Genomic DNA, 72089 nt, shown 5'->3' with positions numbered 1-72089 from the left:
AAAACACAATACATAAAAGACAATACTTGAAACACAATACAAATACAATACAAAATACAATACATACAATGCAATGCAAACAGTGCAATAGAAAATCAATACATAAAATACAATACAAAATGCAATACAAAATGCAAAATACAAAACTGAATACAATACAATATAAACAATACAATAAAAAATACAATATAATACATACAACACAATACAAACAATAGAATACGATACATACAATTTCATAAGTACCATAACCTGCAACAGGATACAAACTACATTACATAACAAAATACATTACAATACTTACAATAAAATACATACAATAAAATACATACAATACAGTACAAAATACATTAAAATACCAAATACATTACAATACAATCAATATGATACAACACATACAATATAATACAATACCTACAATACCTACCATACAAGAAATACAATACATAAAATACAGTACAAAATTCAGTACAATACATATAATACAATACAAAATACAATACCTACAATACAATACCTACATTACAATCGAAAATACAATACATACAATACGATACATATACTATGATATGATACCTACACTACAGTACATAAAATACAATAAATACCATACCATACAATAAATACTATACCATAGAATAAAATACACATAATACACAATACAATCTAAAATACAATCCGCAACACAAAAGAAACTATAGTACAATAAATACAATATGATAAAAAAATACAGTACATACAATAAATACCATAGCATACAATACAATGCAACACAGACAATAGAACACAGACTATACATACAAATAAAACCGTGCAATACCATACCATACCATACTGTACCATACCATACCATACAATACCAAACCCTACCATACCTACCATAGCTACAATACAAAACATGCCATACATTACATACAATACAGTACAAAATATAATACAAAATACAACACATACCATAGAACACATACCATACAACACAATATATTACAACACAATACAATGCAACAAAATACAATACAACACAACACAATACATAAAATACAAAAATACAATACCATACCATACCATACATACCGTACAATACATACCTGTGATGGAGGCACTCCTCCTGTTTGACCTAACTGAACTTTGGTCCAGGCAGGTGCTCACAAGTAGGCCTAACCAAAGTGAATCCTGTTGTGTGAGGCCATCAGTGAGAACTCAGCACCCAAACCAAAAAAAGAGTTTGGCTAGAGACGGGCCTGATAAGTGACCGAAACTGCAGCAACACAGCAGAAAATCTGACTACAAATCAACCACTTCATGCTATAAAGATCTGCAGCCATCAGGGTCCTTGAGCTCTCCCTCCAGAGCAGCTGGCTGCGCAGCGGTGATCTCCCCTTGCATAGGGATGCCTCTCAAGGTTACCCTTCGAGCCTGAGAGATCCCTTACCTGACACCAGACATTGATGGGTTGGTAAGGGACATTTTTTGCATGCATGTAACATTTGAGATACGTATTATAGTAAGCTTATGCGATAATCTTTGTATCCCATACTGACTTTCAGTGTAGTAAATAGCAGAGTATTGACTGCCAATCCACCTGTACTTATTAAATATTTTACATACCTAAATCTACTGATTAGAACTCCATGAATTAACTACTAGCTCAGATCTGAGTGATCTCTGACTCTTCTCCTGTGACAATACCATACCTACCATACATACAATACCATACATGCCAAACAAAACCATATATACAATACCATACAATACCATACATACCATATCTACCATACCCTACCCTAAATACCATACAATAGCATACCATACACACAATACCACACCATACACACAATACAATAAAAAATGCATCATACCATACAAAACACCATATATACCATACCGTACACATACAATAAATGCAACGCAAAGTGCAATGCAACGCAAAATGTAATGCAGCACGTACAACACAATACCATACCCAATGCCATACCATACACACAATACAAAATACCATACCATACATTCCAAACAACATACAATACCATACCTACCATACCTACAAACCATACCATACCTACAAACCATACCATAGAAACCATACCATACATACCATACCAAACCACACAAAATACAACACAATACAAAATACAACACAACACAACACATACAATAGAATAAATACCATACCATACAAACAATACACAATACTCTACAAAATACAGTACATACAATGCAATACAAACACTACAGTACAAAAAATACAGTACAATACAAAATGCAATACATACAATACAGCCTATAGCCCTCCATCCTGAAACTCCAGCTGTGGGACTCATTCCACCAAGTCTCGCTAATACCAATGAATACACAATAGAATACAATACATATTGTGCATACTCTTGTACAAAATAGTGTACAATACTACAGTACAATACAAAACAAACTAAAGTACAATACAAGCCACACCACACATAACATATAATACAAAATACAATACAATACAAAATACATTACAATACATACAATGCAATATCATACATTACAATACATAAAATACAATACAAAATAAAATACATAAAATGTATTTTACAACATAAAATACAAACAATACAAAATACAAAGTACAATACAAAATATGAAATACAGTACAAAATACAAAATATCATACACACAATACCATACACTACATACACTAAACACAATACATACAATACAAAATACAATACAAAAAAACCCACAATTCGATACAGAATTCAGTAGAATACAAAATACAGTACATACAATACATTGTATACAACACAATAAATACAATACCATACTCTACAATACATACCATACAATACAAAATACAACACAACACATACAATACATACAATACATACATTACAATAAATACCATAGCATGACATACAATACATGCAATACAATACAACAGAAACAACACAAGAGAAACAACACAACAGAAACAACACAACGCATACAACACATACAACAGAAAATGCAAGACATACAACATGATACATACAACACATTACATACCATACCATACAACACAACACGTACAGTACATGCAATACAATGCAATAGAAAATACAACACATGCAATACAATACATACCATAGCATACAGTACATATATTACATACAATAAAATACATACTGTACAATACAAAATACAATACAAAATACAATACAAAATACAATACCTACAACACAAAACACACAACACAAGACAATATACAGCACACAATACCATATCATACAATACCATACAATACACAATACACCCCACACAATACACAATACAATATATATAATACTCAGTACATACAATATCTACATACAGTACCATACATACAATACATATCATACCGTACCATACATAGAATACAATACATACAATACACAACATAAAATACAATACACACCATACATACTATACAATACATTAAAGAAAACACATAGAATAAAATACATAGAATACAATGCATAAAATACAATACAATACAAAATACAGTACAATACCATACCATACAATACTATACCATACAATACCATACCATATCATACAACAGACACCATACAATACAAAATACAACACATAAAGTACAATAAAAACCATACCATATCATACAATACTATACAATACTTACAAAAAATAAATACCACACAATACAATACATAAATGACATGCCATAGAATAGAATGCAAAATATACAAGGCAATATAAAATAGAATAAAATACAATACACACAACAGACAAAACGCAATACAATATAAACAACACAATACGATACATTACATACAATACATAACATACCATACTTTACATACCATACATTACCTACCATACTACATTCTACACACAACACTGTTACGACCCAGACTGGGTGACGCAGGGGGTCATAGTGGTTTCGTGATTCCCTTGGGCTAAATTAAGGTGAAACAACACCAGGCGATCAATTAAACGCTTTATTTATGGCACAAGCAACTTAAACTTGGAAAGTGTAATAACAGATGGCGTGAACTCTATTGAGGCATTTATGAGAAGAAAAGGAAGGAGAAGAAAAGAAAAAGAGAGAGAGATTTCACCACCCTTGGATCCCACAATGACGACTGCGGACATGTCAATCCTCCAGCAGTGGGTGCGCACGTGGCTCCTTGCGGTGGTGCCTTTTATAGTCCAGTCCCCGCCTCTTGGCCACGCCAGCCACGCCCCTCGGGGAGTTATGTAACTCCTGATCTGCGCAGGCGCCACCGTGGGGGTGGTCGCGAGAGGGTCTTTTGGGTGGTCGTGAGCCCCTTCCTCAAATGAACTTTGTATGACCTCGGGCTATACATGGTGCGGGCCTATCAGAACACGGAGCTGCGCACCCTCTGGCACGCCCTCCGCGTCCCGTGCCTCTCACCTGTGGCCCACTGTTGCCACGCAGGCCACAACCTGCTTTGTCACAATGTTTGAGACATACATTAACTCTTTCAGTCTCTCACAAATACATATACAATATGAAATACAGTGCAATACAAAATACAATACAATACAATACATTACGTACAACACATACAATACAATAAATACCATGCCATACACTACCATACAATACATACCATATGTACCCTACCATACAATATAAAATACAATGCATGCAATGCATACCATACATACTATATGTACAATACAATACAGAATGCAATAAATACCATACACTATGTACAACACCATACATACCAAACCATACATACCAAACCATACCACATACAATCCAAAACCCAATAAACAATACAAAACAATACACAATACAAAGCAATACAACACAATAAATATCATACCATACAATAAAACACCAAACATACAATACAAAATACCATACCATACATAACCATACCATATAATACAAAACGTAGAACACAAACCATACAATACCTAAAATACCATACAAAATACAATACAAACAATAACTAGACAACACAGTACATACAGTACCATAGCATACCATACAATACATACAATGCAATACAAAATACAATACAAAAAAGAAAATACAATACAAAACAGAATATATGCAACATGGTGCATACAATACCCTACAGTACACACAATACCCTATGATACACAAAATACCCTACGATATACACAATACAAGACAATAAAATACCCACAATACCATACCATACATACCACACATAACATACATAACATATCATACAATACACACAATAAACAATGCAACACAAAAGACAATATACAACAGAAAATACAATAAACAATACAACACAAAATACAATACAAAAAATAAAATAAATACCATATGACACAATACAATACATACAATACATACAGTACAATACATACAGTACAATACATACAGTACAATACAATACATATCATACAATCCATACCATACAACGTATACAATCCATACCATACAATACAATCCATACCAGACAATACAACACAACACAGACAATACAATACTATAACAAAACATACCATTTGATACATACCATACCACGCATGCCAAACAATACCATGCTCCCAATACCTTATCCCCAATACCATGCCCCCAAGACCATACCATACCATACCATACCCCATACCATACCAATTGCCATATCATTCCTAATGCCATACCATACACATAATACAAAATACCATACCATACAAAATACAATACTATACAACACATACCATACCATACAATACATACCATACCATACAATACATACCATCCTATACCATCCTGTACCACACAAAATGCCATACGTACCATAGAAAATACCATACTGTAGAATAAATAATGTACCATACAATAAATACCATACCATACAATAAATACAACACACAATACAAAATACAGTACATAATACAAAAGACAGGACACAATACACACCATACCAAATAATACACACCATACCAAGCAATACAATATGATACGATACAATACAATGCGATACAATACAATACATTCTCCTAATTGCCTATAGAATAACTCATCAGTGCTAACATCCTGGCTGGGTGATCGGTAGTAGACACCCACTACGACATCTCCTTAGTTTCCCATCCCCCTAATCCTCACCCAGAGGCTCTCAGCCACATCATTGCTGACTGTAAGGGCTGTACCATCAAACCTCTTCCTTACATATAGTGCGACACCTCCACCTTGCCTGCCCCGTCTATCCCTCCTGAACGGCCTGTAGCCCTCCATCCCAGCACTCCAGCTGTGGGACTCATTCCACCAAGTCTCACTAATACCAATAATATCATAGCTCTGGGAAGAGACCAAGGCCTCCAGTTCATCTTGTTTGTTTCCCATACTGCCTGCATTGGTGCACAAGCGTTTCAGATACGCTCTGTGCTCCCAGGAGCAGCATAAATTATCCCACTAGCACCGCCACCCTCAGGCAATGCCACGCCAACCCTTGGCTTACCTACGGCAATCCTGTTGGTATGCCCTTCCCCCCATCGATTCTAGCTTAAAGCCCTCTCGATGAGTCCCACCAGCTTACGTCCAGAGATGTGTTTTCTGCAGTGGGACAGGTGGATCCTGTCAGGCTCCAGCATACCTTGTGCCTCAAAGGCTTTTCCATGGTTTAAAGCTCCAAAGTTTTGGTGGAGGCACCAGTCCTGGAGCCAGGTGTTGATGTCTTGGGCTTACCTGTTTCTTCCAAAGCCTCTCCCTGTTACTGGGGGAGGATAGAGGTAAACACTGCCTGTGCTCCTGAATTTTTTAGCCTTCTTCCCAGGGCCCTGAAATCTCTTTGGATTGACCTTGGACCTCTTGTTGCAACCTCATTAGTATCCACATGAAAGGGCAGGAGTGGGTAATAGTCCGAAGGCTGTACTAAGCTCGCCAGTCGTCTGGTGATGTCACTGCTTTGGGCCCCAAGGAGGCAGCAAAATTCCCTGAAAAGAGGCTCCGGTCTGCAGATGGGTGCCTCCCTTCTGCTCCGGTGAGAGTCACCGATGACCATAACTTGCCATTGTTTCTTCTCGGTGCTGGTCTTAATGCAGCTCTTGACATGAGGACTTGGTCAATTTGACCTTGGTGAGAGTGCTTGCATAGGTTCCTCCCCTTCTATCTCATCATGCACTTCCTCTACCATACCCAGGACCTCCTCCCGATTCCATAAAGGTATCCGAGAGGGTGAGGAGGGGTTCCTTTTACAGCTCCCTGCAGTAACCTGCTGCCACCTCTGCCTACCTGTCCTGGTTTCGGCAGGGATAGAGTTAATTTCCTTCCTAGTAGCTGGTACAGTGCTGTGTTTTGGATTTAGGGTGAGAACAATGTTGATAACACACCGATGTTTTAGTTGTTGCTGAGCAGTGCTTACACTAGTCAAGGACTTTTCAGCTTCCCATGCTCTACCGACTGAGAAGGCTGGAGGTGCACAAGAAGCTGGGAGGGGGCGCAGCCAGGACAGCTGACCCAAACTGGCCAAAGGGACATTCCATACCATGGGACGTCATGCTCAGTATATAAAGCTGGGGGAAGAAGAAGGAAGGGGGGGATGTTTGGAGTGATGGCGTTTGTCTTCCCAAGTAACCGTTACGCGTGATGGAGCCCTGCTTTCCTGGAGATGGCTGAACACCTGCCTGCCGATGGGAAGGAGTGAATGAATTCCTTGTTTTGCTTTGCTTGCATGCACGGCTTTTGCTTTACCTATTAAACTGTCTTTATCTCAACCTATGAGTTTCCTCACTTTTACCCTTCCGATTCTCTCCCCCATCCCACCGGGGGGGAGTGAGCGAGTGGCTGTGTGGTGCTCAGTTGCCGACTGAGGTTAAACCACGACACTACCCCTCCCTTGTGCCTTCCTCCTGGCACAAAAACAGATCCTGGACCTGCCATGCTGGTAGTGGCCACGCTGAGCTGGCTTGTGCGTACCAGAGACGGCAGAGCACAGCTCCATTGTTCAGTCTCCCTCTCCAGCGCTCCTCAGTCTGCCAACTTCCTCCTGCAGCTCGGCCACCAGGCAGAGCACTTCGTCTGTCTGGGCACACCCCCCCCACAGGCTTGCTTGCTGTCGCCCTCCACCTCCAGGAACAGCCCTGTGCACACCCCATAGCCTGACACCTGGGCGGTCGGTCGCCTGCTGGGACAGGCGCTCTGGCAGTGTGGCTGCAGGGGCTCTGCCGGGCGCTGGGAGCTCCAGGGAAGCTGAGGACGCGGCTTTCTGCCCGCTGCCACGTGCCTGTGCACTGCCGCGCCTGTTGGCATCAACTGTGTTGTTTTGGCCTGCTTAAATCTCCCGCACGGCCAGGCGCAGGCTCCGTCCATTGTTGGCTCTGCCCATTGCTGGCTCTGTCCGTTGCTGGCTCCGCCCATCGCTGGCTCCGCCTGTTGCTGGCTTGTCCAATGAGTGGTCTGGGCCCTGTGGCTCAGGGACCACCCCCTGTTCTGTCATCATCTCTTTGGCCTGTGGGAGGCCTTGGGCGTCCCATGCCACTGCTTCCCGCCACCGCTGCCAGTGCACCTTGCACTGTCTCCGGCATCCGTTGCAAAGTGTCGAGCCTGCTTTGTGCTGCCCGTGTAAGTCAAAAAACAACCATTCTAAGCCTGAGATACCTGGTAATACTTAGAGAGCCCCTAATGCTTTATTCTTGTACCTCGCTTCTTAATTTACATGACAGTGCTGTGCAGTAGGTTCTGACTCTCGCTATGGGAATGATGCCTGGCAAAATGGGATTCAAATTCTCACTCCAGAACACACAATTCTATTTGATTAGAGAGTAACCGGCAAGTTTGAATTAGAGTTGAGGCAAATTTAATCTTTTTTTCTTCAGAAAAAAGGATTTGTGCCTCATGCTCAAGGACACATGCTAAACAGGTGCAGAGCACCCTTTCTTCTTTATCCTCCTCCATTCCAGAATTGCTCTATTCTTACTGTACCACAGGATGCCTTTTATTAAATGTTACCCTTCAATAACACAAGCTGACTAGAAAGAGGGTACAGAAGAAACAGGTTTATATAGTCCTAGGGGGTAAGATGTTTTCTTGAAGGAAAGCAAGACATTGATTTCTTCACCAAAGAATATTAACACATTTTCCAGTTAAAAGCCTGCGCAGTCAAGTGGAGAAAAATCGCATAGGAGCAGCCCTGAGATCAGGAGCCAGGCCTCAGCCATTTTCAGAGAAGGGCTCTAACCATAAGATTACGATTAACTCCTATTTTCACATCCCCTTGTGGCAGCGTGCTCCCCTTGCCCTGCAGTGGGGGTCGTTGTGGCTGCATCCAGGTTATGCTGGACTTTGGGGATGGATGGCAACATAGTAGCCAAGGGCTGCCTGGAGCAGTGAGTCAAATGACTTGCTGATATGCAAATATGACTATAAGTCAATCATCTTACTCTATAAATAGTGGACAGCCCAGGGCTCGCTGAGCTCCCTTGCACGGCAGTGGGCTGCACGGCAGGATCTCCCCTTGAATAGGGACGCCTCTCAAGGTTACTCCTCGTGGTTGAGAGATTCCTTGCTGCAACAGATACTCAGTAAGTGACTAATAGCATGCTAAACTTTGAAATCTTACCTAAGTGATATAAAGGATTGATTGCGCATATATAATCCTTTAGACATAAGCCGTTGACCAAGTCTGGGACTAGGATTGGATTCAGCTGCACCTAAACTCCTCTCTGATAAGGAGTTTAGAAAGCAAGGGGGTCCTTTCTGAACCTCATGACTCAACGGGAGGGTCTCCCTGACAGTTTTGTTTGACCCTGTCCTCTATGCAGTAAATAATCAAGCGTGCCTTGCCATCGCATCTTGTTCACTGTTGCATTTACCATTGAACTTTATTAATTCACACTTTAACTCACTGTTTTCTATCAATAAAGTATTGTTGCCTCTCTCTTACAAGTGAAGTGCAGTCTCACTCCATCCGCGACACCCCTCTCAATGCAAATTTTAACTTGTAGCCCGAGTTGGGCATAAGGCTCCTATTTCTTGTGCAAGTGTTCTAGCCATTATAGTGTCATGAGAAAGGGGTGAAAGCATCACCATCTTTGCTGGATTTTAAAGAGCAGCAACTTCTTTATAAAAGGAAAAAGAAAAAAAAAAAACCCAAAAACAAAGAAAAGAAAGAACAGAAAGCAGACCTATCCCTGTGACAGACTTTTCTGGAACTTTCTGAGGACACGAGCGGAATAGGTTACTAGACACCAGCAGAACAAATTGCTTGCCTTTCACCCTTTTGATTTGCATACGCGTGCAATTTTTTCCCTCTGTGAACAACACAAAGTGTCCTGCAAAACTTAGGGGAGACAAAGAGAAATTTGAAAGTGAAGTCCTCCCAGCTGGATTTGTTGCCAGGTGGGTTTCAGCTGTATGTAGGCTCAAGTTAGGAAATTAGATTCTCCACTGACGTTAATCAATACAAATGGTAAGAGAGGTTGGCTTCTATCAGCTCAGTACTTAATATTTCATTCAGTTTCTGAGGCAGTCACTAGAGTTTTTATGCATTTTTGACCCAAACTATTCAACTGCAATCCTTTAGTCCAGTCTTGTATCAGACCAGTTGAACTCTAGGGAGGTCACCGCTGACTGCAAGCTGGCCAACGTTATTCCAATTTACAAGAAGGATGTGAGGGAAGACCCAGGAAACTCCAGACCTGTTAGTCTAACCTCAGCACCTGGAAAAATGATGGCAAAAATCCTATTGGGTGCTACTGAAAGGCATTTCAAGGACAATGAAATCATCAGGCAGTCAACACGATACAATACATACCATACCATACAATACATACCATACAACACATGCAATACAATACATGCAACACAATACAAAATACAATACATACATTACGATATAATAAATACCATACAATACAAAACATACCATACCATACCATACCATACCATACCATACCATACCATACCATACCATACCTACAATACAAAACATACCATACTACACAATGCAAAATACAGTACATACCATACCATACTATACAACACATATAATACTACACTACAATGCATACAATACAATATATAAATATATAACAATATAACATACCATACATGCAATACAATAAATACCATACAATACAAACCATACAATGCAATACATACAATACATACTATAAAATAAAAAATACAATACAATAAATACCATACCATAAAATACACAATACAATACATATTGTGTTGGATATGTTTAATATATTAAAAAATACATATATATAAAAAAAATATACTGAGGACATATTGCATTGATTTCCATAGGATTTGTGTTATGCAGCCCTGAAAGCCAGGATATTAATGGTCTGTAGAACAATCAGAAAATACCAAAGCATAATACTGTATCGTATAAAATAGCTGAAAAGATGATAAAATGCAATGAGAGCCACTGTAGCAGAACACAGTGTTCCTTTCTCTGGGCCTTGGTCCCTTTAAGGATTTAGAAATACTAGAGGGAGTGTAGATGAGAAAAAAAGTAAAATAATAAACCCCCAGGGGCTGATCCATGAATTAAAAGTACACATTAAACTATAAGTCCACGCTATACACATCAATAGCCAATATATGTCTTTAGTTCCCAGTCTCAAAAAAAGTCTTGGTGACATATGTTTTTTAAAAGCCTGGTAGTTTAAATGTGAACAAGCAAATGTCAGAAATATTTATGTAAGCAAAACTATATTGGACAAGAGACAGTAACCATTAGACAACATACATGGCCTATAAATACTGTATGGGGTTGGAAGGAATTGTTTATATTTTCTCATTTTCTGTAAGAATAATGAGATTACTTTAAAATTGAAGATTTTTAGCTTCTTTCATCAGATAATGAAAGTGAATCAGATTATGGCAGTGAAAAATACAAAAATTGGAGAAAGGCAAACAGTGCTGATTTGCTGGTACTGAAAGGTAGTAGAAAAGAATAGTTCCAGATGGAAGGGACCTACAGCGATCACCTAGTCCAACTGCCTGACCACTGCAGGGCTGACCAAAAGTTAAAGCCTCTTATTAAGGGCACTGTCCAAATGCTTCATTTTAAGGCACTGACAGGCTTGGGGCATCGACCACCTCTCCAGGAAGCCTGTTCCAGTGTCTGACCACCCTCTCGGTAAAGAAAGGTTTCCTAATATCAAGTCTGAACCTCCCCTGGCACAGCTTTGAACCGTTCCCACACGTCCTGTCGCTGGATCCCAGGGAAAAGAGATCAGCACCTCCCTCTCCATGTCCCCTCCTCAGGAAGCTGCAGAGAGCAATGAGGTCGTCCCTCAGCCTCCTTTTCTCCAAATGAGACAAACTCAGTGTCCTCAGCTGCTTGGCATCCATCTGCTGAGCATCTGCCAAAGATGGGTCCTTTCCAAGCAGAGGAGAAGAAATGCCAGCACCAAGGCTGGATCTGGAAAGCCCGTGCTCGAGGGCAGCGGCATGGTCACCTTTCCCTGGCTGCTTTCCAGCCAGGCAGCCCGCCGCATGTGCTGGTGCCTGGCATTGTCCCTCCCTAGGTGCAGGACTTTGTGCTTCCCCTTGTTGAACTTCTTGGGGCTCCTGCCTTAGCAGTGTACAACCCTAGGTTGATGCAGAGACCAGCACCAAGTTGTGACTCCATGCAGGAGGAGGGATTGTGGGTGCTGCCATAGCGAGTCTGCACCCAGCAGTGCAGGCTGGTAGGAGAGCAGAGTCCCAGGATTTGGGGGCAGAGGGTGCGGTGAGGAGGACAGGCCTGGGGTGATGAGCGGTGGGGCATGGACTGGCCCTGGAGACCCCCCGGCTGGAAACATCTGTCCCGGGACCAGCTGCAGAGATGCAGGCCTGGAGTTGGGTAGCATTTCCCTTCAGTGGGAAGAACGAAATAGTACCTGGCATGCGTAGAAGGACCCCTCAGCGTTAACATCCCACCCCTCCTGGCAAAAAAGCAAAAAAGGGCTAGGATAGCCACACCACCTGCTACCACCTACCACTGTTAGTAACACTGAGACTTTTTCTGCAGTTTTCATGCATTTATTTTATTTGGATAATTGGATTTGGGGGCTGGGAGTCCTTGAGGGCTGGCACATACCCCAGCTGATGGCCCCGTCCTGGTTTGGCCATCCCCCGAGGCTCTCTCCAGGATCACCAATGTGGTGCTGGCCTCTTGTTGGCTGGAGAGGCCTCGGAGCTGCTAGTCCTCCAAAGAGCCCCCCCCCACGGCTCTTTGGGGGTTGCCGTGGCCCCCCAGGGGACCCCTGGGCACCCCTTCCGCAGCCCACCGTTGGGGTGCTCCAGGGTGATGGAGGTCGTCGGTGTCTGGGTGTCTGGGAGTTCCTCCTGCCTGGCGGGCAATGACTGATGATGTCATGGATGGTGTGATGACATGCTCCATGTAGTTATCATCCACCCGCACCGAGTGCAAGATGGAAAGGATCCTTCTCTTGTCGACGGGGCACTTGGACTTGCTCTCAGCCCACTGCAGGATGCACAGATAGCAGAATTGGTGGAGGCATGGCATCACAAAGCTGGCCTCCTCCCAGCTGTCCAGGCATATGAGACAGCGGTCCTCCAGCTCCGTGGCCATGCTCTCCATGTGCTGTGGTGGGCTGGGGGGAGCTGGGGATGACGAGCCGCTCCCCCTCACTGGTGCTGCAGCAGCAGGTGTTGCGCTAGAAAAGGAAGAGAGGCCACGGTCATTGGCTGGCCTGGGAGGGGTGGGCCCTTGGGCATTGGGAAGAAATGCCCAAGTCCCCCAAGAAGGAAACCCTCCCAGCTCCCCAGGGTGAGGTGTCCCCACCCAGCTCACCTCTGCTGCTGAAAGCGCGTCTCCTGGGTGCCCTGGCTTCCTGAACCTGGCAGGGCTGGGGAAAATCCTTCAATGGCTCTGGGGTCAGGCACTGACAGCTGCAAGGAAGAACTCCCCGAGCATGACACCAGTACCAATGCCTCGCTCAACACTCCAAACCTTGCGAACTCGCTCAGCTGCGGCGCAGGCATTGTAACAGGCCTGGGATATGGGCGCACGCATGCAAACATGCCTGGGGGGGGGCGGCGCTCACTCCCAAATAGGCCGGTTGGGGCTCACACACCCAAACAGGCCCCGGGGGGGGCACGCTAACACAAACAGGCCTGGGCGGGGTTGCACGCAACTAAACAGGACCGGTGGTGGAGTGCACACATCAAAGAAGGCATGGAGGGGGGGCGTGTGCACCCAAACAGACCCGGGGGGGCGGGGGGGGATTACATGTGCACCCATATAGGCCTGGGATGTGGGCATGCTCACCCCAACAGGCCCGGGAGGGGGGCACACACACAAACAGACACGCAGGGTGGGGGCGCACACAACCAAACAATCCCAGGAGGGGTCGCGCAACCAAAGAGGACCTGTGCCGGAGCAGATGCATCGAAGAGGCCTGGAGGGTGGGTGCACACACCCAAAAAGGCCCGGAGTGGGGTGTGCGCATGCAAACAGTCCTGGAGGTGGGACACGCGCCCCAAACCAACCCTTAAGGGGGGCGCATGCACCCAAACAGACCTAAGGGGGGGCACGCACCCCCAACAGCCCTTAAGAAGGGCGTGCAGATCCAAACAGGGCTGGAGGAGGGGCGTGCGGTCCCAAACAGGCCCAGAGGAGGGGCGTGCGGTCCCAAACAGGCCCAAGGGGGGGCACGCACCCCCAACAGGCCCTTAAGAGGGGTGCACAGACCCAAACAGGGATGGGGCAGGGAGGGTGCGCTCCCAAACAAGAGCAGAAGGGGATCATGCACACCCAAACAGGCCCGGGGGGGGGCACAGGCCCAAACAGGCCCTGAGGCATGGCGCATGCAACGAAACAGGCTCTTGAGAGTTACATGCCCACCCAAAGAAGCTCAGGGGGGTGGGCGCACTCCCAAACAATCCCAGAGGTGGGGTGCACATGCCCAAACAGGCCTGGAGGTGGGGCATGTGCACAGAAACAGGCCCAGGGTTGGGGCGCACACACCCAAACAGGCCTGAAGGTGGGGCACACGTGCCCAAAGAGGCCTGGGGGGGGGGGTGCGCACGTGCCCAAACAGGCCTGGAGAGGGGGCTCACACGCCCAAACAGGCCCTGAGGAGTGACGCACGCATTGAAACAGGACCTGGATGGGGGTGCGTGCACCCAAACAGGCGGGGGGAGGGCACGCACACAAAAAAGGCCTGGGGAGGGGGCGCACGTACCCAAACAGGTCTGGGGGGGGGGGGCACGTGCACCGAAACAGGCCGAGGGGTGGGGCATACACCCAAACAGGCCCTGGGGGGGATGCGTGCTCCCAGACAGTACTGGGGGGTGGGGCACGCACACCTGAACAGGCCCGGGAGTGGGGCGCATGAACAAAAACAGTCCCGGGGAGGGGGCGCGCGCACTCCAAACAGGCGCTGCCCTGACCTGGCTCACCTCCAACGGAGCCTGCCGCAGAGGGAGGTTTGAAGCTTCCCGTCCCGCCACCCCCGGGCGGCCAGCGGGCAGGAGACACCCCGGCACCCGCCAAAGGGGCTCGCTCGCCTCACCAGTGGTCCCGGCCCTCACCCACCACCGGGAATCGTGCCTGGCACACCGCCATGCCGCGGTACCAGCCAAGGCAGCAGGGCGCACCTGTGCGATGCCGGCGCTGCAGAACCGCGCTGCGGCCACCAGGCAGCAGCAGCAGCGAGCACCCGCCGGGCGGCGTGTGCCCGGGGGCGGCAGCAGCGTTTCCTTACCGGGAGGCAGCAACGAGCGTGGCGGCACCGCCCTGCAGGCTCCGCAGCATCGCATCGCCGTTACCGGCGGACAGCAGTGTGGGTCACAGGGATGCCACCGTGCGTGCGCAGCTTCCGAGCTGCAGTACCGACTTCTGGTTGCTGTTTGGTTGGGCTTTTTTGCTTTTCCATAATATAAAAACTGGGGTTTTTTTGCTTTTCCAAAATACTGAATTCTGGGGTTTTTTTCAGCACTTTTCCAAAACATAAAAATTGGTAGTTTTAGCTGTTGGTTTTGTACATGAAAATGGGAGGGTTTTTTTTCCCCCTTTTTTGCTTTCCAGCTACACAAATCCAGGCAGATTTGGCCTTCCTGGGAGCCCCAAATTGGTTTTTCTCCCCCAAAATTGGGGTTTTTTTTCCCCATTGCGTTTTGGGATATTTTTGTACTGTGGCAGCTCCTGCTCTGTGTGCACAGCCCACAGGGGAAAGTCCCTGTTTGGGGGAATCGACGCCAAATCGTGATGGGAAAAGGGGGAAAAAGAGAAGGGGGAAGGGGCAGCTTTTGAAAGCGCTTTTACATCTTCAATGTAAATCTGACTTTACAGGGGGGGTCAAGTTTTTAAATCCTTTCTAAAAATAGGGTTTCTTTGCATTTTGAAAACCTTATATAGCATAGACATTTACACTTACGCATCTATTTACACATATGTATTTAAGGAATATGTTTTATATATATTATCTATTTATACTTATATAAAATATCTGTTTAGACATATTTACAGTTTCATATATTTACATTTACATATATCTATTTAGGCTATGTCTATTTACACTTATATAGAGTATCTATTTACTCATATCTATTTACACTTATTATATAGAACATCTATTTAGCTATCTGTTTAGATGTATGTTTTGACACTTTAATATCTTTTTAGACTTAGATACCTACTTGTATCTCTTTAGACTTAGATAAATATATCTACACTTATATACAATCTCTATTTAGATTACATATAATACCTACTTAAGACTTACTATGTAACACACAGTAAGTGTAGCTAGCTCTATCTATTCAGACTTTTTTCTATTTTAAATTCCTTCCTATATCATCTTTTTTGCATTTTAAAGTCCTTTGTTTTTTAACTTAAGATACACGAGTTATTTTTGTATTTTAAAACCCTATATATGTCTATTTAGAATTTTTTATATTCTAAAATCATTTATATAATATAGATTTTTATTTTTAAATCCTTTTATATATATAAATATTATTCTTCAATATATATATAAATGAGAGATTTTTCTCTATTTCAATGCTTTACACCCATATTTACACTTTTTAATATATTTTAAACAAACCTCCTCCCCTGAATTTTCAGGCATTTTGGGGCTGTGACTCCCCTTTTTTGGGGGGGACTGCCCATCCCCCACTCACCTGCTCCTCCGCTGCATCATCGCCCCCCTAGTGACACTGGGGTGCCCCAAATGATGCCATCACCCCCCAGCCCCCCCCCCTTTTTATTCACTCAAAAAAAAGGCACAAAACAAAGAAAATGGCCCCCAACCTGCAGCTCATTACTTTAAAAGTGCCATTTGCATATGTACAGCACCCCCCCCCCCCAAAAGGGGTCTCTGCTAGAAAAATAAAGGGGGGCAGCCCCTCCAAACAGTTGCAGTCCCCCAGCCCCTGTCCTGCAGGCTGGTGGCTGCCCCACGGAAGGGCAGTTTGCCAGAGGATGGTGCCACGTCTCTTGCCCAAGCTCTGCTCTGCGATGCTCCCGCTCCGTTCCCCGGCTGGGACGGGCTCCCCAGGGCCACAAACGTCCCCGGTCCCTGTCGGCCCCAGACTCTCCCCACCAGACAGCCCTCGCCGCCGCACCTGCGGGGCACCCACTGGAGACAGAGCCAGGAGCCTCCAGACACAGGGCTGGCCCCTTACCGTCAGTACGCTTCACGACCGGCAGGCAAACCTGGGCTGGGGGGTATCTCTCGAGCACCACGAGACGCTTACAACAAGACATCTGGAAAACAAAAACCCCAAATTATATTTCAGCATATTAAAAAAATAGCACAGAAGAAAGTAGAGGAAGTCAGTCAGAATAAGGGATAGGACAGTCGTTGAGCTAAAGGAGGATTCTAGGTAAACAGGTCAGCTCAAAATACAACACATCCTTTAAAAGCTAGAGTGATTTGAACACTTAAAATCAGTATTAAGACTAATTGATATAATCTTGAACACATTCTTAGCATAAAAGTAAACACTCTTGCTGGTGTTGGAAAATGTCTCATCCCTTCCTGTCCTGGTTTCAGCTGGGATAGAGTTAATTTCCTTCCTAGTAGCTGGTACAGTGCTGTGTTTTGGATTTAGGATGAGAATAATGTGGATAACACACTGACGTTTTAGTTGTTGCTAAGTAGTGCTGTTACCGTAAGTCGGCAGATGAAAAACTCTCTAAGACTCAATTTGGAGTTTTAGAAAGCAGGCATTCTTTATTGCAGCACTGGATGCACAGGGGATCTGTGCGCGCTGAGCTGCTTAACTATAGGAGTTCAGTACAATCAAAATATACATATTCATTAGATTTCCGAGACATGATTAACATATTAATGTTATTTCATTAACATATGTAAAAGTCTTTACGCATGCGCTCTTATGTCCATTGGTGGTCTTTCCGGGTCCTCTGGTGGTCGTCGATAGTCTTCCTCACCATATATGGATTTGCCACTACCAGATGTATATCTTGGACAATTTGATTTACTGCTCTCAAATCCTGGACTGATCTGTAAGATTTTCCACCAGCTTTCTTAACAGGTAAAATCAGAGCATTATACTTAGATTCGCATTCTCTTGCAATAACCCATATTTCAAAAACTTTTGTATAATAGGTACCAATCCAAGTTTAGCTTCTAATTTTAAGGGATACTGTTTCAATCTTACCAGTGTTGATCCTGGTATAAGGTCTATTCTTACAGGTTCAGCCCTCTTTGATTTTCCAGGTATTTCTCTTGACCAGACAACAGGAATCACTGCATCTTCAACTTCAGTCGGGATTTTTCTTTTCACTTGCTCAATTTCCCGCAATAATAATATTGAAGCTTGGACAAATTTAGATTCAGGTATTGACACTTCTACTTCTCCATTCTTAAACTTTATTTCAGCTTCTAGTTTTTCTAGTAGATCTCGGCCTATTAAAGGTTTTGGTGCACCTGGTAGATACAAAAACTGATGCGTTACCCATTGTTTTCCAATTTTAAGTTTTAGAGGTTTAAAGAAGGGCCGCATCTCTGGCTTTCCTGTCGCACCAATAATTCTTACAGTATCATGTCCTAACTGATGTTTCTTCGTATTCAAAACCGAATAAGTGGCTCCTGTATCGATTAAACATTCTATTTCAGTTTCATCTTCTCCCAGCTTAATTTTAACCAGAGGCTCTGCTGGGGAAGATTCCTCCGCTTTCCTTCAATTTTCCATTTCTATGTTTAATATAGAGGTTTCAGACTTTCCATTTTTTCGTAACAACGGACATTCTTGTTTCCAATGTCCCTCCTTCCTACAATAGACACATTGAGTTTTTCCTAATGGAGGTCTAGAGTATCCCCTACCGCGACCTTCCTGATGTCGACCCCCCCCCCAAATCCGTCTCTTCTTTGGCCTCCTCGTGAACCACGAGCTCCTTCCAATGCTGCGATTAGCCTAGCATTCCCTTTTTCTTTTTGCTGGTCTCTGTTTCTATATATTACCCAAGCCCGATCTAAAAGCTTTCCCAAATCTCTAGCATCTGCCCCTTGTAGTTTCTGTAATTTCCTGCGAATGTCATCTGCAGATTGTCCAATAAATAAAGTTGCCAATTGACTTTCCCTCTTCTGATTCAGGATCTAGTGTTGTATATCTTCGGGCTACTTCTTTTAACTTATTTAAGAAGTCTGTGGGTGACTCCTTCTTGTCTTGTTTAATTTCATATAATTTTCACCAGTTTATTGCTTTAGGTATAGCATTCCTTATCCCAAATAGGACCCATTTTTGATATTGAGTCAGTAATAATTTTTCTCCATTATCATTTGGATCCCATGCAGGATCAGCCAAAGGGAAATGATGCTCCAGTTGTCCCTGCAGTGTTCCTGCAGCTATTTGAGCTTTTACCTGAGTTCTAGCCATTTTACGAATCATTTCCCTTTCTGTACTATCAAACAATACTTGCATGATAACTTCAATATCTTTCCAATCTGGCTCCTGAGTTTTTATCGTCATTTCAAAGGCACTGGCCACTCGATCGGAATCATCTCTATAATTACCGGCAGCTATTTTCCAGTTGTTTAAATCTGTGATTGAAAAAGGCACTTTTACTACAACCGGACCCTCATTCCCTACTGCTTGCCTTAACAGAGCTTGCAACACAGTTCCCTGTCAGTTACGAGTTCTCCTTGCCACCGGCGTGGCCCCTGTAGCACCTCTCTCGGACTCATCGTCCGATTCGCCCTCTACCCTGAAGGGCTGAAATCCATGATTCTGGGATCGCTGCCTCAATCCCGGAGCCACTAACATCTCTAAATCCTCTTCCTGCTCTTTCTGAGTCAACTTCAAACATCTCTGTCCAATACTACATGCCGAACAACACCTTTTTAACACTTTCCCTTTTTCTCTCTCTCATTCATCCTTTTCCAATGCCAATACCAGAGGATCAGTTGGGGCCAAATTGATTCCACACTTCTTTTGCCACTCAGGATGCTGCCTTAACGTAAAGAACATATCAGCATACAATACCTCATCCCATTTTCCTTCTCTCCTTAGAAACAGCACTAGTTGTAACAGAATATTATAATTCAAAGTACCATTCCTTGGCCACTTTTCTCCATCTTCTAGTTTATATAGTGGCCACCATTGATTACAATACTTAAGTAGATCATCCCTTTTTGCGACCCCACCAGGGGATCCTGCAATTTGTTTCCAATGTATTAAAATACAAGCCAAAGGTGATTTCTTTAAAATTCCCTCACCCGTGGATGATCCAGCACCCGTTTTATACACAGGGAATCACACACACAGACAAGTCTTTCATACAACAACACAAATAACCAATCACTATAACAAACAGACGAACTATAACAAACAGACAAATACTTACAATAATAGACAAGTTCTTACAATATTTGTTACCGCGGTTGCTCTTAACGTTTACCTTGAGCAGGAACTCTAATCCCTTTTAAACCAAATGGGGACGTTTAACCCCTGCCAAACGGGGACTAGCCCCTGCCCGGGTCCTAAACCCAACCCTGCGGAGCTTTCACTGCGTCTGACGGGCAGGTAACCAAATTTCCGAAAGAATGCCTTATTATTCACAAAGCAGTAGTCTTTGCTCAGGGGCTCTTCGGTCCGGGGATCGGGAGAAGTCCTCTCTGAGAATCCCTCGGTGCCGGCTGAGGTTCCGCGATCCCAGGATCCGTCGAGGCTCAAGAGCTATGTCCCATCTGGGTCGCCAAAACTGTTACCGTAAGTCGGCAGATGAAAAACTCTCTAAGACTCAATTTGGAGTTTTAGAAAGCAGGCATTCTTTATTGCAGCGCCAGACGCACAGGGGATCACTCCACCTAATGTGCGCGCCGAGCTGCTTAACTATAGGAGTTCAGTACAATCAAAATATACATATTCATTAGATTTCTGAGACATGATTAACATATTAATGTTATTTCATTAACATATGTAAAAGTCTTTACGCATGCGCTCTTATGTCCATTGGTGGTCTTTCCGGGTCCTCTGGTGGTCGTCGATAGTCTTCCTCACCGTGACCGCTAGTTGAACTCAGTTCTTGAGCATGCACAGTTTGTTCTTTGGCTCGGTTTGCACACTTTTACCTTCACAAACTAGCTGTCTTCAGCATCACTTCCTTATCTACAAAGTTTCAAGGTCTTCTGTCCTACTGAATGTTTGGCTTATCTATTCACAGAGTATGTCAAGCTTGGCTACATTATGTCCAGTGAAGAGAACCAGATGTCTCTTCAATATTCCTTCGTACTCGGTATCAGTGCTTACACTAGTCAAGGACTTTTCAGCTTCCCGTGCTCTACCGACTGAGAAGGCTGGAGGTGCACAAGAAGCTGGGAGGGGGCACAGCCAGGACAGCTGACCCAAACCGGCCAAAGGGACATTCCATACCATGGGACGTCATGCTCAGTACATAAACTGGGGGGAGTTAGCCAGTGGGGGAAGGCAACCGCTGCTTGGGAACTGGCTGGGCATTGGTCGGTGGGTGGTGAGCAATTGCATTGTGCATCACATTTTCTATATGCTTTTATTATTATTTATTGTTATTATTATTTTTTTTTTCCCTTCCTTTTCTGTCCTCTTAAACTGTCATTATCTCAACCCATGAATTTTACTTTTTTTTCCTCTCCCCAGTTCTCTCCCCCATTCCACTGGGAGGTGGAGGGGAGTGAACGAACAGCTGTGCGCTGTTTAGCTGCCTGCCGGGTTAAACCACAACACTTCCTCACAGCACTGCTGCAGGGAGATAACCCTGCGAGGCTGCAGGACAAGGTTGTACCGTCATCAGAATCTACACTTACAGATCCACCGCAACAGCTACAGCCCTTGACGCTGCTGCTGCACATCTTGCTTGCTTGGTCAATAAAGCTGAAAGTGAAGTGTAAAACTTTAAAGAGGAAAATGAAAGAAAAAGAACAAATCTCAGTAATTCACTTTATGCTAAAAAGGTGTGCGTAAGTACATCTAGTATAAAAGTATTTGATTTTCCTTTTGCATTTATTTAACTTGCATAGCTGTGAATTGATACCATTAAATTATCTATCTCCAAAATACACAGTTATAATTTGACTAGGGTTTTTTTTGTGGGTTACATACTTAGGAGGGACATCTGGCCAGCTGCACTGCCCAAGAGAGATGCTACTGCACTGCCAGGGAAATGCGCCATTGAAAGCGAGGCAGAAATAAAGTACTTCAGAGCACTCTCTCAAAATATTGGGAAAAAACCTGTAACATTCAGTTGTCTCTTTTTAAATATTTAGAACAAATACTGAATTGCTTAAGTGCACCTAATAAATTGTGTGCTACAGCTATTTGGCAGTTACAGTTTAATCAATGCAAGTCAGTTTGTAAATTATACAATTTTAACTTTTTTTTAAACTTTCATTTATGATAGAAAAATCAGTGAGATAAGAGATCCCCCATACAGTTTTACTTTTGGGGAGGAAAAAAAAAAAATCCAATCCCCAGTGCTGCAATACATCAGGCTACCAAAAAGGACTGGCAGATTTGCTAATGCTTTTGGCTGGACTGCAGCATGCAGACAAAGAGGTTTTTATCATATCCCAACTGTTACAACTGAGAACCAAAGACCAGCGATGTCATCAACTTTTGGAAGACGTGCTGTGCTTGGGTCTTTGGAAGGAAATTTACTTTTTTTTTTTTTTTTAATAAAGAGAGTGAAAAGTCTTGTTGCTGGGGAGTCTCCCCTCACTCCCCTCCCCTGGTGCCTCGAAGGATCTCCCTCCTTGCTTCCTGGCACTCATCCAGCCGTGGATGGCAAGGGTAAAGCCTTAACACCCAAGTGGGATAAAGCCTTAATACCCAAGTGTGCTGCTCCATGGACATGAGTAGTCCTGCCTAAGCTCACCGCACATTTCATTTCCATGTGGCTCTCGGCAGGATACGAACGGCCCTTCAGCGTTGGTGGTTCTTCCCCTCTTTCAGTAAAAATGGCCAATTTTCTTCCTGTTGGACCTGCCTTAATTCCAGCATCTTGGGGATTGAAAGCTGGAACAGCATGTGTGCCAGAGACACTCCCACAGCTTGGCTGGTGTCCACCAAGAGGAGTCCATCTTTAGCCACGATGGTCATTTCCAGGGAAAACAGCTTGTTTTATTGACCAGGACCCTACAGGGAGAACACAAGAACAGGGATGCAGACACAACATTTGCTACAAGTCCAGTGGAGGAGGTTGCTCAAATGCAGCCCAGTGTGACTTTCTATGCTGCTGGGCCTGTGGGGATGGTCGGGCGACAAAGGATTAAACCTGAATTACTGTCCTGGTTTCGGCAGGGATAGAGTTAATTTCTTTTCTAGTAGCTGGTACAGTGTTTTGGATTTAGGATGAGAACAAAGTTGATAACACACCGATGTTTTAGTTGTTGCTAGGTAATGCTTACACTAGCCAAGGACTTTTCAGCTTCCCATGTTCTACCGACTGAGAAGGCTGAAGGTGCACAAGAAGCTGGGAGGGGGCACAGCCAAACTGGCCAAAGGGACATTCCATACCATGTGACGTCATGCTCAGTACATAAACTGGGGAAAGCTGGCCAGGGGGGGCCGCTGCTCGGGGACTGGCTGGGCATCGGTCGGCGGGTGGTGAGCAATTGTACTGTGCATCACTTGCTTTGTGTATTATTATTATTATTATCATATTATTATTATTATTATCATCATTTTATTTCAATTATTAAACTGTTTTTATCTCAACCCACGAGTTTTTCTAACTTGTGCTCTTCCAATTCTCTCCCCCATCCCACCGGGTGGGGGGGAGTGAGCGAGCGGCTGCGTGGTGCTTAGTTGCCGACTGAAGTTAAACCACGACAGTCCTTTTTGGCGCCCAACGTGGGGCTCGAAGGGTTTGAGATAATAACAGGTTAACCGGAGTGTATTAAAGAACTTATATCTGTTAGTAGTTGTGGGTCACAATGTTGGTTTCTCTGTTCTCGATATTGATTTGTATAATCTGCATCGCGCTCTTTTTCCTGCTGTACATGTTAAAGATTGGTGTTGGGTTTTGCAGTTTGCTGTGGTCTGCAGTGAATAGCAATGTCTCGCTTGTGAGGTTTGTTTTTAGAACATTGACCTTGACGTTAGTGTGGCATGTAAACTTCGCAATGAAGCCGTTACTGTACCACGGAGACCATTTCGTGGAGACAACTAGCAATTGCAGTAACTTTTCTGAGAGTTTTTTTTATGGAGGAAATACAGAATGGCAGTGTCACTACCTTCTTCTGTAATGTTTCCTCCTTCATTACAGTAATTTTTCAGTATTTTGAACATCCTTGGGCAGTTAAGATACTTCTATTAATACTTCTTGGGAATACTGTTTCGGTTTTGTCTAAAGTTGGTAAGCAATTTAAGAATATCATCCAGAGATCTGCCCCAAGGCTGAATAATTATGAGTGGCAGGGTGTGTGGGACAAGATGGGCAAGTACCTAGGCCAATGGGCACCCACAGTGTTTTGGAACTTCACCCCTGAGCAAGTGCAGAATCCTGAAAAGTTAGTAGAATATTTGGAAAAAGTATGCTGTCACCCTGGCAACTCCAGAGAGATGCAGCTCATTGCAAAGTGCTGGGGCCTGGCCCATGCCTACCGAGCCCTGTTCAACACCATTCAGTGCCCTCAAAGGGAAGGGAAGGTCTCTGGCTCTGACAGTAAAATGACACGCACTGCGGCCACTCAGACCCGGGCAACGCGCCCTGCGGCCACTCCGACCCCAGCGACAGGCCGTGCAGCCACTCAGACCCCGGCAACAGGCCCTGCAGCTACTCAGACACCGGCAACAGGCCCTGCGGCCACTCAAACCCGGGCAACACGCACTACGGCCACTCCAACCCCAGCGACATGCACTGCAGCCACTCAGACCCCGGCGACATGCACTGCAGCCACTCAGACCCCGGCGACATGCACTGCGGCCACTCCAATCCCAGCAACATGCACTGAGGCCACTCAGACCCCGGCGACATGCACTGCGGCCACTCAGACCCCAGCGACATGCACTGCGGCCACTCCAATCCCGGCGACATGCACTGAGGCCACTCAGACCCCGGCGACATGCACTGCGGTCACTCAGACCCCGGCAACAGGCCCTGCGGCCACTCAGACTCCGGTGACATGCACTTGCACTGCAGTCACTCAGACCCCGGCAACAGGCCCTGTGGCTACTCGGACTCCGGTGACATGCACTTGCACTGCGGCCACTCCAACCCCGGCGACATGCACTGCGACCACTCCAACCCCGGCAACAGGCCCTGTGGCTGAACCAAAGAACCAGCCTGTGCCGGTATCAGTCGCCCCTGTACACAAGAAGAAATTTTGGAAGCGGAAGTCGGCTCGTTTAGTAAGGGAGGAAGAAGCTTCTTCTAAAAGGGAACCGGAGGAAGAACTGTACGACTACCCTGGAGAAGGGCCATCACGAGAATGGGAGGAGGAGAGCCGGCCGCTGATCGGGGAGGAGGAAGAGGAAGAACTCATAAACGAGGCAGTGACCACCCGATCTCTATCCCTGAGTGAGCTGCGAGATATACGAAAAGATTTCAGCCGTCGTCCAGGTGAGCATATTGTCACCTGGCTGCTCCGATGCTGGGATAATGGGGCCAGTAGCCTGGAATTAGAGGGTAGGGAAGCCAAGCAGCTGGGATCCCTTTCTAGGGAAGGGGGCATTGATAAAGCAATTGGAAAAGGGACACGTATCCTCAGCCTTTGGAGGCGACTCTTGTCAAGCGTGAAGGAAAGGTATCCCTTTAAGGAAGATGTCATATGTCGCCCAAGCAAGTGGGCCACCATGGAGAAGGGTATCCAGTTTCTGAGAGAATTAGCTGTGCTGGAGGTGATTTATGATGACCTGAACAATAAACAACTATCCAAAGATCCAGACGAAGTCAAGTGCACACGACCCATGTGGCGGAAGTTTATAAGGAGCTCACCATCGTCATACGCCAATTCATTGGCAGTGATAACCTGGAAAGATGGAGAGGAACAAACAGTGGATGAATTGGCTGGTCAACTCCGGCAATACGAGGAAAGTCTTTCTTCCTCCATCGTCTTGGCTGTGGAGAAACTGTCCGAAAAACTGTCCCGGGAGATCCAGCAACTCAGAGAGGATAGGTCCTACTCCTCACCTGTACGGACCAGTATCTCGGCTATTAGAAGTAAGCGTTCTTTTGCTCAAGAGAGAGAATACAAAGGGTACACACCACGGGGCACCCTATGGTTTTATCTGTGTGACCACGGAGAGGACATGAGGAAGTGGGATGGGAAACCTACCGCAGCCCTAGGGGCACGGGTACGCGAATTGCAAGGGAAAACAATCACAGAAAAAGGTTCTTCCAGGAAAATTGCTGCTCCAGTTTCCAGCGGGCAGTTCCCCAGAGAGAGTAGAAGGGCTGATCTTACTCTTGATCTTAATGAAGAAACTTCTGACCTGTACGTACAAGAAATGAGAAATGAGTACTGTGATGAGGATTAGAGGGGCCCTGCCTCCAGCCAGGGGGAGGAAAGGGACAACCGGGTTTACTGGACTGTGTGGATTCGGTGGCCTGGCACGTCAGACCCACAGAAGTATAAGGCTCTGGTAGACACCGGTGCACAGTGTACCCTAATGCCATCAAGCTATATAGGGGCAGAACCCATCTGTATTTCTGGGGTGACGGGGGGATCCCAACAGCTAACTGTATTGGAAGCCGAAGTGAGTTTAACTGGGAACAGGTGGCAGAAGCACCCCATTGTGACTGGCCCAGATGCTCTGTGCATCCTTGGCATAGACTACCACAGGAGAGGGTATTTCAAGGACCCAAAAGGGTACCGGTGGGCTTTTGGTATAGCTGCCTTGGAGATGGAGGAAATTAAACAGCTGTCCACCTTGCCTGGTCTTTCGGAGGACCCCTCTGTTGTGGGGTTGCTGAAGGTCGAAGACCAACAAGTGCCAATCGCTACCACCACAGTGCACCGGCGGCAATATCGCACCAACCGAGACTCCCTGATTCCCATCCATAAGCTGATTCGTCGACTGGAGAGCCAAGGAGCGATCAGCAAGACCCGCTCACCCTTTAACAGTCCCATATGGCCAGTGCGGAAGTCTAATGGAGAGTGGAGACTAACAGTAGACTATCGTGGCCTAAATGAAGTCACGCCACCGCTGAGTGCTGCTGTGCCGGACATGCTAGAACTTCAATACGAACTGGAGTCAAAGGCAGCCAAGTGGTATGCCACAGTTGATATTGCCAATGCGTTTTTCTCAATCCCTTTGGCAGCGGAGTGCAGGCCACAGTTTGCTTTCACTTGGAGGGGTGTTCAGTACACCTGGAACCGACTGCCCCAGGGGTGGAAACACAGCCCTACCATTTGCCATGGACTAATCCAGACTGCACTAGAACAGGGTGGAGCTCCAGAACACCTGCAATACATTGATGATATCATCGTGTGGGGCAACACAGCAGGAGAAGTTTTTGAAAAAGGGAAGGAAATAGTCCAAATCCTGCTGAAGGCCGGTTTTGCCATAAAACAAAGTAAGGTCAAGGGACCTGCACAGGAGATCCAATTTTTAGGAATAAAATGGCAAGATGGACGTCGTCAGATCCCAATGGATGTGATCAACAAAATAACAGCCATATCTCCACCAACTAGCAAAAAGGAAACACAAGCTTTCTTAGGCGTCGTGGGTTTTTGGAGAATGCACATTCCAAATTACAGTCTGATTGTAAACCCTCTCTATCAAGTGACCCGGAAGAAGAACGATTTCAAATGGGGCCCTGAGCAACGACAAGCTTTTGAACAAATTAAACGGGAGATAGTTCATGCAGTAGCCCTGGGGCCAGTCCGGGCAGGGCAAGAGGTAAAAAATGTGCTCTATACCGCAGCCGGGGAGAATGGCCCTACCTGGAGCCTCTGGCAGAAAGCACCAGGGGAGACTCGAGGTCGACCCCTAGGGTTTTGGAGTCGGGGATACAGAGGATCCGAGGCCCGCTATACTCCAACTGAAAAAGAGATATTAGCAGCATATGAAGGGGTTCGAGCTGCTTCAGAAGTGATCGGCACTGAAGCACAGCTCCTCCTGGCACCCCGACTGCCGGTGCTAGGCTGGATGTTCAGAGGGAGGGTCCCCTGTACACATCATGCAACTGATGCTACATGGAGTAAGTGGGTCGCACTGATCACACAACGGGCTCGAATAGGAAACCCCAGTCGCCCAGGAATCCTGGAAGTGATCATGGATTGGCCAGAGGGCAAAGATTTTGGAATATTGCCAGAGGAGGAGGTAACGCGTGCTGAAGAGGCCCCAATGTATAATGAACTACCAGAAAATGAGAAGCAATATGCCCTGTTCACTGATGGGTCCTGTCGTCTTGTGGGAAAGCATCGGAGGTGGAAAGCTGCTGTATGGAGTCCTATGCGACAAGTTGTAGAAACTGCTGAAGGAGAAGGTGAATCGAACCAATTTGCAGAAGTAAAGGCCATCCAGCTGGCTTTAGACATTGCTGACCGAGAAAAGTGGCCAGTGCTCTATCTCTGTAGTGACTCATGGATGGTGGCAAATGCCCTGTGGGGGTGGTTGCAGCAATGGAAGCGGAGCAACTGGCAGCGCAGAGGCAAACCCATCTGGGCTGCCGCATTGTGGCAAGATATTGCTGCCCGGGTGGAGAACCTGGTTGTAAAAGTCCATCACGTAGATGCTCACGTACCCAAGAGTCGGGCCACTGAAGAACATCAAAATAACCAGCAGGTGGATCAGGCTGCTAAGATTGAAGTGGCTCAGGTGGATCTGGACTGGCAACATAAGGGTGAATTATTTCTAGCTCGGTGGGCCCATGACACCTCAGGCCACCAAGGAAGAGATGCAACATATAGATGGGCTCGTGATCGAGGGGTGGACTTGACCATGGACACTATAGCCCAGGTTATCCATGAATGCGAAACATGCGCTGCAATCAAACAAGCCAAGCGGTTAAAGCCTTTTTGGTATGGAGGACGATGGTTGAAATATAAATATGGGGAGGCCTGGCAGATCGATTATATCACACTCCCACAAACCCGCCAAGGCAAGCGCCACGTGCTTACAATGGTGGAGGCAACCACCGGATGGCTGGAAACATATCCCGTGCCCCATGCCACCGCCCGGAACACTATCCTGGGCCTTGAAAAGCAAGTCCTATGGCGACATGGCACCCCAGAAAGAATTGAGTCAGACAATGGGACTCATTTCCGAAACAACCTCATAGACACCTGGGCCAAAGAGCATGGCATTGAGTGGGTGTATCACATCCCCTATCATGCACCAGCCTCTGGGAAAATTGAACGATACAATGGACTGTTAAAGACTACGCTGAGAGCAATGGGTGGCGGGACGTTCAAACATTGGGATACGCATTTAGCAAAGGCCACCTGGTTAGTCAACACTAGGGGATCTGCCAATCGAGCAGGCCCTGCCCAGTCAGAACTTTTACGTACTGTAGATGGGAATAAAGTTCCTGTAGTGCACATAAAAAATATGCTGGGGAAGACAGTCTGGGTTATTCCTGCCTCAGGCAGAGGCAGACCCATCCATGGGATTGCTTTTGCTCAAGGACCTGGGTGCACTTGGTGGATAATGCGGGAGGATGGGGAAGTCCGATGTGTACCTCAAGGGGATTTGATTTTGGGTGAGAATAGCCAATGATCTGAATTATGTGATGTTAAGTACTAATTATAGTTATAATAGTTATACTAATAATACACAGATATACTAATAATACTAATAATATTATATGCCATACTAATGTTATTACAATAAGAATCACCCAGACTAATGAAGAATAACTTCAGTGAAACCAAGCAAAGCACAGTGATGATGGTACCAGAACTGACTTCAACCTGAAACAATCCAACACCACATACCATCTCCATTTTTCCTGCCCTGAAAGATTATTATGACAGATGGAGCCCGAAGTCATGGACTAAATGAACTCACCGAACATTTTAGAGGGATGGCCCACAGACGAAGGGAATGATATCTCTGTGTGTGTGTGTATATATATATATATATATATATATATATATATATATATAAAGGGGTGGTGATTAATGAAAATGTACTGGAAAATATGAGACTTGAGCATGACGCAGATGGTATAGAATAAGGGGTGGATATTGTCCTGGTTTCGGCAGGAATAGAGTTAATTTCCTTCCTAGTAGCTGGTACAGTGTTTTGGATTTAGGATGAGAACAAAGTTGATAACGCACCGATGTTTTAGTTGTTGCTAGGTAATGCTTACACTAGCCAAGGACTTTTCAGCTTCCCATGTTCTACCGACTGAGAAGGCTGAAGGTGCACAAGAAGCTGGGAGGGGGCACAGCCAAACTGGCCAAAGGGACATTCCATACCATGGGACGTCATGCTCAGTACATAAACTGGGGAAAGCTGGCCGGGGGGGGCCGCTGCTCGGGGACTGGCTGGGCATCGGTCGGCGGGTGGTGAGCAATTGTACTGTGCATCACTTGCTTTGTGTATTATTATTATTATTATCATATTATTATTATTATTATCATCATTTTATTTCAATTATTAAACTGTTTTTATCTCAACCCACGAGTTTTTCTAACTTGTGCTCTTCCAATTCTCTCCCCCATCCCACCGGGTGGGGGGGAGTGAGCGAGCGGCTGCGTGGTGCTTAGTTGCCGACTGAAGTTAAACCACGACAATTACTTACCTGAAATACAGCTATCAGTAGCCTCGGTGCAAGTGGACCCAGGAGCTGGTCCTGAAAACCATCAATCCAGGACACGGAAAGCTTTTAGCAACTGTGGCTATTCTGGAATAGATTGTGCCATGTGCATCCATTTCTATTAACAACCCTTCTCCTGTAGCCAAAAAGGAGTTTGAGATCTTGCTCATGGCTGGAGGATGGTGGCCTCGGATGGTGGCTGAGGCTTGGGGCTTGCATTGCCTATGACCACAGAGCTATGCCCGCAGAGTGACAGAGGAAAGAGTAGCGCTGGGAGGAGGCAGGGTCTGGCCAAGCAGCGCTACCCTGGCACCAGCACCAGCACTGGCACCCCGCTTCCCAGCCTTGCTCATGCCAGCTGGCCCATGTCCTCGGCTTCGGCCAGCGCCTTGCACTGCAACAGTCCTCCTGGACCAGGCAACCTCATCAGCTCTAGTGTGAATCTCCCTCCTGCTCTGGAATAAGCCTCATCTCTGCTCCTAGTCCTTGCAGGTTGAATTCACTTTGCTTGATTGTCACTGTGAAGAGCTGGCAGTGGAGATGAGGAAGGTGGAAGAAAAAATCCTCAGAGCAATTCCTGAAACATATTTCAGACAGAAGACCAAACCTGTTCTTTCAGGTGACCCACTGGTCTCTGGCTAGAAAGACAGAAGATGAAGGAGATCGTTAGGTGTCAGAATAAGCACAGAGCAATGGTGTTAGTGGGGCTGTGAAGGAAAGGTGATGGCCACCAACAGACCTCAGTCCTGGCACCTTCTGTATGAGATCCCTCACTTGAAACTTTCTCCTTTGGGACTGGCCTTGAGTACAAGTGAGGTTCTAGGTTAGGTAGCAGAAGAAACAGAGAGTCCTGGTCTTGGTGTGGACTGTGAAGGGGCCACCAAGGGAAGGTGAGGGCCATCAACAGCTTTCAGTCCTGGCCCCTTCTATGTGGGAGGCTTGCCTAGCGGCTGTCCGTTTGCACTAATGAAAATATATTTTTTTTTTCCTTCAAATTTTATTCCAGTGTTCAAGAGGTGACACATGATCCCTCATTGGTTGGCTGTGTGAGTCCTGGCAGAATATCAGGCAAAACTGTATGTTCTCAGTACAATAAAACTCAGGTGAAGGAGCTGTTAGGCTTGTTGGTAGCTGAAATGACTAGTGATTAGCAAGCTAATTAGAAGGAAGTCCTGCTTTCGGCAGGGATAGAGTTAATTTCCTTCCTAGTAGCTGGTACAGTGCTGTGTTTTGGATTTAGGATGAGAACAATGTTGATAACACACCGATGTTTTAGTTGTTGCTGAGCAGTGCTTACACTAGCCAAGGACTTTTCAGCTTCCCGTGCTCTACCGACTGAGAAGGCTGGAGGTGCACAAGAAGCTGGGAGGGGGCGCAGCCAGGACAGCTGACCCAAACTGGCCAAAGGGACATTCCATACCATGTGATGTCATGCTCAGTACATAAACTGGGGGAAGGCTGGCCGGGGGGGCCGCTGCTCAGGGACTGGCTGGGCATCGGTCGGCAGGTGGTGAGCAGTTGCATCATGCATCACTTGCTTTGTATATTCTTTTATTATTACTGTTATTATTACTATTTTATTTTATTTCAATTATTAAACTGTTCTTATCTCAACCCATGAGTTTTCTCACTTTTACTCTTCCAGTTCTCTCCCCCATCCCACCAGGAGGCGGGCGGGGGGGGTGTGAGCGAGTGGCTGTGTGATGCTCATTTGCTGACTGTGGTTAAACGACAAAGGACTATGCAGAACACACACTGTAAAAGTAATTGGGCCATCGTTATTAATATAATTTTCTTTCAATTTTCAACATAATTTTTCTTTCATCATCCACCATAGTCAGAAAACATCAGCAAAAGCTTGCTGGCTAGTTCTGTACTGTCTCCCTGCCTGTCCAGTTCCTAATTATAGATACTTTGCCACCATTGTTAAATTTATAACTGCCAGATTACAGCTAAATTGGTTTTCATCAGAAAACTACCAAGTAATGCTTACATTGCTTTTTACGTAAGTCTTCTTTGGGGAGAATGCGTATCCAGCAAACCAAAATGCAAAGGCAAACCCCCAGCTGATCAGGTTGTATTTTACGTATTTTTGTTGCTGGCTGGGGAATTCTGCATCCATAAACTTGTGGAAAAACCTACAGCCAACTGTAGAGACCATGAAAACTGTTGAGGCATTATCAGCAATGCCACTTCTACTGGAAGTCTCCTGCCCACTTGTATCCCTTTCTAGTAACTACTATCTGTAAAGCAGACCCTACATTTACGTGTACCAGTCTGTCTACTTTGCGTATGCACTTCATTGTTAATTAAATGTATATCATAGCAGATAAAATGTTAGTTTTGATGCAGATTGAACATTTGCTCCTCTTCTATTTTTCCCTCAGTGAATGACAAAGTGCTGAACAATTTATTTTCATGAACAGCTCATTAAGTTGGAAGGAACTTGAAATTATTGGCCTGGCTTTATTATTTCAGATAAACCATTTTTCATTGGGTTTTGGGCTTGATTAAGATCATGAGCTTCCAGAGAGTGCTCCACCTCTTCAGAATCTATCAGAATGTTTCAAAATGAAAGTTTCATTTCAGAATGAGTGCTCAGAATTGGGCAGCCTGCGGGCAGAGGCGTGAGAAGCAGCAGGAGTGATGGGATACCCTGCTCCCCTCCCTAAAACTGTACCATACCAGAGGTGTGGGGGAGGCAGGAAAGACCTGTGACATGGTGTAACTTGTGAAGAGTGGCTGCAGTTTCCACCCATCGTACACCACCTGACTCCCATGTCTGGAAGCTGGAGGGAAGCTGCACACTGTGCTGTAGGAGGAGGATGGTCAGCAGATGAGCAGAAAGGGAGGGTCCTTTTCTAGTTGTGAGGATTCCTGCTTTTGTGAGTTCATCCATGACTTACTCTATGTCTAGGAATACAGCTTTTTAGCATATATTTACTTCGACCTAGATACATAAATACACACACATATGTGTACAAGTTTACACATTCACTTCATCACAACGAGGTTTAACCTCCCTGTGGTAGCAAGAGTGCCTCACTCAATTTATGTAACACTAATTCACTGAGGCAAATGTGATAACAGTATTGAGTCCGATTGAGTGCAATTAATTTATTCCGCCTATTCATGCATTTTTAAAACTATTAGAATAAATCAGAAGCAAGCGTACTTCCCAGAGGAATACCAAGGTCTTAGATTGGTATTTACTTTGAGATCTTTGCCTGAAAGGAGTTAAGGTAAACCTTAGCCATGTTTTAATCATCTCAGTCTTGGTTTGTTCACCTCCACTACTTAAGGTAATCTTCGTCTAAGGAACGTAGTTCTTTCAAAACGTATTTGGATTAAAACATTTCTGTGATTCAGGTAGCTAGTGGTCCCGGTGATGTTCCTATGACATTAAGAAGGTAAAAACAGCGGCACCAGGTCAGACCAAAGGTTTGTGGTCTCCAGTATCTGATCAGGAGAGAATCAGCATCAGGACAGGATAGGCATAAAAAAAAAAAAAAATCCTTCACAGCAAATGCACTCTGATGTCATTGCTAGAAGTACTCAGTCTAATGTATACGTGCCAACTGAATTTTTTTGTTCTCTGCTCTTCCAGAGAGGTGCAATGTGTATATAACAACCTGTGCCTTCTCTGCTCTTTTCTTTCCAGATGAGCTTAGCAGTGCATTAGCTAAAGTACATGTAATTTTAAAAACAATTGTTTTCTCTGTGGAAATAACTGCAGAATGGGTAAGGGTCCGGTCACATCAGCTGTAACCGACCAACACCCCCAGCAGAGGAAGGAAGCTCAGAAGAGCTGGGCACAGCGATGTGCTCCTGAAGCACAGGGAAGAGAACAGGGGGTGACCAGGGCTGTGGTGAAGAGCTGAGCTTCTCTCAGCACAAACAGGACTAGGATGGCCTTTTTTTTGGGGGGGGGGTAAACAGCTCGATTGGCTGGGTCAACAAGAGACATGCAAATGGCCTTCCTTGACATAATCAATGGAGAGGATTATCTTCCAAAGCCAGCCAGACCAGCATGGGGGAAGGGGTTGCACAGCATAAAGCAACTGAGCAAGCAGCACCATGAACTGTGATGAGCGAGCTGGCTTCAGCCCAGGTCTTCCTCCCAGCACTGGGGACGCCCGCACAGTGAGAGTGAGCATCCAGGGACCGGCAATGGGTATCCTGTTTTATCATGATCCAGCTGCCTTTTACAATTGCTGTCTTTATGCTGCTAGCATGCACTGCTGGCACCCGAGAAAAAAATTAACCCAGCATTCATTGCCAGTCCTGCACCATGCAGATGATGGAGGCTTCTGCCTAATGTTTTGTTCTCTTTCAGTAAATTTAAAAATAATTATTTGTTTTAATCCTTAAAGTTCCTTCGAGTCTCATGATTGTTTCTCATACAACCTGCCGTATGGATTGGTATAATCCACCCTCAGGTGTAGTAGCTCGAAGTTGCACTTTTTTTTTGGGTGTGTGTGTGTAAGTGTGTGTTTCATAGGTCAAAAAAACCTTAAAATTGATACAGATATTTCTAGAGGCAGCTTAATTACAAAAGTTCCAGTTGCCTTCTTGGCTGCTTTTAAAATTATACTGGTTATCTCAGAAACTTGTGTCTAAGATGTGGATTTGAACAGATACCATCTGCCACATGCAGTCTTCCTCTATTTGTTTCTTGGCCCGTGTATTTTTTCATTTTTATGTCCAACAAGCTAGTTCTGTCTTGATATTGTAACGAAAGAAAGGTGTCTTAGGAAGGAGGATATATTTAATGAAGTGCATAGACTTTTTCTAGGGAATGGCATTACTGCACGGTCAGGGTAGCCCCATGGCATTTGCCTGAGCTTAGTTCATGGCTTGTGCTGCAGGAGAGGGACAGAAATCGCTGCAGAGAAAAATGTGCAGGAGTGCTGTCCTGTAAAGGAGCGTGGTGCATTTCTGTATTTAGCTTATCTTTTTCCACTGGAGAAGGAAGAATTAGTGCATCGTTCAGGGACATAAATGATTTTTCTGCCAGAGTAACTTTTTCTGCCAGAGTATCGGCCAAGTGTTTTTTGTAGGTGCCAAGGGCTCTTTTTAAGGTTTTCAGAAGTCATAAGGCAGCATTAAAACTATATATTAGAGCGGTAACTGCTCACAAGCTTGCCCACCCACTCATGCTATAGAGTATTTTATCAGAAGTTATGTTTAATTTCACTTAATGAGTACTTAGGACTGAGTCCCCTCAAATGCTTTGATGGGCTGTTAAATTTACAAATGTCCTGCAGCTATAAACTACCATCAAAGATTAGTAGAAAGAGTATGTTGCCTTATATTTCACATTATTTACTTAATGTCTTTTTTCTGAACTGGAGGCTTGCAAATAGTGAGTCAGAATATGCTAATTATCTGTGATGATTCCTACTTCTGCATTAAGGCTCAACTGCTCTTTGGTGGTTTTTTTGGGGTTGTGGTTTTGGTTTGGTTTTTTTTGTAAAGAGAAATGAGAAGGGAGTGGGGGGGTGTTTATTAACCCACAGACAACAAATAGGAATAGTGTCATTTCTGTATTTATAATGTTACAGAATAATAAAATTCGATCGGAATACCTTTTTCACCCACAAAAGATCAGAGAATATTTTTTTATTCTCAAATATTATTGAATATTGTTCCAAAAATAGAACATACTAACCAAAGCTAATTAAGGGCTTAGTCCTGAAAAATATCTGTGTAATCAAGTAGCCATTATTCTTTGACTTCACTAATACTTTTAAAGTAAAAAAAGGCTATATTCATTAGTGTAGGGATTTTGGAGCCCAGACCCAAAAGTATTTGCTTTGTATACCTAACATAAGGGGAAATGTAGTTTGTATCTCTTTGAAACAGATTTTTTCTTTTTTTCTCCTGTGACGGGGACAGCTTGTTCAGTGGATGAAAGAATCCATTTCTTTTCTCCTGATTACTTTCCAAATTTATATAAAATTCTTGCCAAGCTCTAGAATGAATTTTTTTCCTTATATTCTTGGATTTCGGCTGAGTTTTGGATGAAGAAATTGGTTGCTCGCATTACTTTTTATCTCGCGTGTGTCATGTCCTTGCTTCATCCCCCTAAAAAAACCCTTTTGTTGTACTTGCTTTAATAAGTGTAGAATCTGTGGGTAATAGATGACTACTAAAATCAGTACTGATTGATAATTCTGTGCTACCCGCTCACGAAAGGAGCACAAATGTGCTTTTCTAACTATTTTAAATAAGGTCATTTTTTAAAAAAAATTAATTGTTGATTATTTTTCTATAAAGGCTGCAAAATGATGCAGCCTTCCCTTAAAATCAACCCCTATTCTGAAATCAGCAGGTTGGAGAGTGGAATCAGGCCCTTCATTCAGCTGAGTAAAACAACAAAAAAAAGGACCTGGGTTTTTTTGACCTTTAGTTTTGGAGGAAGAGGACCAAAGTAGAGAGATAGCTTTACTTCCTTCTCCTTGATGATGGGAAGTGTGCCGTTTTTTGAAGTCCTGCTCTCACCTTCGTGACAGTCATTTCTGAAAGAGGGTAGCTGAACATAAACAAAGATCATATAAATGTCATTACAGACACTTTTAGTTTTTTAGATCGTGAATGATAGGTTTTTCTTGAAAACATTGTTTTGTGTTAGGGTTGACGGTTAGAGGAGACCTGTCGTGCAGCTACAACAGGAGCCTCTGAATACAAAATATTTTTCCCCCTCTTCTTATGAGGATCTGTTATGAGTGAAAAGCAGGTGTGGATACCTCAGGGACAAGGTACAACACTCTGCAAGTGAAAACTGGCTTTACTGAAAGCATAGCGTTACCATGGTGGGAGCCGCAGGACGCCAACACTAATCAAATGGGGACCCAACACACTGGAGCCCTGCTCGGGAGTGGAGCTGAAGGGAAAACAACTCAGGGGCGGATAATAAAACCTGCGCTGATTAACATATCATACATGTACAATGTCTTCTTTTGCTCATTAGTGAACTCAGTGATGTAATGCAGGTGCTGTTGTCCGTAGTCCAAGATCCACAGCGGGCCTTCACTTTGGCACCCGTGCAAGGGTACATTCAGGTGGGGGGGCAAACTATCCCAGGTTACTATGTCAATAAGATAAGATGTGCATGGGACTTGTGGCAGGTGCACCCGCCCTGACAAAGACTGGGGACATTAAGACCCCTGCATCCTGACTTTTCGCGCCCTTAATTTTGTGCCCTTAATGTGGCGAGTGCTGACCATCAGGTACAGACCTTGGGCCTGTAATTACCGTCACGTATACACCTCGAGCAAGGAGTAAGAAAGTCAAGGCCCTCAACCAATTAGAATTGACCACAGATCAGATTCAACTAGGGTATGAATGGAGCCCTGCTGGAGGGCAAGTAGAGCTGGTCCCCCTCGGAGCAGAGGGTCTGCAGTCAGGGACTCGCCCCTTGGGTCAGGACACCACCCAAGGAAAGTCCTTGAGGTTAAGAGCCCTCATCTCATAGGTGAGTGATTGTGCACGTTTTGGATCCTCATTTCTAAAGCCGGCTGTGCAGTGTTAATCACTCATACACCATCCTGAACCTGTGGTTTCCTGATGTCATCGCAGGGTTGATGCGTCATTTCTAGCTAGTTTTCTGTTAAACAATTTTGGTTAAAATAAACTTTATTTTTGAATCTATCATCTGCCTAATTTGATTATGTGGGCCTCCGTGACAGGACTCCACATACTTGGACTTGGGAGGTGAACTATCCTGCATTACTGTAACAAAGTCTTCTTGAGCCCTACACTGTCTTAAACCTTTCAGTTGATGGACATCATTACCCCAGTCTGATAGATACAGGAGCAACCTTTTCTACTTTAATTATAAAACCTAATTAAGCAAAAATAATTGATTATAAAAGGATAGTAGGAATAGAAGGATTTGTGTGCACTGTACCACAGCTGGACAACCTGAAAGTACAAATGGGACCGCTCACCACCTCCCACTCTTTCATAGTTGTACAGGACACTCTCGTCAGCTTGCTGGGAAGGGTCTTCTCTGTAAGCTGAATGCAGAGTTACATTTTACAATTTTGATGGAATTAAACTCAAATCACCTATACCAAATTTACCAAAATTGATCACTGCTTTGGCAAATCCCAATCAGGAACTTTACTTAAGGAATTACATGATATACCAATTTCCTTGTGGGGATGGGACCCCACAGATGTGGGCTTGCTCAAATCAGCCACACCAGTACATACTCAAAATAAAGGTGGTAACCCATCCAACAATATCCATTATCTACCGAAGCCATAGCAGGCATTGCACCACTAATAGAGGCATATATTAAAAAGGGCATACTAGTAGCATGTCAGTGCCTTTGCAATACTCCTATCAGACCAATCAGAAAACCTGAGCTGGGACTAGATGGCAAACGGATTTGCTGGTTTGTGCAAAATCTTCAGGCAATAAATGAGTGGGTCATAATTCCCCATCCAGTGGTACCAGAGCCTTCTGTGATTATTACATGAATTCCAGCAAATCCTAAATGGTACTCTGTAAGTGACTTAAGCGCCACATTTTTTTAGTATACCTTTCCATCCGGATTCTCAGTACCTTTTTGAATTTGCTTAGGGAAAAATACGGCTGACATGGACAAGGCTTCCCGAGGGCTTCCCTGCGTCCACCACTCTTTTTTCTAGAATTTTGGTAAAAGAGTTGCAGGATGTTGTGTTTAAAAATGAATCTGTTTTGATACAATATGTTGATGATTTGTTAATAGCCACTACCTTAAAGGAATCTTGTATAGCTGACACCTGTACCTTACTGTTTGCCCTACCTGAGAAGGGCCATCGGGCTTCTCCGCATGAGCTATGATTTTGAAAATGAAGAGTAGAACATCTCGGGTACATTCTCCAACAAGGAGAGTGATGACTGTCTGACAACAGCACTACGGCAATTCAGAACCTCCCGCGACCTTTTACTAAGAAACAACTAAGAAATTTTCTAGGAGCCGCAGGACTATGCCGACCCTGGAAAGGTGCTTTGCGGGAAATGGCTAAACCTTTGGTACAAGCTACTACTCAATATGCTGAGGAACCTATTCACTGGAGAGCCAACAGGGTAAAGGCATTTGAGCTCTTAAACAAGCACCTGCTTTGGGACTGCCGGACTACAGCAAGCCATTTAACGTGTTTATACATGAAAGGAAAGGAATACTCTCAAGGGTGTTAACCAAAGCCTTGGGGACCACTATGTCCAATTGCACTTTATTCCGCTCAGCCAGATCCAGTAACTCAAGGATCTGTTATCTGCGTCCCTGCGATAGCGGCTGCAGCACTCCTGGCTGAACGGGGTCAAAATGTAGTGCTTCAATGCCCTCTAGTGGTACAAGTATCACACGAAATTGAAATGCTGCGGCCACAGCACATTACGCAGGCAATGTCACCACAGCGAATATATTGCTATGAGCTGATTTTCTTAACGGCAGAAAACATTAAGCGATGTAATATGCTGAGCCTTGCTACTCTCCTCCCTTTACCTGTGGAAGGAGCTCCACATAATGGTTGAGTAGCAACAACCCGTAAAGCTGAAAAGACTTGGGAAGGCTTAACAGATGTGCCATTTCCAGATCCCGATCTGGAACTGCGTGTAGATGGGTCCTTATATTATTCAGTAACTACTGCGAATGAAGTAGTAGAGACTTCGCCACTCAGTCCAAAGCTGAGTGCACAAGCAGCCAAATTAATTGCATTGACAAAAGCCTGTCAGCTCACCAAAAAAGGACTGTAAATATTTACAGTGATTCGCAGCATGCATTTGGAGTGTGCCACACCACAGGGCAGTTATGGAAGTCGCATACATTTATAACTTCTAGCGGAAGTAAAATATAAAATGCTCTGCAAATTACTGAACTGTTAAGAGCTATACAATTGCCAGAGAAACTGGCTATCATTTATCAGGCAGCCCATACCAGCAGAAGGACATAAGAAGAGATAGGAAGGGAAAAAAAAAAAAAGTATATATCTAGTAGATGTTGCCGCTAAAGCCACAGCACAACAGCCGTACAAACCACCAGGCTTACAAGCATTCCAACAGTCTAACTTGGCGTTACCCACTCCTGAAGAACTATACTTCACTGTCCCTACTGAGGAAATTGACTCTTGGAAAAGGTGTGAAGCAACCAAAGACTCCTGGGGAATATGGAGAGCAGGTACAGAAAACCTTCCTATTTTAGCTAAGCAGTACCTGATTCCCATAGCACTACATCCCCACCTAGGGCATTTTTGGGGCTGCTGTGCCAGCCCAGACAGTACTGAAGGATTGGTTTGTACCTGGGATCTATACCATAGCCAAATGCAACCATGGCTGGCACAACCCCCAAAATACTAAACATTCGGACTCTCTGGGGGGGTAGATTCAGGGCAATTGTACTTTTCCAGCATATTCAGACTGATTTTGCTGAAATACCAAAAGCTGGCAGATATTGCTACTTGATGGTAGTAGTTGACCAACTTTCAGATTGGCCCAAGGTAACCCAACAGCGAAAGCCAATTCTGCAGCTGTACTTAAGTTCTTATTAAAGGAAGTCATTCCTCACTTTGGAATACCTGAAAGGATCAATTCACATCAAGGAAGTCATCTCACCTCAAAAATTAAGTCACCAGCTGTACAAAACTTACGGAATTCAGCAAGATTTGCATAGTCCATATCATTCCCAGTCAGCAGGGAAAGTAGAAAGGATGAAATTAAGTCTAAAAACTCTAATTGCAAAAATGTGCTCTGAAACTAACTTAAAATGGCCAGATGCATTACCGTCAACCTTAATGAACATTCGACAGAGACCACAACAAACAACAGAAGTGTCTCCATGTAAAAAAAAATATTCGGAAGGCAGATGCAACTCCCCAGAACTTCTGTACCCAACCATGTGAGTCTGTTGGCCGGAGATGAAAAACGTAACACAGTATATCCCACAGATTCAAAATTTATTAAGACAAAATCAAGGCCTGCTACAGCTAACACAAAAAGTACATTTATAACGGTCTTTACACCCCTTTAGTCCAGGTGGTTATGTTTGGGTAAAAGTACATATGGAAAGGTTAATTTATCTCCTCGGTGGGAAGGACTATTTCTGGTATTATGAACCTCTTTCTCAGCAGTAAAGGTGGAAGGAAAATAGACATCGATCCATTACTCCCACCTAAAAGATGCAGCTGGTCTGGAAGTGGAACCAGGAAACCCTCCTGCCACCAAGGGAAGGGAATATCCGCCACTACAGAGGCTGATTTACCTGCAGCTGGGAACTTACACAGAGCCATTGGATTGATCTCATGTAAGAATCTGACAACAGGAAAGTGGAAAGTAATCTGATGCTTATGAATTGCATACGGACTGAACTGTACCCTTACTTAGAATTAGGGTGCAACCAAGGCATAGTTATTTTTTTATATTTGTGTCTGTTTTTCCTGCTAGTAGTGGTTTGGAAGCCTAGATTTTAATATGACAGCATTTCTGTGGTGGAAAATTGATTATACATATTAATTCCATTATTCAGCCGTAGCAACAGTCCAAACTATAGCAGCAGCAAATAAGCCCGACTGTTGGATGTGCACCAAAAGCCTATCCTCTACCAGAAATCAACTCTGCTGGGTTTCTGTCCCATTGAGTTCTCCAGGGTGCAGGCAGGGGCAATCTACGTTATGGATTTTTCACTAAAGAAAGGAAGGATACCACCCTTCTGCCAAGAAGGGTTTGCCACTAGTCTGAAAGGAGACCCCTGGGTATGCTTGGAGAGCAAACCTTTTGACAAGCTTACTCACTCTGTATGGGCTGGGAACTAACGGCAAATGCCAATATATCTTTAGAATTAATAGAATTAATGGAAATGGACAATTCAGATCTTGGGACCATATAGATGAAAAGGGGAGTCCTGGAATGCTCCATAGATCTGTTCCTATGCCTAAAGGCAATCAGTATTCCTCCATAGATACTTCCAAATCCTTACTATTTACTACAGCCACTAAGTGTGAAATGGAGCCTCCCCAGAAGCCCTTACATAAAACTTGTTATAATAAGATACCACATTGTAGATTTGTTCCTGGATGGAGTTTATCAGGCCCTGCAGATTCCAAGACAGTGTGGATATTTGCAGATTTGCAGAACTTGGTATTCTTTAGGGAATCATAAGCAAACCAAAGATAATTGTAAAATTTCGGTTTCCACTACAGACCTCTGGGATCCTGATTGCTCTGAGTAATTTAATCTGGGTCCAAGCTTTACCAGTTTACCTAAGCAACCAGATCCAGCATTTGCTAAACCTTTTTCAGGGAATAGTTTACATGACTCAGATATATTTGAGGATTATACTACCCTATTTACACAACTACCAAGGCAATACTGGGTATGTGGAGAAAGGGCATTTGAGTATTTACCCTTAAACTGGGACGGGAAGTGTACTTTAGGTTCATTAATACCATCTGCAGAGCTTAGAGCCAGTATCTCTTCTGCCTTTGCTGCTCGTAACTATTGGTATATCTGAGAAAAGCATTACAACCCTCTGATGGAAGGAGGCACTAAGTTCCACCAGTTTATGAGAACTTTTATCCCATGGTTAGAGGTTGCTGAACTAGAAAGAGCTATTGTAAATGTATCAGCGGAATTAGAAAAAGTTAGTAATGCAATGCTAGATAGTATAATAGCCTTACAGGAAGAGATCAAATCATTGTCTCAAATGGTAACACAGAATTCATTAGCCTTACATTATTTTATTTTCAGGAAAAACATGCAAAAGAGACTTTTTCTTTTTTTAAAAATAATTGAAAAGTAATCTTACCTACAGATTCCCTTTTTACAGCTATTGCACAGTGGGGTTTTTTGCTGCTCTTCAGACATTTCACTTGGTCGGTTTCATTTTATTTCATAATGCAGACGGAGACTGAGGTTTTCAAAATCCTTCAGGAGATCTTTGTGGATTTGACAATTTCTTGATCTTTATTTTACAATTGGATGGTGAACAAAGCATATTTTGTCCCTGCAAACCTGTGTGCTGTGAGAGTATCCAAGATGACAGAAGGAAATTGCCTTTTATAGAACATTTGAACGTATTTAAAATTGGTAACCACAATTAAGAACAGAATTGGCAAAAATGAATCATTTATATGGCCTAAAAATAATACATTTTGTTTCTTTTATTTTTAAGGGAGACAACTGGCAGCAAGCATGGATAGTAAACTAAGAGATGTGCTATCTTGCAGTTCCTAAGTCTCACTCAATTATCTCACTGCAGTCAGCAGAAAAATCTACCATTGCCTTAAGTAAAATCAGGATGGCAAACTTTCTGAATACAAAAACCAGTTTAACCCCTAATAGTACCAGGATTGTTTTCTTTAAGGCAAGTCACACACGCTCAGTTTCTACATTGGCAATTACTGGGGTTTGTGAGTTTTAAAAACTTAAAAGTGAGACGAATCATAAGGAGATATCAAATGTCTTGACTTAGCCAGAGTATTTGGCTTTATTACACTTAAGGGATGCTGACGGGAGCTCAACTGCAACACCATTGTTGGTAAAAATATCCTTGATGGAGTATTAAGTTTAAATAGCTCCAAATAAAAATTATTTTTTTTTAATTTAGTTTGGGCTGGGAGCACAAACTGTCAGGAAAACACGTAGATGGAGGAGGAAAAAAGAGATTGAGCATAAAATGTCACACTGGGCCAAAGAGGTAAAGACTGTAGAGGTGGGAAAAAGGTTGAATATGCTGCTTTCCAGCATTAATTGTATTAATAAATATCTAGTGAGAATACATAAAAAGTAGTAGCCCAAATAATATTTACTTTAACACCCATTTTGTTTTGTTGTTTGGCTTTTATTATCCTGATGGCATTACATTAGTAATATACATAAAAATGCAACCACTGCTTCCTAAATTGACACTTTAGTTACTAAATGAGGAGAAAACATCTTAACATAAATTAAAAAACACTAGTCATTTCAGATGCTTTTATAAAGCACATGAGATTTTATTTTCATTAGCATTGAGATGCACTTTGAAATGACTGACTAGCAAATAAGCACACTAAGATAATTCAAGTTTATATTGTTGAGTTAACAAAACTAACAAAACATTACCAAGTTTTTCCATTATTACTAATTTTTTTTATTGCAGGAGAAAATTGTTAGGGTTATGCAGCTTTAGGTATTATGGAAATTTTCTTTATCTGTTTAATGTCCTTTTATGACTTGCTGAAGTCATAAAATATGGCTTGTTGAGCAGCTTGTGATGAAGGCAAATGTGTCTTTTCAGTGGTTTCACCTTTACAGTTGTTTGGTTCCTCCTTGTCTTTGCCTGACCGTGTGTGCCCACAGCTCCATTCCTGCAGGTTCCTCTCGGAGGATTTGGGCATCATGATGCAGATTTTACAGCCTGTTTCTGAGTGTAGAAGTCACAGTCACGACCTGCGAGGGTGACCCAACCTGTGGCTGTGTAAAGATCATGACTGTGGGGTTCTCAGGATTCCGCAATACGCAAGGACATGGAGGTCTGGGTTTCTGAGAATTTTTTTTTTTATAAATTACTACAAAACTGGACCATCAGAGCTCTAGGACCGTGACCTGTTTTGCTGCCTGTCCAAGTGAGGTGAGGAGGGAGAAGTCCTTTCCCGACCGCGCTCTCCCTGTTCTGCCAAACACACAGTCCACAGGATGGGAGGGCATGATGCTCCTGCGCTGCATGTCAGGCAAATGGGAATGATGGTTAAAGCTGCCCAGTACTGTTTCCTGATTTGGTGTGTGGGGGCCATCCATTTACCAAGTGCCTAGAGCCATTCAGAGGAGCCTGAGGTATCCAAGGAATCTTCTCAGCACTGGCAAATATGACATGGGAACTACGAGGAAAAAAAATCACGCTCCTCCAAACTGGTGATATAGGGTACTTCCAGCATCAAATGTGGCTCCAGCATCCTCTCTCCTGGCCACAGTGTTCCACCCACCGCAAGATATGGGTGTCTCCTGGGTGTCCCTGATCAAGCAATGCCTGAGCCTCCAGCAGTACCTTCTCCTGAGGTAGCAGTACAACAGGGCTGAGGAGAGTCATGCCCTGAGCTATCCTGTGCTATCAAAGGAGCACGAGAGGCCCCTGTGCACCGCCCATGTAGGAAAGAGGAATCCAAACTGGGAGGATGCACCAGTTGTTCTGCTCCCCTCAGCTCCCCCTATGCCATGCCCTTCTGCCTCAGGCAGTCTGAGACTTCCTAACTCAATATGAATCAATAAAAACACAGTTGTCATTATCACTCCCAGGAGCAACTCAACCCAGCATAGGAGGTGGCTGCGAGGGTGTCTTAGGGGAAAAAAATACTTCAAGGGGCACTGGTCAGGGGCTGTGTTTCTCCCTCATTCACTTTCCCTGGCCAGGTGTGTCCTGAGCACTTCCCATGCCCTGACCCTGCTCCTCTCCCACCTCACCCACAGCAACCCTGGGGACCACCCTCCCAGTGCCTGGCAGTGCTGAGCAAGGAACTCCACGGCTGTGCTAAGGTCCTGCTGTGGGGCTGGGATGTCCAAGGAGACAGCCCCAAAGCCCTCAGGAAACAGCGCTGAGGGTGGAAAGACGTGAAATGAATGATCCTCTCCAACCTTTTCCCTTCCTCTCTGCACAGTCTCATGTTGCCCGATTCTCTCACAGTTATGAATTTCCTTGTCTTTTTTTAGCTTCTCAGTTTTTCCTCTGCAGTTTGACACACATTGTGGTTTAAAGCATCCTCTTAGATAGTCCCCACTGTACCCCCTTCCCATTGCAAAGGAAGAAATTGGCCTGGGGTATGGGAAGTGTGTGTGTGGGTCCTTTCCTCCTAAAGCAAGTGTTTCGGAGAGCTCAGGCTCCACACCCTGTGCCCACCCTTCTCTTCGGAGGGAGAAGTGCTGCTGCTGTTAAGTGGTTCACACAAAGGGCTGTTGTAGTGAGTGGGGTGGATTTTCTCAGCACATCTTATCTCTCCTGAGTGCAGAAGGATTTCTGTCTGTGATACCTGAACTAGGTCTTCCTGGGAATGTTTGGGCATGTGCTTCTGAGGTCACTGAGGCACTTGGCTTTTGTATGAGCTTGCAAGGTCACCACTGCCTGGCTACCTGACTGGCCAGGAGCAGGCACGTCTTGCGCATGTGCATGTGTATGGGACACTCCTTGGGTGAAGAATAAATGTCAGCTTTTGCAGACGCCATTCACACATAGTTGGAGCATCTGTCGCAGCTGCGCTCTGCTCTTTAGGAGAGAGCAAGCAGATACAGACTTCCAGAGGTGCTCATCACACCAGGGAAGCTTCTAGGGCCGAGTTGGCCTATGAGAAAGTGAGTGGCCTGGACAAACCAACCTGCAACGCTTTACCCCTATATAAAAGCCTGAACAGACAAAGCTCTGGAGACATGTTCAGAAGACATGAATTAGGCTTTTTTTTTTTTCGCTCATGGATATGCCTTGACAAAACACAGTTGCTTTGCAGTCACCTGAAATCAAGCACAACCTTTGAAGTGTATAGGTTAGACCAAACTTCCAGAGCAAGTATTAGGTTGCAGTAAACTGTGAATAAGTGAGGTGGTGCCATTCTCATAGCACGCAGTTACTGAAGGTCCAACTAGTTCATGTTGTTTTCAGCTGTTGCAAGAGGCTGCAGTTCTGAAAACAAATCGTATTTGGTATTTGGACCAAGGCCACCGGAGCAACCACATCCACTGGGGCTGCAAGCAAAAAATAAATATATTGCGTGACTGTAAGGGATGAGGCCCAAGTGACTGTGCTGTAAGCACAGACAATGCCCCAAGAGAAAGCTCCAGAAGCCAGCCATGGGGAGGGGCCCAGTGTCACTCTCCTTGACTGACTAATGTCTCAACCACTCCTGAAGCTGGGGTGAGAGAAGATTCTAGAAACCTTGGACTGGGGCCAATAAATAGGGGCGCACACAAGCCTCCTTGGGGTGCTCTCCACACTGACACCCCGCGTTGACAGGTCCAACGCTGGATCCAGGATTGGTGATCTCTGTATCTCTCTCTCTTGCTTCCCAGCTCTCTCGTTCTCTTTCCCTGCCCCCCCGCCACCCTTTGCTCTTTGCCATTGACGCTGCTAAGTAACACGAGGCCTACCTCAACTTCTCATAAAGCCCCTTAGCTTATGTGACATATTAATACACAGAGGGTTGATGCTTATAAAGTGTTCGTTCCATTAAAGTTGATGTTCGTGTATGGACCTTGAGTGTTATCGCACCTTAATCCACATCGAGGGGATTTGCGGACATTAGTCATCCCCCCCTTCTCGTAGGTGGGTCATGACACGTGACAAACGGGTCTACATGCTTGGGAATGTGTGGGGAGACTCCAAGGGCGGGTATGGGAGAATCTGGGGACATGGGGGGAGGTCCCAGAGAATGTGGGGGTCCCAGTAGAACTGGAGGTTCCCCAGAGGTCTCCCAGAGGCCATGTGGGGAATCCTAAGGGGATCCTAGGGGACATGGGGGCAGGTCCCAGAGATGATACAGAGATGCTGGCAGGGCCTGAGGCCTTTATTGCCCTGGCAAGAACCCTGGGGTCTTCCAAGGTGTTTCTTGCCGCTGGGTGAGGCCTGGGGGGATCCAGAAAGGTCCTCCTTGCTCAAAGGCATCTCCAGAGGGGGCAGGCAGGTCCCAAGCTGATCCTGACCACACAGGAGCCCCATCTACACCTCCTGGCTCTGCCCCTGAATCACCTGGACCAGCTCAGGCACTGCCACCTCCTGTAACAGAGACCCTGGGGACACAAAGACATAGGTCATGGTCTGGTACCAGAGATGAGGGAACAAGGAGCATGGGAAGACAAGGTTCAGGGCTTGGCACCAGGGAGATCAGGGACACAGGGGGCCCTGTGGACAAGGAGGGGATACGAGGGAGCAGAGGACAGAGCCTAAAACCGGGGACACATGCAGACAGAGCATACAGGGTGATGGAAGTCAGGGGTTAGGGCTTGGCACCAGCGACTGGGGGGAGAAGGGATCCTGGGGACACAGGAGGATGGGAGGAACAGAGTACAGCAGGGACATGGAACACAAGGGACATGTGTCACCAGGGACACAGCAGGACAGGGAGAAGACAGGGGTCAGGACAAAGCCCCTGGTGGACAGGGAGGGGCATAGGGGAACTGGGGAAGCAGGGGGACGTGGCCTGCTCCTGGGGATTCCCAGTGCTATAATCTTAGGGTGACCCTAGCCCTTCTCTGTGATCCAGGGTGCCATCCAGACAAACACACCCTGAACACCTTGTAACCCTGAATGGCATTCTTGGTCCTACCAGACCACAAGGTGCTCCACACGACCCTCCCCATAACCCCAAGGTTCCCATTTGATCCCGCCAGACCACTGGGTGCCCACAGGAACCCAGGGTGTCTTCCATGACGCTCCCCATGGTGCTCCAGCCCTCTGAGACCCTGGGGTGCACCCCAGATCTCAGGGTGTCCCTCTGCTTATCTAGGGTTCCTCATTACCCTGTGTTCCCCCAGAACCCTGAAACCCCTGCATTTGCCCTGTAACCCCACAGCCAGGGGGATCTGACCTGTGTTGGGCTTCCCAGGGGTCTCTCCTTCCTCCTCCTCCTGGGGAAGGGCGGTGAGCACCTCTCCCTCTTGGCAATTCTTGGGGCCTCCCACATACACCAGGTCAAGGCAGACCTGGGGACAGGGACAGAAGACAGGAAGTGGGGTCAGGGCAAGCCTTATCCTCCACTGCACACCTACTTCTGACAGTGCCAAGCTCACCTGGGGTGTGAGGATGTAGGCGTAGAGCTTGGCATACCGAAGGATTGTGTCAAGGACATGGGCTGCAATGCAGGCCACCTGGCTCAGCCCAAACATGGCCACACTGACTCGGGGGCACTGCAGGGATGGCATCATGGCAGCGGCAGGCAAGGGACAGGCAGGGCTGGGAAGCATGCAGGGAGCATACAAGAGTAGCAGAGCATTTGAGCTGCATCTGCATTGTGTGGGAGGTGGGAACATGGCAGGAGCCTGTTGGGAGAGTGAGGGTGTAGAGCAGGAGGGATGCATGAGTCCTGGGAAGCCTGCAGGAGTGTGCAGGCTCAGCCAAGTACATAGGGAAAGTGCGAGGAACCTGTGGGCACCATGTGCCAGTAGTGTGGGGACACCAGTAAGTGTGTGCAAAGCACGCGAAGAGCACAGGGGCCCTGTAAGTGTGTGAGGAGTACATGAGGACCATGCAGTCTTCAGTAAGTGTGTGGGGAGTGTGTGACTGCCAATAAGCATACTGGGGTGTGTTCAGGGAATTGTGTGGATGCTGAGAAGCATGTGGGGAGTGTGCAGGGAGCATGGAGGTACCACCAAGCATGCAAGAGGCATGCAAGGAGTGCATGGGTGCCAATAAGTCTGTGAGGGATGCTGAAGTAGGTGTAGCATTCCTCCACATCAGGCAGAGGTGTCTCTGGGGTTGGGGGAGTTGTGATGAGCCCCACGCTGCACCCTGTGTGTCCCCTGTCCCCTCCTGCCCCTGCCCTCACCTGTGCACATGGTGATGGTGCGGCAAACGATGCCCACCAGGCCTGACAGTGGCTCTGGGGCCAGGTCTAGCTCCTGGCTCAGCTCCAGGGCCCTCTTGTAGGCATCCAGAAGGACGGGGGGCCTGGCAGAACCTCTGTCAGCACACTGGGGGAACAGAGACACCCTAGGAGGACATGACATGGACACCAGGGCGGGACAGGGACAGCCTGAGGGACATGCTAGGGATGGCCTGAGAAGACACAACAGGGAAACCAGAAGGGACCAGAACACCCTTTGGAGACACAATGTGGGCAGATGTAGAGGGAAGAACATGTGTATTGGAACAGCTCGAGGGGACTGGAGGAGGACGCTGTGGTAATGGGGCATAGGGAGGACACGGACACCTAGACAGCTGCTAGGGGGAATGGGGACACCAGTGGGAGATATGGGGATAGAGAGAGGGGGATATAGGCACCTGGGAGTGCATTCTAGGGTGTCCTGGGTGGGAGAGGGACACTGGGACTGACAGAATTGGGATACTGTGAGGAAGACAGGGAGACTAGGGGAATACTGGGGGAGGTGGGGTGTGAATGACCTCCAGGGTGCCCCAGTGGTATCCCTGGGGGTTCTCATGTAGGGACCCAGAGGTCCCAAGGGGGTCTCAGGGGTATCATGGCGGTCTCAGAGGTGTGCTGAGTTTTTTGGGGGAGTCCCCAGAGGCATTCCTCAAGTCCCTAGAGTGTCCTATCTGTCCCCAAAGATGTTCTGGGGTTCTACCAAGAGGTCCTGAAGTCCTCACAATGTCCTAGAATGTCCCCTGAGTGCCTTAAGGGGTCCCAGGTCCCCCAGAATTGTCCTACAGTGTCTGCAGGGTGCCCTGAGGGTGTCCTAGGACTCCTAGGGTTTTCCCCTGGGATCTCAAGTATCCCAGGGTGGTCCCAGGGTGTTTCAGGTGGTCCCAGGTGTCCAAGGCCCCTCTGAGCACCCTGTCCCCTCACCCACACCCATTGATCCTGGCGGGTTGGGGCTGTCTCAAGTTGCTCCTTGGCCACCGCATCCAGGGCCTTCCTGCAGGGACAGGGCTAAACAAGGGGATGGGGGGGAGGAGGGGACAGGGACATGGGGGAAGATGGGGACAGTGGGATCTGGGGGGGGGCAGGAGGACAGCTGCGGATGAGAGGACCCAGCTAGGCAGTTGTGAACACAAGAACTTGGGGAGTCCTGGGGGAGAAAATAAAGGAACAGGAAGGATCCAGGGACAACTGGGGACAGTTGAGAATGGGGTAAAGGGGAGACCTGGGGGTGGCTGGGGAGAACAGGGGACATTTCAGAATATGCTTGGGGCCATACTCACCACACACAGATCTCGGTTTCACGGCACTGGGGCTAAAGCAGAAGGAGCAAGGCTGTGAGCACTGTCAGGGTCACTGCCCACCACCAAGTCCAGGAACAAGGTTGTCCCCAACCCCATTCCTTGCAGGGCCTGCACCATCCCCACCTAGAGTCAGCCAATCCAACTGCCAGGGCCATTGCTGTCACAACCCCAGGGATAGTTGCATCCCCAACCTCCCCAGCAATACCACCACTGTTCCCATAGTCGGGCACAGGGACTGGGTGCCTCCAAGCTGCCAGCCAGGCCACAGCTCTCCCCAGCCCTGGGGCAAAGGTGTTCCCACCCCCAGCCCCAGCAGGACTAGCTCTGTCCCCAACCCTGAGGAGAGGGAAAGGTGTCCCAGCTCCTAGTGGACCTCAATGTGCTGTCCTTTGTGTTACTGTGGATGTTGATGATATCACTGCCACTCATAACATTACCAGCACTGGTGGCACTGACAGGAATAACATCATCAGTGACAAAGACATTGTTGCTAGTGATGACTTTGACCTGGTTTCTGATACTGTTCATGATACTTTTGTGTTGTATAATGTCATTTACACCCATAACATCACTGATGCCCTGACATCAGACAAAGTGCAGGTGAATCACCAAAGCATCATATTGCTGCTTTTGTCACAGTTGTTTGCAACATGACTCACATGTCACTAACACGATGGAAAAAACAATGGTGGTGTCACTATTCCTGCTATGCCATGGGCACTGATGACTTCACTGCTATGGCAGAAGTACTGATGATTAGCACTAGTTAGTAATTAGCGTTCGCTGTGTCATGAACCATAGTGTGGCTTTTCGGGACATCTCTGGTGATGTCACAAGTGCTCATAAGAAAATATGTGCTCATGATGTCATACACATGATGAATACTACTGCCACTCAAGAATCACCAGAGGCCCCATGGCCCAGGACAGCACTGTGGCCCCCCACGGCTGCCAGGGTGACCCTCCCACTCAGGTGCCTGTCAGCAGGGGGGGGCACTGTCACTACTGCCCAGCACTGCCCCTCCCTCTCCCTCACCTTTCCCGGTCCTGCTGGGGTGCCCATGGCTGCCGCTCCCCAGGCTGGTGCAGTGCCACAAGAACCACGAGTGGCCAATGGGAAGAGGCCTTACTGCAAGGTGGGGAAAGCAGTGGCCAATCAGAGAGGCCCTCACTTCTCTCACACTAGGGTGGGGAGGAAGGGTGCTGGTCAATCCTCCCCACCATCACTCCAGGGTGGCAAGCATCCCCACCAATCACAGCTTGGCTTCTTGGCGTCCACTTTGCCCTGCCCCTCCCTGCTCCCTGCACCTGGTTGCACTGTGCCATTCAGCACTAGTGACACGAAGGGGGTGCTGGACAGGGAGAGCGGGTCAGTCTCGATGGAGAGAACTCACTGGAAAACCAGCTCAGTAAATCTCATCTGCTCCAGCTCAAGATGCTGTTGGAAGGATGCCTGCAATGGAGACTGCCATCACCTCTGGATGTGACTGTCTGTCTTGTCTGAGAGATTTGATTCTTCATTTGAGCATTACTCTATTAAAAAAAAAAATCTTTTTTCTTTTTAAAAAACACACTGACCATGTGTGTCTGCACAAAATCTGAGCGCAGCTTTGCCCAGCAACGAGTGAACAGTGGAAGATGGGGACCAGCCCCATGCCGCAGCACTCCACGGCCCTGCTGCCAGATGGGCTGTTGATATTGACTCTGCAGAATTGTCACAGTTGTTCAGGAAACAGCAACAGCAGAGATGTGTTTCCAGGGAATCACATACTTCCTTCCTAGTAGGTTGAGAAAAGGCAGACACTGGCAAGATTCTGTGGTTTCACACTCTGCAAAACACATTAGGGTGTTGGGCTTTTCAGTCATAAGAATCAGAAGAACCTATGCTAGTCTGGAGAGTGTATAAGTTGTAAAGTGGAAGATGAATAGGTTAAGTGAAGATCTGGCAGAGTTGATGAAGGGCCATAAATTCTCCAGACAAATATTTCCAAATGTCAGAGAGAGAAAATTTTAGATCCACCTGATTTCTGGGTCTGAGGTGCTGGTTAGCGTACACCCTCTGGTGAAAGATCAGAAAGCTCTGGCTGGATACATTCTCCATGCATTTGCTACAGGTTTTCATCTTTTCTTTTCCCATGTTTTCACCACATGTTCCCTGGAAGCAGTTGGTACCTTTGGGGCTGGGCTTATCTCATTCAACCATGCTGCCATTGTTTTGGGTGCTGGACTGTGAGGCAGGGTATGGGACCAGGCTGGAGCAGTCCTTGTCCCCCAGGCACCCATTAACCACAACTCTGAGCCTGAGCATCCAGACAGCTTTTTACCCACCTGATTGTCATCCCCAGCCCCATCCGGGCCGTAACATTCTAGCTTTGATACAGCAATACTGCGGGAAGCAGTGTCAAAAGCCTTGCTAATGCCAAAGCAAATGACACCCACTGCTCTACTCTTGCCCCAAACACAGCTACTTCATGACAGGAGGCAATCGGGTAGGACAGGTGGGGTTTTCCCTTGATCAGTCCATGCTGCTGCTCCCCACTCCCTGTTCTGAGTGCTCCTGGGAGCTAAGCCAGGAGAACAGCCTTCGGTTCGCCAGCCCTGGCTCCCCTCAAGGGATCGTGAGCACAACAGGGACCCTGAGCCACCCTCCTTCTGTACTGCTCGCCCCAGTGCCAGGAGGGTCCAGCTGCCTTAGTGGGCTGGCCCAACTGCTGAGGACCAAAGGCTTCTCGGGCATGTGACAGACTGCTGTCAATTTGTGCTCGGTCATTTGGCACAGAGGGAAGGTACCCAGGGTACGAAACCAGAATGTCCTTTCCAAGTGAACAAAAGTAGGACAGTTCAGCTCTTGACTTCAGAAGTTTTTCAGAAAGAGATGTTTTTGGACGAAAGCTTGGTGCTTCAACAACTGAAGTATCCCGGTGGACTAGAAACTGCCTGAGTCAGGAGCTGTGCCTGCCATGCCAAGTACACGTTCCCAGTACATGAAGAACCAGAGGTGGATTATATTTTTGGAAACAGCTGCTGCTTTGGGAAAACACATGTTGCCTTTGACTAGTATCATGAGTCTTCTGTGTCTCTGGCCATAGGAAGTTCATAACTTTTGGGCTCAGTTGCCAAAGGACAAGCCTTGTCCTTTTCATACATAATCTCAGACAGGCTGCCATCGTGACCAGCTGTAGACTAAGCCTTGCTGTGAGCCAGCTCCCTGTGTGTCGTTCTGCTCATTGCATGGAGGAGACCCTTCTGAACGCGATGTCCCTGATATGAACAGTCAATGTTATGCTATGCATGTCCATGCGAGAATTACAAATTTCCATAAAATGTTTCGTGAATATAGGGAAACACAGGGGATGTACAAAGCACTAACTTTAATAGGAGGCTGAATTGAGTCCCCATTTTACTGAGTGAGAAAAATGCTTGCCTGGGAACAGCTTGATTTGGAATGAAAAATAAGTAATACTACATGCTGATATGACTTACTTGAATAGTGGAAAACTAGTTATGACTGTAGACTTGCCTTCTAACACTAACCTTTTGCTGCCTCTGCTTTTCTCAGGAAATTGTACACTGGCTTCAGGTGTTACTGCCCCCCCCCCCCCCCCGAGTGCCTACACCTAATGAGGCCAATCAGCTAAAACTGGATAAAAACTATAAGCAAATAGGGAAGGCTAACGTCTGTGAAACTTTCCATAATCAAGGTAGTCATGAGGAAAAGTAACATGCACTGCAAAAGGTCCTGCAGATCCCTTGCAGGTGTTGCTCTTTGCTTCTGCAACTCTTTCTAAACTTGGCAGAGCTAACTGTTGTAAATGTTGACACAATATAATCTCTGTATTGTAAGGGTATTTCTTCTGGGAAACTGTTTCTATTTGCCTTTATCAGGGAGGTCCATATTTCCATTTGAGCAAGGTGCTGTAATTTGGCAGTAGTAAAAACTGAAGTGTGTTCTGGACCTTAAGCACAGGGATTTCATAAAGCAACAGGACAGTTATTGCTTGACAGCCTTGGACTGCTGTCAGCGTGTCAGATCTGGTTCAGCAGTAAGTCTTCCCATCCTCATTTCCCAGCTTGTATAAATAACTCCAGTCGGAGACAAAGGGCTGTTTGGATCTGTTAGTTGATCAGCTTTCTTCAGCTGAGCAGGTCTTCATGAAAGACAATGAATGGCCACCACATAGACTATGCTGCCCAAAAACAAGTTCAGGAACATCCTTCTCCTCTTGACATGCTCAGGATGGTTTTGGAGAGGAGACATTTCTTTGAAAACAGCAAGCAGTCATTGCTTTGCAGTTTTGTTTGACTTCTGCTGAGAATTGCTGATCTTCCCCAGAAAGCTCTTCAAGATGTTCTCTCTCACTGTAGAAATCTTCCTTTTCTTTTTTTTAGGCTTGATGATGTTCCTGTTCTGGCAGGAGGGCACGAGAGGAGAACGATGCAGCCATTTTTATTCAGTTAGCATGGTGAGGATACAAGAGGCAAAAATCCTACCTGAATGAGCAAAGAGAATTTGTCTTGTGCAAGACACACTGTGCTAAGAGTGTCTATATTCCTGATGAGATCTTGGCATAGAGAAAACACTTTTTGAAGCGCTAAAAACTGATTTTGTACTGAAGTTCTATTTTGCATGCTAAAACGCTTATCTCTCAAACTGTGAATGTATGAAATGATACCATCCTCCAGCTGGTTTACTTAAGTCAAAGGATTTGCTTTCACAGGGACAGGTGGCATTCTAGCCTCTTCTTGCTTGTCCATAGCAATTTGGGAACCTTCTAACAGTCTAAATTGTGTGACTGCTAATTAGTGACTGCTAAATAGTAATAGCAAACTACAACTGAGATACTGCACTAATGACCTTGAACAGCAACAGATAAGTCAGTTATGAAATGGCCTAATAAACCCACTACCTCAGGCTCAGTTGAAATCGGGTTTCATCATCAGGGCAGTCACTTGTCAATGCAAAAAAAGTGGAAAACATAGATCTTTAAAGCAGATCTTTAAAGAAGAGAAGTATCCATTAAATTCTCCCTGTCTCCCACCAGACTGCAGGGCACGGGTTCACAGACTTCCAAGGGACTTCCAGCCAGCATTTGGCTGTCGTGAACATTTCTTATTTTCCACCTGGCCCATGGAGAAGGCCTGTTTCTGCAGTGGTACTTCTTTCTTGCCACAAAACACGCAAGCTCCTTACAGCTTTGGCTGGCACAGTTGGGACTTAGTGAAGGGGAAATGCAGGGTATATAGGGAGCAAGACAAGAAACTTGATATTTGTATGTGATTTGAACTGCTTGTTGACATCGGCTCCCTTCTCTAATATGCAGGCTGACTTGACGCAAAAGTGTGTAGCCAAAATTCAGTGGAGTTGCACATCTAGTGGAAACAAAAGACTTCCGCTTGTAGAGCTGGGACCCTGTACTGGGATACCACCAGTGATACGTGCAAAACAAAATCTGTCCTTGTTGTGAGAAAATGGAGAATGGACATTTGGGCAGGGAGTAATTAAGTCCCCTGCTCTTTCTACAGGCAGACAGAGCAGAAATACAGAACATTTTTCTGTAGATATGGTTCTCCAGCCAACTCGAATGGAAATCCCACCTTCAGAAAATGTGAGTGTTGTGTTATCAGAACTGGTAGACAAGAGTGTTAATGTACAGTGCAGCACTGCATACTGCTGTGGCTCTAAGAGTATGTCTTGGAATTAAAAGCTTGTAGCAAACTGGAAGAGAATATCTAGCTTTTGCTTCTGGAAGTCTAAATTGTTTGTAGTGTGAAAGACAAGTGAATTTCCTGTCCTGGGAACAAGTATTCACATAGTGCTGTACTGTATCAATTCCAGAAGGAACAGGATGCAAAGTCATATCATTTTGGAGCATGCACGAGTTTCCTGACTAGTGAAACAAATGCAGTCCCTGTTATCCTGGAAAGCTGTTAGAACAGGTAAAGATGCACAGCCTCTAACAGAAGGCATTTACAGGAAATTTGGATCAGCAAATTGCATGATGAAGCTGAAACAATTGCAGTTAAAAAAAAAACAACCCAAACCCAAAAACAGTTTAGGTAACAGTGTCTACTAGTGTAGCTTCCTTTGCATGGTATCCATCTTCACTCCTGTGCTCTGCCATTTTGACAGCATCTGAAAGCTTTTCTTTCTGTGGGATCCTCTTGTAGGCATGAAAGGATTCAGCTGCTTTCAATGTAACCATCTCCTTCAGATCCAAACTTAGTAAATCTGGAGAACTACCCTATTCACACTGTTACTGGGAATTTGAAGTAATGGCTGCAGGAACTGAACAGATCCACTCATGCTGTTTGCATAGTACAGGGAAGTACCCCCAGCAGCAGGTGGGTTGTTCTTTCCTGTTGTCTCCATGGTGATGATGATTGTTAAATTTTGACCTAAAACATTTTCTCTGATAAGTTTTCTCCAGCTTATTTGATCTGACTGCTGAATTCCTCTTGTGTCACATGCTGGCTTTCTACAGTATGGCCATTTCATGCTGGATAAAGGGTCACAGGACAATGCAAAAGGCAGGGAGCGAAAACAATGGCCAGGGCATTGGGTGATATGTGGTTGATGTCTTCTCTCAAAGGTGCTTTGAAATGCAATTTTAAGACCAAAGAGGACATTTGTAAGTTCACCTTTCTACATTACAAACAACCTGATCAGACTTTGTCCAAGAACCGCAAAAACACAGCAGTATTGCCCCTCTGCAGCACCCCTCTTCGTCTGGTAGGGAACAGAATGACTGATGCCTACCACTTTTTAAGGAACGTGAGGAGTGCCTCACCCAGGTGTCCCTGGAGCATTTGGTAAAGCAGGTGGTTAGCTCTGGTTATCATTTGCAAGCCTCAGTTTTGCTGAAGATTATATTTGTCCTAGAAGCTCAACGGTAGCCTGCTGTGGTGAGTTCTCTGCCTTTTGCTGCAGAATGTCATAGAATCATTAAGGTTGGAAAAGACCTCTAAGATCATCAAGTCCAGCCGTCGACCCAACACCACCCTGTCCACTAAACCATGTCCCTAAGCACCTCATCTACACGTCTTTTAAATACTTCCAGGGACTCAACCCCTTCCCTGGGCAGCCTGTTCCAATGTTTAACCACTCTTTCAGTAACGACATTTTTCCTCACGTCCAATCTAAACCTCCCCTGGCGCAACTTGAGGCCATTTCCTCTCGTCCTATCACTAGTTACTAGTTGTCATGGACTTCTGCAAGTGGTATGGCCATGATCTCTGGCAGAGGAGAGGATATGCTGCCTAATGAGCTTTTTGGCTAATTCTACCATGCTAGTTATCAGTTTTTGTGAGGAGAAATCTTTTTTCCCATTCAAACACAGGAATAGATGTAAATCCAGTGAATTTTCATGGTTGTTCAATATGCATCTGCCTGCATTTTCCACAAGAGACTCCATAATCTCCTGTGGACATCTAAAAAACTTGTTTACTCCACACTGTTGTTTTTTCTCATACACATCCCTTTAGGAAGCAAGGTCCTTGGAGGGAGAAGTCCAAACTATCAAAATTTCCATGTACCAAAGGAGAATATGGAAAAAAATGCTGAAAAAACTCTGTGTCACTTCCATTTGGATTCTACATCATATAGTTTTCTAAAAATAAGCATCCACTCCCGGTATGTTTTCATAGATTGCATGGTTCCTTTTGACATTTGCCCAAATCAGAATCAGGCTCAACTCTGCCCTTGCTGAGACCACGTGACCTGAAGGCCTGGGAGTGGGTTTGGATGTATGCTTCTGTGGCTGGAAACAGCACATGGCCTATTAACCATGCATGTTTTGCAGAAGTTACAGTGTGGAAGGATTGTCATTTGATGACTAATGTTTTGTTTGATTTGCTTTTCAGGGTAAGAAGGTCAAGATATAATATATGCTATATCTTTTGGGGCAGGCTTCTGCAATATCTTTGTGCCTAATGGATTTGCAAAACTTCTAAAGACCTGTTTCAGTGGCAGTTAAGCATGCACATAATTCTGAAAATCTTACTGAACAGCTGTGCATCTTTTAAAAACTCTGTGCCTTTGTAACCTCCACAAATGTGTTCTTATGTCTTTTTTCTGGAGATGTTTCCCTGTATGTGCCCATGTCTAAATCCCTCTGGATATGTAATGCTGGAGTAATGAATGAGTTTTTATGTGATACAACTGCTCTCAGCAGGAGGCAAATGCTAAATACTGATGCTTAATACTGAAAAATAAGTTCTAAATTTTGGAAAATAAATAGTAAACACTAAAAACACTAAATAGTAAAATAAATACTACATACAGTCTAAAAATGAGAGCAGCAATGTGTGTACTATCTGGACAGACACAGAGCCACCATTCAACGCCCACACATGTAATTGCCTAAGAACTGTCAACAGCAGCAAGATGAGATGCCATTTGATGTCTCAGCACCAGGAGCAGTCTGAGGAGTATCAAGAAGGATTACAGAGCCCTGGGAGTGGCAGTAAGGGACACTGGAGGGGTGAGGACAAGCCAGAGGGACCAGAGAGAGCTCCTGTGTTGCTCCATCTCCAAGGCAGATCTCACCCCAGGAGACACTGTCGGGACTAACAAGGTCCTGATGGCACAGGGTGTTTGGACACACTGGGGCCTGTCCTGGGCAGGCAGGAACTGGGGGTAAATCTTCATCCCTCAAGAGGCCTGTCCCCATGAGTCTGGAGAGGAGCACACGCTTTCATTCAGGGTACAACTGGGCAGCTCTCCTGCATGAGCAGCACGCAGGCCTGCGGGCAGGTCAGCCGAGGATGGCGGTCAGGAAGACAGGCACCATCAGGCAGTTGTGGGGACCAGCAAGCACCGGGGACTGGACACCAGTGCTCTGAGGCGCTGCGTGGGCAGATGAGCAGCCAGCTGTCCCCTGCCAGGCACCAGGCAGGGTGGAGGCACATGGTCATACCTGGGGTGCCGTCCACGACGTGGATGCCATTGGCAGCCGGCCGCTCCAAGGCTGGGCTGCTGAGGCTTTCCCTCCGCTTGTGCTTGCGGTGCATGCTGTCTCCAGCCCCAGTCTCCACGTTCCACCACTTTGTCCTCCAGGGCTCCATCTCAGCCCTCCTAGAGATAAGGAAGGCAGCAGGGGTCAGCTCGCTCTAGCCAGACCAGAGAGGGAGGAGTTTGAGCTCCCTGCAGGGCAATGGGATGCAGGGACACCCGCACCCCAGCACTGCACTTGGGGCTGAGAGAAACCACCCCCAGCAAGCCAGCACTTCAGTACTTCACCCCCACAGAAAGATGAGAGAGACCTGACCACAGCCCAGGGAGCTTGACGTCAGGCAGAGCGGAGGTGCACAGGGCTCTCGCCTGCTCCCCAGCCCCTCACCTGTCCGAGGATAGCATCCCAGAGCAGTGCTCTTCTGTCTCCTCCATTTTCCTCTTTTTCTTCTTCTTCTTGAGCTCAGTGGAGATCTCATCGCTCTCTACAGCTACCTGAAAGGAGGTTGTAGCGAGGTGGGGGTCGGTCTCTTCTCCCAAGTAACAAGCAATAGGACGAGAGGAAACGGCCTCAAGTTGCGCCAGGGGAGGTTTAGATTGGACGTGAGGAAAAATGTCTTTACTGAAAGAGTGGTTAAACATTGGAACAGGCTGCCCAGGGAAGGGGTTGAGTCACTATCCCTGGAAGTATTTAAAAGACATGTAGATGAGGTGCTTAGGGACATGGTTTAGTGGGCATGGTGGTGTTGGGTTGACAGTTGGACTCGATGATCTTAGAGGTCTTTTCCAACCTTAATGATTCTATAAGGGGGCAGATGGGCTCCATGTCCAGGTAAGTACTGGGGTCTGACACATGCTGCTTGGGCCTGCTCTTCAGGTCCTGACAGCCCGGCACCTCCCTGCTACCGCTGGGACCCTTGCCTGCCACCTCCTTCCCTGCGAGGGACACCGAGCCCTCCTGAGTGACATTCTTCTTCTTCCTCGGGGGGGCTGGCGACTTCATCCTTGCCCTTTGCAGCCGGAGCATGAGGGCTGCCATCTACTCCGTGATGCTGCTTTCGCTGCTTCTTTTTTGAGGAACCAGAGGTAACCTGGCTGCGCCCCTTCTCCCTGCTGTGGGGAGGAAGGTGGTGCGAAGGGTGGGCAGTGGAACCATTGCTCAGGGGGGATGCTGGGAGCCGAGGGGCTGAGCTGAGGATGAAGCTGAAGGCAGGCTCCTCATGATTTGGCAGTTTGAGAGCAGATGAAGACAGCCTGAAGGACAGGAAAAGAGGCTGACATGATCTGAAAGCCAGGTCAGGAGCGGGAGCCCCTCTCTTCCTCCCCGCCCCTACTGTGCACGAGCACAGTACCCAACTGCTACCATCTCAGCCATGAAATCTGAATCAGACCCTGCTCTCAGAGCAGCAGCTGCAAGCGCACACAGTGACCCTGCACCTGCCCAGTGCCAGCCATGCGCAGGGCACATGCTGTCCCATGGGGGACTAGGAAAGAATGAGTGTTGCTGCAGCACATGCCGATGGTGAAGGTTACATGGGAGACCCAGAGCAAGCCCTGCCAGCCCAGGAGAACGGGAGAGCCGGCTGCCAAAATCCCCCCCTGAGTGAGCTGCCACGCCAGACAGTTGCCCCGTAGAGTACCCCAAGGCTGCTACTGGCCTTGCTGCCGTGCAGGAGCCTGGGAGCAACTGGCACTGCTTACCTTGACTTGCCGAAAGGCCAGGGAGTGGAGTTGGGGTGGGTGGTGTTCATGGGTAGGTGTGGCCAGCAAATTGTGGGTGAGGTTGTGCACGGTGGTCACTTCCGCTCGCCTTCCGCGGGGTGCTGCCCTGCAGTTATTGACATAAATAAAAACCTGGTGGTCTAAAGAAAAGAGGTTTCTGTGAGCCAAGTGGAGAAAATAAAAAGGGGAGCCCAGAGAAAGGGGAGGGGAACAGACACAGATGGGGGAGGGAAGTGCGGGGGGTGGTAGAAGAAGAATCAGAAGTGTTTTCAGTTAGAAGCACAAAGGAAAAAAGGAAGGAAGGAAATTTAAAGAACAGAAAACCCAGCGCACTGTCCTGAGTCCTGGCTGCACAGTGGCGCCCAGAGGGCCAGTCCCACGCCACTGCCCGGGGAGGAGGCAACTCCACAGCCCTCCAGCTGTGGCGTCACCTGCTCCCACATGCTACCCCGAGAAGGCTGGCAAGGCTGCCCTGCTGCAGGGACTGGCACAGCCACCCCTCCATCCTGAGCAAGAAGGCAGGAGCCATTTCTCCTGCCTCACTCAGGTATGTGAACAACAGCGGGGGCCTGGCCCCGCACCCCAACCCAGAGGGAGGGCAGAGCAACTGCTACAGCCCTGGGGCTGAGGGGCTCTCCCTGCCGCCTCTGACTTAGCAAGACACCCAGCATTAGCTCTACACTTGCCCCCAACACAAGCCCCAGTTCAGAAGGCACAAGGCACCTACTGAAGTCTCTGGGCAGCAGCTCAGACTCACCTTTTTGGCGGAGAGCACCAGCTTCTCGGCCAGTGGCGGTGACATGGTGCTTGTCAGCCAGTGTGGCGCTGGCCAACAGAGAGGATTTCAAGGCGAGGTGCTCTTGATCTACAGCAAAACCATGACAAGAGGCCAGACCTCTCCTTGCCACCCTTCTCCAAGCCAGCACGCGCGCATGGGCATTGGGGCTACTTGGGCCAAGCTCCTTCCCACACCGAGGCACGTGCTACCAGCCCTGTCCCAAATGGGGAGCAGGGGGCAGAGGGGCCGGGAGACACAGGGTGCTCTCACCTCAGGTAGAACAGCATGTGGGCCTGCTGGTTGAGGACCACTTTGATGTTGCTAGAGCAGACCAGGTCATCGTCCATTTGATACCACTGCCCATTGCTGGCCTGCAGAAGAAGTAGAGAGCGCAGGGCTGGGCTGTGTCCGGGGATCCTCCTGGCCTGAAGAGCAGCAGGAACAGCACCCATTGGCAGAGCTCCTCTCCCCAAAACCCACAGGTGGCCCAGGGCAGGCAAGGGGACTCTGCAAGAGCAGAACTCCACACCTCCTGCAGCGGAGCACAACCTGTAGCCCCCATCCAGGGCTCCACACCACGTACATCTGCTGAGCACCCTCCTTTCTGTGCACTACAGGGACCCACGAGCACCAACCAGCCCCCAGCCCAGAGCGGGTGCCAAGTGAGCACCCTGGGCTCACCTTCATGTAGCAGCAGTAGTGCCCTGCGTGGCAGCTGTACCCAGAGTGCACCAGCACTGCATAGAGTCCATACATGACAGGATCCCTGTTGTTCTGAGACATGTAAGGGCAGATGTTCAACAACTCAGGGTACCCCACGTCCTGTGGAGAGACAATGCCTCAGGAATCTGCACAGCAGACAGCTTTCTTGCTAGAGCAAGAGCAGCTCAGGTGTCCTACGAGTCCCATCTCTCGAGGGAGGCGGATCCTCTCTCCCCAGGCAGAGGTCATGGTGAGGAAGATGCCAGGATGAGCCAAACTCCCACTGCACTGCATAGCTGGGAAGGGCTGCAGGACTGCGGCAGAGCTCGCACTGCGCACAGGACCACCTCCCACTCTGCTCTGGACAGCAGGGCCTCGGGCCAGGAGACAGCCCCAGCTCTGGATTGCCAAGCACTCACCTTTGTGATTTTGCCTCCACCGAAGTTTGCAAAGCACTTCAGCGAGACGGTGAGAACATTGGAGGCTCGGTGGATGGTGAAGCGCTTGCTGGCTGGCACTTTCTTTTTGCATCTGCACAGGAAGAGCTCGGGCTATTCAAGCTGTTCCACCACCCAGATGATTGCCAGCCCTGGCCAAGCAGCAAACCCCACAGAAATGACCCTGCTGACACCAGGCATCGCTCCAGGGCACCTGCTCACAACCATGTCTGCTGGCCCAGGTCCTCCTCACGAGAGGAGGGAGCTGAGGAGTGGCGGGCTTCATCGCAGGCTTCCATGGCCACGTACCTCACGGTTTAGCCATGGAGCAGGTAGAGAAGCCCTCCTGTATGGCGGCAGGCTTTCCACCTGCTTCCCACCATCACACCCACGGGCCCCTTCCTGCACGCAGCCCCACACACTCACTTGGCACACATATAGGCGTTCTCCCCTCCCAGCATGTCTGACTTTGCAAACAGCTCCAGTGCCCGCGCTATGTTTGCGGCTTGCTGCAAGGACAGAGGAGAGGTCAGGGCATGTGTGGCCTGTCCACGCAGCAGCTTGGCTACCTGCTGAGATGCTAGCCCTGAGAGATAACACAGAGCATGAGTACAGGGCCACGGACTACACCAAACCCGTGAGCCTGCCACCAGCTAGGCACTGGCCAGCATGCCACAAGGGACAGCTGCGCTGCCCCCAACACCATGGAGCCTCAACGGCAGAGTTGTGGCTCACACTCGGGCAACAGGCACTGCTCTGCCAGACAGACAAGGCAGCGCAACAACGGAACCTGTTTCCCTCTTGCCTGCACCATGCCTTGACACTGGCAGGTTAAGGAGCCTGGAGAGCAGTAGTGGTGCAGTGGCAGGAACACCCCCCACGAGAGCAGAGCTCCTCCCCATCCCCGACCCTGCTGCAGTACCCTGATCTTCAGCACCAGGTCCAGGTAAGGGTCATAGGTGTCCAAGATGCTCTTGCACACCGAGAACTTCACTGCACAAGAAAGAGTAATGAGCACACCCTGGCACAACACCCGCACCTGCCAACACCCCAGCACAGTGCAGGCAGCTGCAGTATTCCCCCTGTCTGGGTTCTGGGATGTCAGCACCAGGATTCACAGCCTGGCAAGGACGAAGGATGGCAATTTCACTATGTGCTGGGACAGCAAGTGTTGCTAGATACCTGGCAACACGGGTTCCTTCGCTGGTGGCAGTGAGCTGGGGACAAAGAGCCAGCAGCTTTTTCCATTGCCACAACAGGGGTCACAACCCACAGGTACTGCAAGACTGACGAGCTGCACCTCTGGATAATGTACACATGCTTAGCAATTTTCCCAAAAGATTTTTACTGCAAGGCCCTCAGAGAAACAGCAGCCCTGAGTCACAGGCCCAGGACCTGGCAGGCAGCACTCGCCACGGGACCACAGGTAACCACCAAAGATCTCGTGAACCAGCATCGTGGCCTGGGTCTGGCGATCCAACCTAGAGACAGCAGCACCAGATCTCACACCGCCCCTCCGCAATGGCCACTCCCGCAGGCTACCACTGTGTCCTCAGGACAGCTCCTCTTACGTGCTCTGGCCAGTGGACGGGCTGCAGAGTTCCGAGAGCAGAGGGAAGTTGCAGCCTCTGCCAGTCTGCTCTCCCAGTGCCGGAGCTCAAGGGGTGGCACAAGCCTCCGATGTGCACCTTCCTCTAGAAGAAGCAGAAACTCCTGGCCGGAGCTCAGAGCTGGGCACTGCAGACAGAAGCAACGCAGGCTTCCCAGGACAGAGGGCCCAGGGGAAAGCTGCTCACCCACAGCCACAGAGCTGGGGCTGAACTAGCAAGCATGCCTGGATTCCTCGGCAACTGGGACAGGATCAAAACCCATAGCAGCCTCAGGACCTGGGGACAGGACTATGCTGGGGCAGAAGAGTCGGGAGAAGGCAGACAACAGCCCAGAGCTGTGTCACAGAGGGGCAAAGAGTTGGGCCATCCACCCAAGGCCCCCGGAGTCAGTACTCCCTCTATGAGTCCGACCTGGGGGACAGGTTCACCCCCCAGTCCCCTCCTGCAGGCGCAGGGGACCAGCGAGGGGACAGTGGAGAAGAGCAGCGACGGGCCATCGGAGACCCCACATACTTATTACAGCTATTCAGGCGGGCCTTATGCATGGCATCAATGGTGTAATGCAGAAACTTGTGCACATTCTCCTGGCTGCCAAAGCGGATGTGCTGGGCAATCTCTGCAGGAGGCAGGAATAAGCACCAATACATGCAACAGATGCAGGCCCTCCCTTCCTCGGGCCAGGGACTCCGTGTTTGAGCCCCCTCAACCCAAAGCAGAGCAAACCCAAAGCACTCATGACAGCCACAGGGGAAGCCCCACGCAGCCCATGAAGTCAACAGCCCCCGGGCAGACTCAGTGAGTCATCTCAAAAGAGCCTTCTGCCAAAACCTGCCCCGATCTCAAAGGTTCTACTCCTGCATTAGTCACGGCTCTCCTACATGGCTACAGCAGGGAAGGGCAGCCATCCTTACTTTTAAGATCTCGGATGAAGGACACTGGCTTTATTGTGATGACGCTGTTGGAAAAGCCTAGATTATGAGCTTCAGAATAACAGACATCATGCAAAAGCATCCTTGGTGAAGTGGAGCAGGAGAGGACTTTGGGGACAAACCCAGGAGAGATGAAGATGAAATCCTCCAGCAACTGCTCCCACACCAAAGGGGCCAGGACTGCAAGCTGTTGCTGGCCCTCACCTTCCCTAGGCAGCCCTTCCACAGCCCCACAAGCACTGGCGCTCTGAGCTTCCTAGCCACATCACTCTGCGGACGTTCCTTCTCAGCACAGCCAGGGCCCAGCTCCCAAATTGGAAACGTCCAGCCGCTGCTCCCACACCAAAGGGGCTAGCACTGAAAGCTGTTGCTGGCCCTCCCCTTCCCTAGGCAGCCCTTCCACAGCCCCACAAGCACTGGCGCTCCGAGCTTCCTAGGCACATCACTCTGCGGACGTTCCTTCTCAGCACAGCCAGGGCCCAGCTCCCAAATTGGAAACGTCCAGCCGCTGCTCCCACACCAAAGGGGCTAGCACTGCAAGCTGTTGCTGGCCCTCCCCTTCCCTAGGCAGCCCTTCCACAGCCCCACAAGCACTGGTGCTCTGAGCTTCCTAGCCACATCACTCTGCGGACGCTCCTTCTCAGCACAGCCAGGGCCCAGCTCCCAAATTGGAAACGTCCAGCCGCTGTTCCCACACCAAAGGGGCCAGCACTGAAAGCTCTTGCTGGCCCTCCCCTTCCCTAGGCAGCCCTTCCACAGCCCCACAAGCACTGGCGCTCTGAGCTTCCTAGCCACATCACTCTGCGGACGTTCCTTCTCAGCACAGCCAGGGCCCAGCTCCCAAATTGGAAACGTCCAGCCGCTGCTCCCACACCAAAGGGGCTAGCACTGCAAGCTGTTGCTGGCCCTCCCCTTCCCTAGGCAGCCCTTCCACAGCCCCACAAGCACTGGCGCTCTGAGCTTCCTAGCCACATCACTCTGCGGACGTTCCTTCTCAGCACAGGCAGGGCCCAGCTCCCAAATTGGAAACGTCCAGCCGCTGCTCCCACACCAAAGGGGCTAGCACTGCAAGCTCTTGCTGGCCCTCCCCTTCCCTAGGCAGCCCTTCCACAGCCCCACAAGCACTGGCGCTCTGAGCTTCCTAGCCACATCACTCTGCGGACGTTCCTTCTCAGCACAGCCAGGGCCCAGCTCCCAAATTGGAAACGTCCACCCGCTGCTCCCACACCAAAGGGGCTAGCACTGAAAGCTCTTGCTGGCCCTCCCCTTCCCTAGGCAGCCCTTCCACAGCCCCACAAGCACTGGCGCTCTGAGCTTCCTAGCCACATCACTCTGCGGACGTTCCTTCTCAGCACAGCCAGGGCCCAGCTCCCAAATTGGAAACGTCCAGCCGCTGCTCCCACACCAAAGGGGCTAGCACTGAAAGCTCTTGCTGGCCCTCCCCTTCCCTAGGCAGCCCTTCCACAGCCCCACAAGCACTGGCGCTCTGAGCTTCCTAGCCACATCACTCTGCGGACGCTCCTTCTCAGGACAGCCAGGGCCCAGCTCCCAAATTGGAAACGTCCAGCCGCTGCTCCCACACCAAAGGGGCTAGCACTGCAAGCTCTTGCTGGCCCTCCCCTTCCCTAGGCAGCCCTTCCACAGCCCCACAAGCACTGGCGCTCTGAGCTTCCTAGCCACATCACTCTGCGGACGCTCCTTCTCAGCACAGCCAGGGCCCAGCTCCCAAATTGGAAACGTCCAGCCGCTGCTCCCACACCAAAGGGGCTAGCACTGCAAGCTCTTGCTGGCCCTCCCCTTCCCTAGGCAGCCCTTCCACAGCCCCACAAGCACTGGCGCTCTGAGCTTCCTAGCCACATCACTCTGCGGACGTTCCTTCTCAGCACAGCCAGGGCCCAGCTCCCAAATTGGAAACGTCCAGCCGCTGCTCCCACACCAAAGGGGCTAGCACTGAAAGCTCTTACTGGCCTCCCCTTCCCTAGGCAGCCCTTCCACAGCCCCACAAGCACTGGCGCTCTGAGCTTCCTAGCCACATCACTCTGCAGACGTTCCTTCTCAGCACAGCCAGGGCCCAGCTCCCAAATTGGAAACGTCCACCCGCTGCTCCCACATGAAAGGGGCTAGCACTGAAAGCTGTTGCTGGCCCTCCCCTTCCCTAGGCAGCCCTTCCACAGCCCCACAAGCACTGGCGCTCTGAGCTTCCTAGCCACATCACTCTGCGGACGTTCCTTCTCAGCACAGGCAGGGCCCAGCTCCCAAATTGGAAACGTCCAGCCGCTGCTCCCACACCAAAGGGGCTAGCACTGCAAGCTCTTGCTGGCCCTCCCCTTCCCTAGGCAGCCCTTCCACAGCCCCACAAGCACTGGCGCTCTGAGCTTCCTAGCCACATCACTCTGCGGACGCTCCTTCGCAGCACAGCCAGGGCCCAGCTCCCAAATTGGAAACGTCCAGCCGCTGTTCCCACACCAAAGGGGCTAGCACTGAAAGCTCTTGCTGGCCCTCCCCTTCCCTAGGCAGCCCTTCCACAGCCCCACAAGCACTGGCGCTCTGAGCTTCCTAGCCACATCACTCTGCGGACGTTCCTTCTCAGCACAGCCAGGGCCCAGCTCCCAAATTGGAAACGTCCAGCCGCTGCTCCCACACCAAAGGGGCTAGCACTGCAAGCTGTTGCTGGCCCTCCCCTTCCCTAGGCAGCCCTTCCACAGCCCCACAAGCAGTGGCGCTCCGAGCTTCCTAGCCACATCACTCTGCGGACGTTCCTTCTCAGCACAGCCAGGGCCCAGCTCCCAAATTGGAAACGTCCAGCCGCTGCTCCCACACCAAAGGGGCTAGCACTGCAAGCTGTTGCTGGCCCTCCCCTTCCCTAGGCAGCCCTTCCACAGCCCCACAAGCACTGGCGCTCCGAGCTTCCTAGGCACATCACTCTGCGGACGTTCCTTCTCAGCACAGCCAGGGCCCAGCTCCCAAATTGGAAACGTCCAGCCGCTGCTCCCACACCAAAGGGGCTAGCACTGCAAGCTGTTGCTGGCCCTCCCCTTCCCTAGGCAGCCCTTCCACAGCCCCACAAGCACTGGCGCTCTGAGCTTCCTAGCCACATCACTCTGCGGACGTTCCTTCTCAGCACAGGCAGGGCCCAGCTCCCAAATTGGAAACGTCCAGCCGCTGCTCCCACACCAAAGGGGCTAGCACTGAAAGCTCTTGCTGGCCCTCCCCTTCCCTAGGCAGCCCTTCCACAGCCCCACAAGCAGTGGCGCTCTGAGCTTCCTAGCCACATCACTCTGCGGACGTTCCTTCTCAGCACAGCCAGGGCCCAGCTCCCAAATTGGAAACGTCCACCCGCTGCTCCCACACCAAAGGGGCTAGCACTGAAAGCTCTTGCTGGCCTCCCCTTCCCTAGGCAGCCCTTCCACAGCCCCACAAGCACTGGCGCTCCGAGCTTCCTAGCCACATCACTCTGCGGACGTTCCTTCTCAGCACAGCCAGGGCCCAGCTCCCAAATTGGAGATGTCCACCCGCTGCTCCCACACGAAAGGGGCTAGCACTGCAAGCTCTTGCTGGCCCTCCCCTTCCCTAGGCAGCCCTTCCACAGCCCCACAAGCACTGGCGCTCCGAGCTTCCTAGCCACATCACTCTGCGGACGTTCCTTCTCAGCACAGCCAGGGCCCAGCTCCCAAATTGGAAACGTCCAGCCGCTGCTCCCACACCAAAGGGGCTAGCACTGAAAGCTCTTGCTGGCCTCCCCTTCCCTAGGCAGCCCTTCCACAGCCCCACAAGCAGTGGCGCTCCGAGCTTCCTAGCCACATCACTCTGCGGACGTTCCTTCTCAGCACAGGCAGGGCCCAGCTCCCAAATTGGAAACGTCCACCCGCTGCTCCCACACCAAAGGGGCTAGCACTGAAAGCTCTTGCTGGCCCTCCCCTTCCCTAGGCAGCCCTTCCACAGCCCCACAAGCACTGGCGCTCCGAGCTTCCTAGGCACATCACTCTGCGGACGTTCCTTCTCAGCACAGCCAGGGCCCAGCTCCCAAATTGGAAACGTCCAGCCGCTGTTCCCACACCAAAGGGGCTAGCACTGCAAGCTGTTGCTGGCCCTCCCCTTCCCTAGGCAGCCCTTCCACAGCCCCACAAGCACTGGCGCTCCTAGCTTCCTAGCCACATCACTCTGCGGACGTTCCTTCTCAGCACAGGCAGGGCCCAGCTCCCAAATTGGAAACGTCCAGCCGCTGCTCCCACACCAAAGGGGCTAGCACTGAAAGCTCTTGCTGGCCCTCCCCTTCCCTAGGCAGCCCTTCCACAGCCCCACAGACACTGGCGCTCTGAGCTTGCCAGCCACCTCAGGGTGCCGACGTCTTTCACTTGCTCGCTCTCAGCACTGCCAGAGCCCAGCTCCCAAAGGGAAAACGTCCAGCGCCTGCTCCCACACCAAAGGGGCCAGGACTGCAAGCTGTTGCTGGCCCTCACCTTCCCTTGGCAGCCCTTCCACAGCCCCACAGACACTGCCCCTCTGAGCTTGCCAGCCACCTCAGGGTGCCGACGTCTTTCCCTTGCTCGCTCAGAGCACTGCCAGAGCCCAGCTCCCAAATGGAAAACGTCCAGCGCCTGCTCCCACACCAAAGGGGCCAGGACTGCAAGCTGTTGCTGGCCCTCACCTTCCCTTGGCAGCCCTTCCACAGCCCCACAGACACTGCCGCTCTGAGCTTGCCAGCCACCTCAGGGTGCCGACGTCTTTCCCTTGCTCGCTCTCAGTCCTGCGAAAGCCCAGCTCCCAAGTGGAAAACTTCCAGCGCCTACTCCCACACCAAAGGGGCCAGGACTGCAAGCTGTTGCTGGCCCTCACCTTCCCTTGGCAGCCCTTCCACAGCCCCACAGACACTGCCGCTCTGAGCTTGCCAGCCACCTCAGGGTGCCGATGTCTTTCCCTTGCTCGCTCTCCGTCCTGTGAAAACCCAGCTCCCAAAAGGAAAACATCCAGCGCCTGCTCCCACACCAAAGGGGCCAGGACTGCAAGCTGTTGCTGGCCCCCACCTTCCCTTGGCAGCCCTTCC

The 72089-nt window shown here is 47.8% G+C and overlaps 1 protein-coding gene and 1 long non-coding RNA gene across 2 annotated transcripts; both read right to left on the bottom strand.

The window, feature by feature from the left end:
• Positions 1-12912: 12912 nt before the first annotated feature.
• On the bottom strand, positions 12913-13965 carry LOC143170762 (uncharacterized). Its single transcript, XR_012997094.1, has 2 exons — positions 13710-13965; positions 12913-13572 (listed from the first exon to the last, which is right to left on the bottom strand). It is a non-coding gene; the product is annotated as an uncharacterized LOC143170762 (long non-coding RNA).
• A 34773-nt stretch (positions 13966-48738) lies between these two features.
• On the bottom strand, positions 48739-67153 carry LOC143170950 (uncharacterized; the record flags this gene model as incomplete). Its single annotated transcript, XM_076359671.1, is given in 22 exon segments — positions 48739-48809; positions 49607-49721; positions 49809-49870; positions 50564-50708; positions 51542-51611; positions 53168-53249; positions 60833-61023; positions 61256-61330; positions 61677-61855; positions 61857-62121; positions 62569-62617; positions 62620-62695; positions 63347-63395; positions 63638-63738; positions 64049-64189; positions 64489-64600; positions 64933-65015; positions 65429-65499; positions 65920-65987; positions 66630-66732; positions 67028-67109; positions 67112-67153. Coding segments are annotated over 22 exon segments (2232 nt in total), but the record flags the coding sequence as incomplete, so codon positions are not given.
• Between the last annotated feature and the right edge of the window lie 4936 nt (positions 67154-72089).

The sequence above is a fragment of the Aptenodytes patagonicus genome, chromosome 25, assembly GCF_965638725.1.
Source record: "Aptenodytes patagonicus chromosome 25, bAptPat1.pri.cur, whole genome shotgun sequence".
Taxonomy (NCBI): Eukaryota; Metazoa; Chordata; class Aves; order Sphenisciformes; family Spheniscidae; genus Aptenodytes; species Aptenodytes patagonicus.
The sequence above is the reverse complement of the archived record's forward strand: the minus strand, read 5'-3'. Positions and strand labels throughout refer to the sequence as shown.